Source organism: Cannabis sativa, chromosome 2 (genome assembly GCF_029168945.1).
Source record: "Cannabis sativa cultivar Pink pepper isolate KNU-18-1 chromosome 2, ASM2916894v1, whole genome shotgun sequence".
NCBI classification, from domain to species: domain Eukaryota; kingdom Viridiplantae; phylum Streptophyta; class Magnoliopsida; order Rosales; family Cannabaceae; genus Cannabis; species Cannabis sativa.
The window spans coordinates 79,371,086-79,443,174 of record NC_083602.1 but is presented as its reverse complement, the minus strand read 5'-3'; the positions used below and the strand labels follow the sequence as shown (position 1 = coordinate 79,443,174).

General features: G+C 33.4%; 1 protein-coding gene across 3 annotated transcripts; it reads right to left on the bottom strand.

Moving 5' to 3' along the window:
- Positions 1-27,240: 27,240 nt before the first annotated feature.
- On the bottom strand, positions 27,241-36,731 carry LOC115720212 (uncharacterized). Of its 3 annotated transcripts, XM_061110914.1 has the most exons (13): positions 36,418-36,731; positions 34,776-34,880; positions 30,659-30,954; positions 30,364-30,582; positions 30,184-30,276; positions 29,605-29,715; positions 29,407-29,519; positions 28,803-29,316; positions 28,339-28,724; positions 28,064-28,240; positions 27,866-27,970; positions 27,597-27,765; positions 27,241-27,496 (listed from the first exon to the last, which is right to left on the bottom strand). In XM_061110914.1, exons 3-13 carry the CDS (start codon positions 30,950-30,952, stop codon positions 27,407-27,409), a joined length of 2,271 nt encoding a protein of 756 aa, XP_060966897.1. In that variant the 5' UTR covers positions 30,953-30,954; positions 34,776-34,880; positions 36,418-36,731; the 3' UTR covers positions 27,241-27,406. The 3 variants fall into 3 exon arrangements, with proteins under 3 accessions (XP_060966897.1, XP_060966896.1, XP_060966898.1); XM_061110913.1 differs by lacking the exons at positions 34,776-34,880; positions 36,418-36,731 and adding an exon at positions 31,109-31,237; XM_061110915.1 differs by lacking the exons at positions 27,241-27,496; positions 27,597-27,765; positions 27,866-27,970; ... (7 more) ...; positions 34,776-34,880; positions 36,418-36,731 and adding exons at positions 31,109-31,919; positions 32,027-33,162 and having other exon boundaries at positions 30,916-30,954.
- Between the last annotated feature and the right edge of the window lie 35,358 nt (positions 36,732-72,089).

The following is a 72,089-nucleotide window of genomic DNA, read 5'->3' as shown; positions in this document are numbered from 1 at the left end:
TATATTTTTCCTAGTATTAAATAGAAATTAATAATTAAACCTTCTCTACACTTAATTATTTATTTCTTGAATTTAATACATTTAATTAACTTGAAAAATTTAAATATCTAAGTTGATTTTAATCATGATACTTGAATATTTATTGATTTTTCATGACACTTAATTAAATAGAAAATTATTTTTAGGTTGAAATTTGATTTTTCAACTTAAATTTAAATAATTTTCAATATATATTTTTCCTTTATATTAATCAATTTCGAAAAAATGGCATTTTATTTATGCAATATTTTCAAATTTTTTATTTTGAAAAATAGATTGAGTTGTAAATTAATTATTTAATTTAATTAATTCTTGGACCAACTACAATCAATGATTTTTTTATTTAATTGATTAATTTAAAATAAATGAATTTAAAATATATATATTATTAGAAATTGAATTAACTAGTCAAAAGAAAATCTAGATAGGTGATATTTTTGCTTGAAGTATTTCTTTTCTATTTTTATTATTTTTCGAAATTTGTATATATATTTTTTTTAATATATACTTAATTTTCGAATTCAATAAATATATTCTCAAAGGAAATTTTAAGTTGCTAATTAATCTAATTTAATTCAACTTAAATTAATTTCCTTAATATTTATATTTAAGATTATTACTAAGATGGAAATAATTAATTTTATTTCAATCACCATCTAAGTATAATTTTATAAATATTATATTAAATTCTTATTTTTGAATTTCAATTCTAAATTTTGAATTTAATGAGAATTTATTTATTAGAATAATAAAGAAAATACATTTTAAACAATGAGCTTTATTATTATTAAGATATTCGATCTCCATTGTGGGTTTTACACCGCGTTTGTTTTAATGAGTAATCCTCCCTAATGGAGGAACGTTCATTAGCAATTTCGCACCGTTCAATCTCGCATGATAAGTGGTTTGTAAGTGTTTTATATGGTATAGATCACCCTAATGGTGGCGACCATATTTGACTTGCAAATTGCGAAACAATGGTAGCAGCTCATAAGATAGAATAGCCCTGACTCTCGCCTAAACTGGACAACGCTGGATTCCAATCTTGATCGAATAAAAGGTTGCTAGAATGTTTAACATTTTAGATGAGCTGACAACTCTATTCAATCGATGGTAGCTTTGACTCTCGCCTAAACGGGACACTGATATCAGTTTGTTGAAAAACCTTGGAGATTATTTAGGATTGAATTTTTTAAGTATTTTCTCATATCATTCCTACTTGCTATGTGCTTATAATTTCTGAATTGATTTTTTGTTAAACCATTATTAATTTCTACTTGTTGATTTCTATTATTTTGTAGTATCCTGCATTATCAAAATGAATCCCATGTTATCACTGTTGACTGAAAACAAGCTGAATGGATCTAACTTTAATAAGTGGAATGAGAACATTAATATTGCTCTCATAGGAGAAAGTGCCTTGTTTGTTTTAACTGAGCCGTCACCTGAAGTGCCTGGGGACAATGCTTCCAAAGCTGTGAAAGAAAAGTATGAGCGTTGGCAGAAAGCAAATGACAAAGCTCTATACTTTATGCTTTCTAGCATGGTTGACACCCTCAAAACTCGATTTTCTAAAACCGAGAAGGCTGCTGAAGTTATGATGAAGTTAAATGAGCTATTCGGTAAGGCATCACTTCAGTCACGCTTTGACGAGACTAAGAAGTACATTAATTGTTGGAAATTATTTTACCACGATCTTAGATCTACTCACAAATATGTTTATTAACACCATAAATATGAACTTTCTAAAACGATGAAATAAACACATATAAAGTTTAGGAAACCTTACATTGGGTGCAGCGGAATAATATGACTCCTTCCGTTCAGATATCTAGCCCTTGATTACTTTCTGTAGCAGAGCATTATCAATATCTGAAACTGGATCTCTTTCTCTGAATCTTTGATGCTGAAACTCCTTCTTGCTGAAAGTCTTTCTTCACGATCTTCCTCACTATGATTGAGGAATCACTTGCTGTGTGTGGGCACTACTCATACACTAAGAATTTCGAAATTTAAGGAAGAGAGAGAGAGAGTGGGTTCGGCCAAAGATAGGGAGAGAGAAGGCTTACGTTTTTCTGATTCAGAAAGTGTCAGAAGAAGTGTGATTTTCCTGAAGCCTTCACTATCTATTTATAGCATTCCACTACGGTTAGGTTTGAATTATTTGGCATTAAAAAAATGAAAATATCAGAGGGAAAAACCCTACAAAAGTGGTCGGCCCTATACATGTGGATTTGGGCCTCACTTTTTGCAATTTTGCAGTTTTATCTTTTCTGCATCTGATTTTCTCAAAAATGCCAATTTTCAAATTCAACCATTTAAATGCCAATTCTAACTATTTAATAACTATAAATAATTATTAAATAATATTGTCATTTATCATATTTATTAATTGAACCATACAAAGTATCATAATTAACAAATATGCCCCTAAAACTCTTTCTTTACAATTTCGCCCTTACTTAGTGAAAAATTCACAAATAGACATAGTCTATCTTGAGAATTATAATTGATTAATCAAAACCAATTATATGAGTCTTACAAGCAATATTATCTCAACTAGTGCGGGGACCATGGGTCTATATAACCGAGCTTCCAATAAGTAGATCAAGAATTTAGCACGAAAATTCACTAACTTATTAATTCTTCGTTGAATCCACGCATAGAACTTAGAAATGCACTCTCAGTATATAGAATGCTTTATATGTTCCAGCATATAGACACATCATTAGTTATCCATTGTTATAATCCTAATTTGATCAATGATCCTCTATATGAATGATCTACACTATAAAGGGATTAGATTACCGTTACACCCTACAATGTATTTATTCCTTAAAACACTTGACCCCGTATAAAAGATATTTCAGCTTATGTGAAATGAGTACTCCACCATTTATGTTCGTTTGGTCAAGCTCGAAGGAGATCATCCTTTACTTACTATTCGCCATGTAAAAGCTATAGATTCCATGTTTATGATAGCGCTCCCACTCAATTGCACTACCGTGTTCCCAAAATGTACGTATCACCCGGACCTAAAAGTAGGCTTAACTAACAAATCAAAGAACACGAATAGCCTCTCGAGATTGAGCCTAATCATATCAGGATTAAGATCATTTGATCTAGGATCAACTAGGCGATATTGACTTGAATAGATATTACGGTAAGTTTAATAAATCTAAGTCAAAGTTCAATATCGGTCCCTTCCGATGCATACTCCATGCATCCAACTTGAGCTTTACTTTAACCAATGCTCTGGAAAGAACATAGCACTTCTCCAAATGCAAGTAAACTCTGTTATAGATTATCGTATCAGTAAAACCCTATGTCTGATAAATCTAGGAATCTTTATTCACATAGTCATGTTTACTTTCCAATGTGTTGACGGCACAATAAACAGGATCAAGTATGTGAAAAGGGTTTCAGATGAATTTATACATTATGTACATATAATCATGAAATAAATCATGTGAACCATGCAACATTAAATGTTATTTTTGATCTATATTAATAAGTAAATCTGATTATATTAAAATGAGTTTTATTTAGGCCATAAAACCCAACATTAATAAACGGATGGAACCTCATCAAAACGTGCGTGACCATGTTCTCCTAATGTCAAGTTATTTCCAAGAAGCCCAGGATCATGGTGCTGAAATGGACAGTGCTACTCAAGTAAGTCTTATCTTGAATAGCCTAACTCCAGCATTTCTACCATACACGTCAAATTATGTCATGTATAAGAAGGAAATTGACTTTCATGAATTAGTCAATGACCTTCAAACTTATTAAAATGTGATTGAAGGTGTTGGAAATTATTTTACTAGGATCTTAGATCTACTCACAAGTATGTTTATTAACATCCTAAATAAGAACTTTCTAAAACGATAAATTAAACACATATAAAGTTTAAGAAACCTTACATTGGGTGCAGCGGAATATAATGACTCCTTCCGTTCAGATATCTAGCCCTTGATTCCAAAGGTGGTCGGCCATGCACTTAGTGAATTGGGCCTTGCTTTTTGCAATTTTGCAATTTTAACACCTTTTGTATCTGATTTTCTCAAAAATGCCAATTTCCTAATTCAACCATTTAAATGTCAATTCTAACTATTTAATAACTATAAATAATTATTAAATAATATTGTCATTTATCATATTTATTAATTGAACCATACAAAGTATCATAATTAACAAATATGCCCCTATTAACTCTTTCTTTACAATTTCGCCCTTACTTAGTGAAAATTTCACAAATAGACATAGTCTAATTTGTGAATTATAATTGATTAATCAAAACCAATTTCATGAGTCTTACAAGCAATATTATCTCAACTAGTGGGGGGACCATGGGTATATATAACCGAGCTTCCAATAAGTAGATCAAGAATTTAGCACTAAAATTCACTAACTTATTAATTCTTTGTTGAATCCACGCATAGAACTTAGAATTGCACTCTCAGTATATAGAATGCTCTATATGTTCCACCATATAGACACATCATTAGTTATCCATTGTTATAATCCTAATGTGATCAATTATCCTCTATATGAATGATCTACACAGTAAAGGGATTAAATTACCGTAACACCCTACTATGTATTTTATCCTTAAAACACTTGACCCCGTATAAATGATATTTCAGCTTATGTGAAATGAGATCTCCACCATTTATTTTCGTTTGATCAAGCTCGAAGGAGATCATCCTTTGCTTACTATTCGCCAGATAGAAGCTATAGATTCCATGTTTATGCTAGCGCTCCCACTCAATTGCACTACCGTGTTCCCAAAAAGTACGTATCACCCTGACTTAAAAGTAGGCTTAACTAACAATTCAAGGAACACGAATAGCCTTTCAAGATTGAGCCTAATCATAACAAGATTAAGATCATTTGATCTAGGATCAACTAGGCGATATTGACTTGAATAGATTTTACGGTAAGTTTAATTAAATCTAAGTCAAAGTTCAATATCGGTCCCTTTCGATGCGTACTCCATGCATCCAACCTGAGCTTTACTTTAACCAATGTTCTGGAAGAACATAGTATTTCTCCAAATGCAAGTAAACTCTTGTTGTAGATTATCATATCAGTAAAACCCTGTGTCTGATAAATCTAGGAAACTTTATTCACATAGTCATGTTTACTTTCCAATGTGTTGACGGCACAATAAACAGGATCAAGTATGTGAAAAGGGTTTCAGATGAATTTATAAATTATGTACATATAATCATGAAATAAATCATGTGAACCATGCAACATTAAATGTTATTTCTGATCTATATTAATAAGTAAATCTGATTATATTTAAATGAGTTTTATTTAGGGCATAAAACCCAACAGAAGGACCCAAGAAGAAAGGGAGTAAACCTCACATCCTAGTAATGGTAATGGGACGATGAAACCTGAAGCAAATGTTGCCTTTGCTTCGAAGCCCAAATCGAAGAAGAAGTGGAAGAACACCAAGAAGCGAACAAAAGCCATGAAAAATAAAAAGGCTGCTCCGGTTAGAAATTATTTACCAGGATCTTAGATCTACTCACAAGTATGTTAATTAACACCCTAAATATGAACTTTCTAAAATGATGAAATAAACACGTATAAAGTTTAGGAAACCTTACATTGGGTGCAGCGGAATATAATGACTCCTTCCGTTCAAATATCTAGCTCTTGATTCCTTTCTGTAGGAGAGCATTATCAATATCTGAACCTGGATCTCTTTCTCTGAATCTTTGATGCTGAAACTCCTTCTTGCTGAAAGTCTTTCTTCACGATCTTCCTCACTATGATTGAGGTATCACTTGTTGTGTGTGGGCACTACTCATACACTAAGGATTTCGAAATTCAAGAGGAAGAGAGAGAGAGTGGGTTCGGCTAAAGATAGGGAGAGAGAAGGCTCAGGTTTTTCTGATTCAGAAAGTGTCAGAAAAAAGCTTTGAAATTTAGTGTAAATTTCCTGAAGCCTTCACTATCTATTTATAGCATTCCACTAGGGTTAGGTTAGAATTATTTAGCATTAAAATAATGAAAATATCAGAGGAAAAACCCTACAAAAGTGGTCGGCCCTATACATGTGGATTTGGGCCTCACTTTTTGCAATTTTGCAGTTTTATCTTTTCTGCATCTGATTTTCTCAAAAACGTCAATTTTCTAATTCAACCATTTAAATGCCAATTCTAACTATTTAATAACTATAAATAATTATTAAATAATATTGTCATTTATCATATTTATTAATTGAACCATACAAAGTATCATAATTAACAAATATGCCCCTATAAACTCTTTCTTTACAATTTCGCCCTTACTTAGTGAAAAATTCACAAATAGACATAGTCTAATTTGAGAATTATAATTGATTAATCAAAACCAATTATATGAGTCTTACAAGCAATATTATCTCAACTAGTGCGGGGACCATGGGTCTATATAACCGAGCTTCCAATAAGTAGATCAAGAATTTAGCACTAAAATTCACTAACTTATTAATTCTTCGTTGAATCCACGCATAGAACTTAGAAATGCACTCTCAGTTATATAGAATGCTCTATATGTTCCACCATATAGACACATCATTAGTTATCCATTGTTATAATCCTAATGTGATCACTGATCCTCTATATGAATGATCTACACTGTGAAGGGATTAAATTACCGTTATACCCTACAATGTATTTATTCCTTAAAACCCTTGACCCCGTATAAATGATATTTCAGCTTATGTGAAATGAGTACTCCACCATTTATGTTCGTTTGGTCAAGCTCGAAGGAGATCATCCTTTCCTTACTATTCGCGAGATAGAAGCTATAGATTCCATGTTTATGATAGCGCTCCCACTCAATTGCACTACCGTGTTCCCAAAATGTACGTACCACCCTGACCTAAAAGTAGGCTTAACTAACAAATCAAAGAACACGAATAGCCTCTCGAGATTGAGCCTAATCATATCAGGATTAAGATCATTTGATCTAGGATCAACTAGGCGATATTGACTTGAATAGATATTACGGTAAGTTTAATAAATCTAAGTCAAAGTTCAATATCGGTCCCTTCCGATGCATACTCCATGCATCCAACTTGAGCTTTACTTTAACCAATGCTCTGGAAAGAACATAGCACTTCTCCAAATGCAAGTAAACTCTGTTATAGATTATCGTATCAGTAAAACCCTGTGTCTCATAAATCTAGGAAACTTTATTCACATAGTCATGTTTACTTTCCAATGTGTTGACGGCACAATAAACAGGATCAAGTATGTGAAAAGGGTTTCAGATGAATTTATACATTATGTACATATAATCATGAAATAAATCATGTGAACCATGCAACATTAAATGTTATTTCTGATCTATATTAATAAGCAAATCTGATTATATTGAAATGAGTTTTATTTAGGGCATAAAACCCAACAGCTCCTTCTGGTGATGCTACACTTAAAGGAAAGTGTTTCTACTGCAATGAGAAAGGTCATTGGAAACCCCAATATCCTAAACTTCTTGCTAAGAAACAAGGTATTTCCATTAATAAACTTTAAGAGTTTTAGTGAATTGTTATCCAATTGGATTTATGATTCTGGACTAACTTTGTTTATTTGTTTTCTTCTTCTCATAGGCCAAGCTACTTGAACTCAGATGAGTTGGATCAGAAAGCTGGATAAAAGGGTGAAATCGTCCAGATGAAGATGAAGCTCTTCAATTTATTTTTGAATTAATTGTTTTAGTTTAAAGACAATTTGGATTTCAAATTTTAGTTAGGGATATTTATCCCTGTTTTTCTCATATTGTTGCAATACATTTTTTATTTTATTATTAATAAAGTTTTATTTTCGAAATTCAATATTGCAAATTATGAGATTGAGCTTCATTTATTTTATCTTCATCAACAATAACCACATTATATTTGCATGTTTGTATGTGTAAGTGTTTTTATTATTGATGCAAATTCTATTATATTTACAACTCTTCATAGAGTTATAATAAATAAACACTAGAAACTATTTCTATGTTTATCAATAATTGTTAATTGTCATACAATTATTAAGAATTTGTTTAATAAAAGGATCTTTTGATCTGATAGGGGTAGAGAAAAGTTAAGAAAACTATGCAGTTCAACGATCTTTTATATCTAATGAACTCTGGATAGTATTCAACTCCACATAAACTCTATCACACTAAGAGAATCATGATTTTTACAACCTTTAGAGGTGGATTATAATCTCTATATACTTAGGGGTGGAGGTTATCCACAAGTACCCTATATGTATATTCTTAGGGGTGGAGTCTATTCCACAATTCCCTATGTAACACATATCTTATTTATACATGGAAGTAATATGATGATTCAGCTATTGTCAATATAAATTCTTGATCTTGATTGTATGTTCCATTTCGATTTTACTGTTGTAAGTAAAAGTTTGATACCTTTGAAAGTTCTTTGTTAAAGTTTCACACTACCTTAATTGAGTGGGAGAATTTCAAAGTTCTATACCCATCTTCATTAGGTTGATACTTGTGATAGGTACTTAAGAACACTACTGAAAAGCAAATCTATCCATTCACATGGATAGGAATAGCTTATCAGAATTATGAGAATAAGATAAAGAACTCTAGTTCAGTCCATTTGAATGACTTGAACCTAGAATTCCTAATCCTCATAAAATTTTATGGTATCTTAATTTTGATTACTTTATCTCTGGCATGTATTTTTCACTTCAGATACTAGTCTGCTATATTGATGACATAATCTTAACTTAAAGTTTCAGACTAATACAAAAATCACAACTAGGTAACTCTCCAAACAATCAGAGGTTAAAAGTATTATTTAACCAGACATCTGCTATTGAGTGGGAGCTATCTGAGATGTAATCAAATAGGGAACATTAGAAGATATTCAAGAAAGATTTATGAAAGTGATCTATATGTTAGATATTAAGGAACTGTGTATCAGTTGTCCTAGTATCTCACCAACTCATTTCGATTTCTATGAGATGGTGCTTACTTTGGGGGTGGAGGAATTATTGTATAATAATTCAAGCTCTACCAGAGAAGAATTATAACTTTGGGTATTCGAAAATCCAAGAAAGTTATATTACTGAAGAAAAGTCTACACTGTATTATCTCAATTACATATTTTAAAATATGAGAGATATGTCTTCTGTTTATTCAGATGTACTCTTAAAACAGTAAAGATATCAGTATCCCTTGATGAGTAAAGCATATAGTAAAGGATGTTTCATAAGAGTTTTTATGAACTAGTTTCCAAAAGTTTGGGTGGATTCAAATATACTACACTTGATCTGAAGATCAAGACATCAGATTGACCTATTTGCACAGTTTGTCTTATATTAGTGCAAGTGGGAGTTTGTTGGGTTTTATGCCCTAAATAAAACTCTTTACAATCTGATTAGTTATCAATATAAGAAATTTGAAGTGATTGATGTTTGCGTGAATTCTACATGCTAATGGTTTAATATGTTTAATATGTTTATTAATAATAAAAAAAATATTGCAACAATATGAGAAAAACCAGGGATAAATATCCCTAACTAAAATTCGAAATCCAAATTGTCTTTAAACTAAAATAATTAATTCAAAAATAGATAAAAGAGCTTCGTCTTCATCTTGGACGATCTTCACCCTATATCCAGCTTTCCGATCCAACTCATCTGTGTTCAAGTAGCTTGGCCTATAAGAAGAAGAAACAAATAAACAAAGTTAGTCCAGAATCATAAATCCAATTGGATAATAATTCACTAAAACTCTTAAAGTTTATAGAAAGAAATACCTTGTTTCTTTGCAAGAAGTTTAGGACACTGGGGTTTCCAATGACCTTTCTCATTGCAGTAGAAACACTTTTCTTTAAGTGTAGCATCACCAGAAGCAGCAGCCTTTTTGTTTTTCATGGCTTTTGCACGCTTCTTGGTGTTTTTCCACTTCTTCTTCGATTTGGGTTTAGAAGCAGAGGCAACATTTGCTTCAGGTTTGTGTTGGGTTTTATGCCCTAAATAAAACTCTTTACAATCTGATTAGTTATCAATATAAGAAATTTGAAGTGATTGATGTTTGCGTGAATTCTACATGCTAATGGTTTAATATGTTTAATATGTTTATTACATTCATACACACAAAATCAGTTAAATCCAGATCATATGTTTATTCACAATTACAGTATCGTCAACACAGTGGAATGTGATTGTGATCATATGAATCAAAAGTCTTGGTCCCTGTTTCATCAGTGTTATTGGATTTACACTAATGTGATAATCAGCGATGATGTATACTTACACTTGGAGTAAGTGTTATGTTCTTTCCAGGACATTAGTAAAGTATACTAGTTTCGAATGTATGGAGTATACATTGGACTGGACCGATATTGCAACTAAGTTAAGATATTACAAACTTACCGTTATACATATCTTTCCAAGTCAATATCAGTAGTTGATCTTAAGATTAAAAGAATCTAAATCCTGATATGCTTGGGCTCAACTCAGGAGTGCTATTCATGTTCTTAGATTTACTAGTTAAGCCTACTTTTAGGTCAGGGTGATACGTATATTTTGGGAACATGATAGTATGATTGAGTGGGAGTGCTGAACATATAATGGAATCTATAGCTTCTACTGGTGTATAGAAGTCAAATGATGATTCCCTTCGAGCTTAGCAAATAGAAGTAAATGGATGAGCTCTTGTTTAACTGACTAATTATTAGATCACTAAACACCATTTACAGGTAGCTAAGTGTTTTAAGGGGCAAAATACATTGAGGGGTGAGAACGGTAAAGAAATCCCATCTCGATGTAGATCATCTATATAGAGGATCTTTAAATCACAATAAGATTATAACAATGGTTAAATGAGATAGCATATTGATATCGTGGAACATATAATATGCTCTATATAAGTCTGAGAGTGCAATTCTATGTTCTAAGAGTGGATTCAACGAAGAATTAATAAGTAGAAATTTACTTGGTAAATTTGGTTCACTTATTGGAAGCTCAACATATAGATCCATGGTCCCCATTCTAGTTGAGAACATTCTACTTGGAAGACTCATTAATTGATTCGTGATTGGTCAATTATAATTCTAAAGTTAGACTATGTCTAATTTTATGAATTTTCACTAAGCAGGGGTGAAATTGTAAAGAAAAGAGTTTCTAGGTTTATTTATTTATTAATGGACTTTATATGTCTAATTAATAATTAAATTAAATGACAATATTATTTAATAATCTATTTTAGTTATTAAATAATTAGTTTTGGCATTTAAAAGGTTAGAATTGGAAAATTGGCGTTTTTGAGAAAATAGAGATAAAATTTGATAAAACTGCAAAATCAAGTGGGGCCCAATACATCACCATGGCCAGCCACTAATTAATGAGGTTTTTCAAATTAATATTTTCATTATTTTAATGCCAAATAATTCCTAACCTAAACCTAGTAGTTGCCTATAAATAGAAAGTGATGGCTCAGCCACAATACATGCTTTCATAAGTTTCCTATAACCTTTTCTGACAGAAATTTCTCTCTTCAGAAAAACTGAGCCTTCCCCACTTTCTATACCTGGCCGAAATCCCTATTCTCTTTTCTCCTTCATCAATTTCGAACCCTAGTGAGAAAGAGTAAGTGCCCACACGCAGCAAGCAGTAACTCAATCATAGATTGGAAGATTGTGAAGGATCAAACTTGAAGAAGAAGGACATTCGGGCTCACATCTTGATTATACTCTGCTACAGAAAGCATACAAGGGTTAGAGATCTGAGTGGAAGGAGACATTAATTCTGCTGCATTAATGTAAGGTTTTCTTAACTTTATATGTGTTTAATTTATCGTTTTAGAAAGTTCATATTTAGGGTGTTTAAACAACATACTTGTGAGTAGATCTAAGATCCTGGTAAAATAAATTTCCTACAGTTTGACCGTCCCATTACCATTCACAGAATTTTGAGGCTTACTGCCTTTCTTCTTGGGTCCTCCAATCAAATTTTCAAAAGTCTGAAGGTCATTGACTAACTCATGAAAGTCTATGTCCTTCTTATTGATGACATAATTTGATGTATAGGGCAGAAATGCTGGAGTCAGACTATTCAAGATAAGGCTTACTTGAGTAGTATGATCCATTTCAGCACCATGATCCTGGGCTTCTTGGAATAACTTGCCATGAGGAGAACATGATCACGCACGTTTTGATGGGGTTCCATCCGTGCATTGATGTACTTCTTAGTCGCGTCAAAGCGAGACTGAAGAGATGCCCTACCGAATAGCTCAGTTAACTTCGTCATTACTTCAGCAGCCTTTTCGGTTTTAGAAAACCGAGTTTTAAGGGTGCCAACCATGCTGGAAAGCATAAAGTATAGAGCTTTGTCATTTGCTTTCTGCCAACGCTCATACTTTTCTTTCACTGCTTTGGATGCATTATCCCCCGGCACTTCAGGAGACGGCTCAGTTAACACAAACAACGCACTTTCTCCTATGAGAGCAATATTAATGTTCTCATTCCATTTAGGAAAGTTAGATCCATTTAGCTTATTTTCAGTCAACAGTGATAACATGGAATTCATCATGGTTATACAGGATACTACAAAATAATAAATAGAAATCAATTAAAAAAAAATAATGGTTTAACACAAAATCAAATTCAGAAATTATAAGCACATAGCATGTAGGAATGATAAGAGAAAATACTAAAAAATACAATCCTAAATAATTTCCAAGGTTTTTCAACAAACTGATATCAGTGTCCCGTTTAGGCGAGAGTCAAAGCTACCATCTATTGAATAGAATTGTCAGCTCATCTAAAATGTTAAACATTCTAGCAACCTTTTATTCGATCAAGATTGGAATCCAGCGTTGTCCCGTTTAGGCGAGAGTCAAGGCTATGCTATCTTATGAGCTTCTACCGTTGTTTCATATTTTGTAAGTCAAATATGGTCGCCACCATTAGGGTGACCCATACCATATAAAACACTTACAAAGCTACTTATCTTTCGAGATTAAACGGTGCGAAATTGCTAATGAACGTTCCCCCATTAGGGAGGATTACTCACTAAAACAAACGCGATGTAAAACCAACAATGGAGATCGAATATCTTAATAATAATAAAGCTCATTCTTTAAAATGTATTTTCTTTATTATTTTAATAAAATATATTCATTAAATTTCGTATTTAGAATTAAAATTCTAAATTAGAATTTAATTTAATATTTATAAAATTATACTTAGATGGTGATTAAAATAAATTGAATTATTTCCATCTTAGTAGTAATTTTGATATATAAATATTAAGAAAATTATTTAAGTTGTATTAATTTAAATTAATTTGCAACTCAAATAAATTTTCATGAGAATATATTTATTGTATTTTGAAAAAGAAAGTATAAAACTTTATTTTCGAAAATACTTAATAATAAATACTTAATAAAAACTTCAAGCAAAAATATCACCTATCTAGATTTTCCTTTGACTAATTAATTCAATTTCTAATAATATATTTAAATTCTTTTATTTTAAATTAATCAATAAATGAAAAAATCATTGATTTAAGTTGGTCTATGAATTAATTAAAATAAATAATTAATTTACAACTTAATCTATTTTTCAAGATAAATTTGAAATCATCTTGCATAATTAAAATGCAATTTCTAAATGATTAATAAAATAAAGAAAAAAAAATATTTTTGAAAATTATTTAAATTTAAGTTGAAAAATTAAATTTCAACCTAAAAATAATTTTCTATTTAATTAAGTGTCATGAAAAATAAATATTTAAGTATCATGATGAAAATCGACTTACATATTTAATTTTTAAATTTAATTAAATGTATTAAATTCAAGAAATAAATAATTAAGTGTAGAGAAAGCTTAATTATTCATCTCTAGTTTAATACTAGGAAAAAAAATATACTTAAAATAAATTGTACCAAAATTAATTATTTAAATAATTAATTTCACAATGTATAATATTTTCCTATTGAATATTAGAAATAATAAGTAGTGTAGAAATAACTATCTAGAAAATATCTTATTTGACTAAGTATCTTTTCAACAAAAATTTGAAAAATATCTAATTTAAGTTGCATAGAAAAAATCTAGAACTTAAATATTTTCAAATTTAAATTTAATTAAATATCAAAAATTAAGTTGTAACCACTTAATTTGAAAAACATTCCATTTTAAGTTTAAAACTAACTTAAAAAATATTTTAAGAATCTTTAATCACTAATGCCTAGAATTCCTCAACTTAATTTTAAATTTAAATAAAATATTCAAATTTAAGTTAGATATGAAAAATCAGTTAATATAACTAATTTATAACTTAACTAGGAATATTTAATTAAATAAGTTTCAGAAAGAATCTAGTTAGTTAAAATTCTTTATTTAATTAAATACAAGAAAAATACAAATAGTTTGTCTAGAAATAAGATCTAAAACTAAGAGTGTTTTTCTTAAAATTAACTTTAAAATATTAAAATGAAAATAAATTTCATATATTTTAAAAGTTAATTATGTTGCTAATTCAATTTTATTAGGTTAAACTAATTTAATTAACCTAACATAGTTATTCAATTCAGGCAAATGTGCCTTCACAATTGGGGTAGTTCATGTGAGGGGGTGCTGGGTTCAGTATGTCGTACCCACTTCTATGGCTCGCCACTCTCACACAAGGCCCAAAAGAGAGAAATTTAACCTTAAAATAAATATCTGTTATTAATTGAATAGGTCCAAAAACTAAATGGACCTAAATAAAATCTATCATGGTGTGACATTTTATTTAGCAACAACCTATATGCATCTATATCATAAAATAAACATATAGGCTCACACAGGCACACATTTGGATGGATCCTATCATGTTGCTAGGTCATACACAGATGAAAGAAGATTGTAAAATTTACCTGTTACAAATTATTAACTTGACCAAGGGAGGTATGAGTTAAAATCAGATCAACAAGTTAACCATGGCTATTTGCAATCAAGCAATAATAGGTTTTTAAAAAAACTTACAAACAAGCTAAAAAAACACATACTCCTGCAACAAGGTAAACTGGATAGTTGGATGTAGGATTTATATAATTTAAAATAAATAAATTTCGCAAAATAATTAAATAAATAAAAAATATTTAATTTTCAAAAAAAAATTAAATAAAAATATATATATAATTTCGAAATTAATAATAAAATAATATTTAAAATTAAACTTACAATTTTGAAAAATTAGGTTTCAACTAACCTAAATATCATTTCAAAATTTGCTAATTACTTTTAAAAAATTAAATGTTATTTTATAAATAAAAATTAAATAAAAATTAAAAAAAGATAAATAAATATCTTTTTTCAGATTTTATGATTTAATTTAAATAAATAAAATAACAAAATTTAAAAGTTAGCAAAATATCTTACATCTATTTAAAATATCATGATTATAGTTATCTTATTTTAAATTTAAATAAGGTCAAATTATTTTAAAAAAAAAATTTTAATTTAAAAATTTAATATCTGACCTTAAATTTAAAAATAAGATAAGATGTAATCAAATTTAAAAATAAGATAGATAATTAAGCAAAAAGATAGATATTTACTATTTTCAAATTCAAATTACACTAATATCATGAATTAAATTTAAAAAAATATTAATTAATTTAATTATGATATTTAGAATTGAAATAGGAATAGTAAATGTCTAAATACAAAACTACACAAAAAATCAGAAGTTAAATTCATGAAAAAGCATGAAAAATCGAAGAAAAACGAAAAAATGCGAGTTGTACGGACAGTATGCAGTGCATACTGTCCGCGCGCGCTCCAGGGGGTGCACTGCCGAGAAACCTCGACGCAGGGGGAAGATTGCAGCATTTTCGCGCGCGGATGGGCTGTTCAGACAGGCACTCGGTCGAGCAGCTTGTCTGAATGCGTGCTGTCCGCGCACGTGGCCCTGTTGCACGATCCTGATTTTTTCCGAAACTTCAAAAAATCATAACTAATTCAAATTAAATCGAAATTCAGTTCTGTAAAAAAGTTAATTGCTTAATTTTTTCCATATTATCCAATAAAACTAATTCCAGAAACAGAATTTTAATTAATTTTCACGAAAATTCACAAACATCAATCAATCATCATACAACACTCAATACAACATGAAACCATCCAAATAACAAGCAATCGTTTTAAAGTCCAAATTTCTTGCAAGAAAATCAATTACCATGGCTCTGATACCAGTTGTTGGAATTTATTTTACCAGGATCTTAGATCTACTCACAAGTATGTTGTTTAACACCCTAAATATGAACTTTCTAAAACGATAAATAAACACATATAAAGTTAAGAAAACCTTACATTAGCGGAATTAATGTCTCCTTCCACTCAGATATCTAACCCTTGTATCCTTTCTGTCGCAGAGTATTATCAAGATCTGAGCCCGAATGTCCTTCTCTTTGTGTGTGATCCTTCACAGTCTTCCAATCTATGATTGAGTTACCACTTGCTGTGTGTGGGCACTTACTCTATCACTAAGGTTCGAAATTTATGAAGAAGAAAAGAGAGAGAGAGAGAGAGAGAGAGAGAGAGAGAGAGAGAGAGATTTCGGCTATAAAGAGAAAAGGAAGGCTTAGTTTTCCTAAAGAGAAAATTTTCTGAGAGAAAAGCTTATTCAAAGTTATGTTTTTGACTGAGCCATCACTTTCTATTTATAGGAGACTACTAGGTTTAGGTTAGAAATTATTTGGCATTAAAATAATGAAAATATCAATTTGAAAAACCACTTTAAGTGGCCGGCCATGGTGTGTGTAATGGGCCCCACTTGGTTTTGCAGTTTTCACAAATTTTATTTCTATTTTCTCAAAAACGCCAATTTTCCAATTCTAACCATTTTAATACCAAAACTAATTATTTAATAACCAAAATAGACTATTAAATAATATTGTCATTTAATTTAATTATTAATTAGACATATAAAGTCTATTAATAAATAAATAAACCTAGAATCTCTTTTCTTTACAATTTCGCCCCTGCTTAGTGAAAATTCACAAATCAGACATAGTCTAACTTTAGAATTATAATTGATTAATCACAAATCAATTATTGAGTCTTACAAGCAGTATAGTCTCAACTAGAATGGGGACCATGGATCTATATGTTGAGCTTCCAATAAGTGAACCGAATTTACTAAGTAAATCCCTACTTATTAATTCTTCGTTGAATCCACTCTTAGAACTTAGAATTGCACTCTCAGACTTATATAGAGCATATTATATGTTCCACGATATAGATATGCTATCTCATTTAATCATTTTTATAATCTTATTGTGATCAAAGATCCTCTATATAGATGATTTACATTGAGATGGGATAATTTTACCGTTCTCACCCCTCAACGTATTTTGCCCCTTAAAACACTTAGCTACCTGTAAATAATGTTTAGTGATCTAAGAATTAGTCACTTAAACAAGAGCTCATACATTTACTTCTATTTAGCTAAGCTCGAAGGGAATCATCACTTAACTTCTATACACCAGTAGAAGCTATAGATTCCATATTATGTTCAGCACTCCCACTCAATCATACTATCATGTTCCCAAAATATACGTATCACCCTGATCCAAAAGTAGGCTTAACTAATAAATCAAAGAACATGAATAGTACTCCTGAGTTGAGCCTAAGCATATCATGATTTAGATTCTTCTAATCTTAAGATCAACTACTGATATTGACTTGGAAAGATATGACGGTAAGTTTATAATATCTTAACTAAGTTGCAATATCAGTCTAGTCCAATGTATACTCCATACATTCGAAACTAGTATACTTTACTAATGTCCTGGAAAGAACATGACACTTACTCCAAGTGTAAGTACACATCATCGCTGATTATCACATTAGTGTAAATCCAAAACACTGATGAAACAGGGACTTAGTCTTTTGATTCATATGATCACAATCATATTCCACTGTGTTGACGATACTGTAATTGTGAATAAACATATGATCTGGACTTAACTGAGGAGGGAAATTAAGGGTTTGGATTAAAAGTGGAAAATAACACTTTTGTCTTCATTATTTATGTAATGACCGAAAATAAATGTCTCCACCTTTGTCTTCGGAAATTATATTAGTAAATAGCGAAGACAAAAGTGTATCCCGCCTAAATATAAACACTTTTAATTTCGGTTATTTATAAAAACCGAAAATAAAACTAAAATTTCACAAAAAAATTGATGAAGCAAGTATTAAAATAGTTTTATCTTCGGAATTTTAATTTATTAAAGAAAAAAAACGAAAATAAAAGATATATTTGTAGTAGTGTAATGAGGTACTGAATGATGTGTGTGGGCACTTCTCTCTCACTAGGAATTTCGAAATTTTCTCTCTTATTTTCTCTCTTGATTTCGTGTGATACACAATGGAAAGCAAAATTTCTCAAGCACAAGCTCCTCAAGAGAAGAGAGAGAGGGCGGCTATAAATAGGAAAAGGGAAGACCACAACTTTCCAAATAAACAGTTTCCTCTTTTACTGTGTAATTGAATAACTGCCTTATTTAGTGTGATTCACCACTTTCCTATTTAGGCTAGGCTTTGATTAGCAATTATATGACAAATTAAATTGAAAATAATAATTGGGAAATATGCAATCATGTGGCCGACTCTGGTGTGTATGGGCCTCACATGGATTTTGCAGTTTCCTCAATTTTATTTCTATTTCTCTAAAAATGCCATTTTCCCAATTCTAATCATTTAAATGCCAAAACTAATTATTTAATAACTAAAATAGATTATTAAATAATATTTCCATTTAAAAATAATTATTAATTTAGACATGCAAAGTCTCATAATTAATAATTAAACCTAGAAACCCTCTTATTTACAATTTCATCCCTAAACTGTGAGAATTCACAAATTAGCCATAGTCTAACTTTTAGAATTATAATTGATTAATCATAAATCAATTATAGAGTCTTACAAACAGTATAGTCTCAACTAGAATGGGGACCATGGATCTATATTCTGAGCTTCCAATAAGTTGAACCGATTTACCAAGTAAATCCCTAACTTATTAATTCCTCGTTGAATCCACTCTTAGAACTTGGAATTGCACTCTCAGACTCATATAGAGCATATCATATGTTTCACGATATCAATATGCTATCTCATTTAACCATTGTTATAATCTTAATGTGATTTAGAGATCCTCTATATAGATGATTTACATCGAGACGGGACCAATTTACCGTTTACACCCCTCAATGTATTTTGCCCATTTGAACACTTAGTTACCTGTAAATGATGTTTTAGTGATCTAATATATAGTCACTGAAACAAGAGCTCATCCATTTACTTCTATTTATCTAAGCTCAAAAGGAATCATCACTTTATTTCTATACACCAGTAGAAGCTATAGATTTCCATATTTATGTTTAGCACTCCCATTCAGTTATGCTATCATGTTCCCAAAATATATGTATTATCCTGACCCAAAGGTAGGCTTTAACTAATAAATCAAAGAACAACAATAGCACTCCTGAGATTGAGCCTAAGCATATCAGGATTTAGATTCTCGTAATCTAAGATCAACTTCTGACATTGACTTGGAAAGATACAACGGTAAGTTTACAATATCTTTAACCAAGTTCAATATCGGTCCAGTCCAATGCATACTCCATGCATTCGAAACCAGTATACTTTGCCAATGTTCTGGAAAGAACATAACACTTACTCCAAGTGTAAGTATACTTCATCGGCGATTATCACATCGGTGTAAATCCAAAACAACGATGAACGGGGACCAAATCTTTTGAATCATATAATCACAATCACATTCCACTGTATTGACGATACTGTAATTGTGAATAACTATATGTTCTGGATTTAACTGATTTTGTGCATATATCAAGTATATGTATTAAACCATAAACATGTAACATACATGTAAACATACTTCACTTCTAAATTGATAACTAATCAGATTGTAATGAGTTTTATTTAGGGCATAAAACCCAACAAACTCCCACTTGCACTAACATAAGTTTACAATATCTTTAACCAAGTTCAATATCGGTCCAGTCCAATGCATACTCCATGCATTCGAAACTAGTATACTTTGCCAATGTTCTGGAAAGAACATAACACTTACTCCAAGTGTAAGTATACTTCATCGCTGATTATCACATCAGTGTAAATCTAAAACACTGATGAACAGGGACCAAATCTTTTGAATCATATAATCACAATCACATTCCACTGTATTGACGATACTGTAATTGTGAATAACTATATGTTCGGGATTTAACTGATTTTGTGCATATATCAAGTATATGTATTAAACCATAAACATGTAACATACATGTAAACATACTTCACTTCTAAATTGATAACTAATCAGATTGTAATGAGTTTTATTTAGGGCATAAAACCCAACAAACTCCCACTTGCACTAACATAAAATAAGTTGTGCATTACAATCAATCTTTTGTCTTGATCCTCTGATCAAGTGTAGTATATTTGAATCCACCCATATATCTGGAACTAGGTTCATAAGACACATGAAACCTCCCTAACTTATGCTTTACTCATCAAGGGATACTGAAATCCTTACTGCCCATTATGTACATCTGAATGACCAGAAGACATATCTCTCAAATTTTAAAATTTGGAATTGAGATAAAGCAGTGTAGAATTTTCTTCAGTAAAATAACTTTCTGGTAATTTTGAATTTACAAAGTTATATCTTCTCTGATGAAGCTTGAATTATTATAGATGGGTTTTAACACTCTTCTATAATGATTCCTCCACCCCCAGAGTGACCACCATCTCACGGTGTGCATATTAGGATCACTAATGCATAGTTCCTTAATAACATATACGTCACTTTTGTAAATCTTTCGTGATTGTCCCCTAATGTTCCCCATTTGATTACATCTCAGATGGCTCCCACTCAATAGCAGATATCTAGTTAGAAACTTTTAACCTTTTACTATTGTTTCTGGGAACATCTCATTGTTACTTATTATCTTAAGCTGAAACTGTAAGTTTCTTTAAGATTAGGTCAACAACATAGCAGTCTAGTATTTGAAGTGTAAAATACTTGCCAGAGATTTAAGCAATCAAATCAAGATACCATAAAATGTTATGAGAAATAGACATCTTGAATCAAGTCTTTTGAATAGACTGTGCAAGAATTCTTCTATCTTACTCTCATAATTCTGATAAGTTGTTTCTATCCATGTGAATGGTTAGACTTGTTTTTATCGGAGGTGTTCTTAAGTTCCTATCACAATTATCAACCAAACGAAGATGGGTAAAGAATTTTAATATTCTCCGACTCAACCAAGGTAATGTGAAACATTATCAAAGAACTTTAATGGTATCAATAACTATTACAACAGTAAATCTAAACTGGAACATATAATCAAGATCAAGGATTTATTCTGATAATAGCTAATTTATTATATTATTTCCATGTTTAAAATTATGTGTCACAAAGGGTACTGTTGAATAAAGTCCACCCCTAAGTTTATAGAGATTATGGTCCACCCCTAAAGGTTGTAAATTTCTAAGTGTAATAGAGAGTCTGTGGAGTTTAATATAATCCAGAGTTCATTAGATATAAAAGATCGTTTGAACTGCATATTATTCTTAACTTTTCTCCACCCCTATCAGATCAAAAGATCTTTTTATTAAACAAATTCTCAAATAATTGTTTTTGGAACTAACAATTATTCATAAACATAGAAATAACTTCTAGTGTTTATGGAGTAATAACTCTGTAAAGAGTTTAAATACCTTTTGAATTTGCATCAATAATAAAAACACATACACATTCAAACATAATAAATATAATAATCGGTAATAGATAAAATAAAGAACTGAAGCTCAACTCATAAATTGCAATATAATTGAAAAAGATATTTTATTATAAACCAAAAAAAATTGTTTGCAATATTTATGAGAACCAAACAGGGAATTAAGATCCCATAACTTGAAATCCAAATTGTTTGAAAAACTAAACAATTAATTCAAATGAAAGAGCTTCTTCTTTATTGTAGACAATCTCCATCCACCATCCAGCTTTCTAATCCAACTCGCTAAGACAGCATCCGAGTTTAAGAAGCTTTAGCTATAAGAAGAATAATAAACAGGGTTAGTAGTCCAGAATTATTAATCCAAAAGGATAATAATTCACTAAAAACACATCAGTTTATAAAGAAAATACCTTGTTTCTTTGCGAGATACTTAGGACATTGGGATTTCCAATGGCCTTTCTCATTGCAGTAGAAACACTTTCCTTTTGGTGTATTGCCAGAAGCTCCAGCATTTTTGTTCCTAGCTGCATTCGCAGCTTGAGCTCGCTTCTTGGCATTTTTCCACTTCTTCTTATGATTGGATTTGGAAGTAGAAGCAACAAGTGCCTCAGGATTACTTGTCTTATTACCATTTCCAGAATGCGAGGTTTATTCCCTCTTTTCTTGGGACCTCCAATCAAATTTTCATATGTCTGAAGGTCATTGACTAAAGTATGAAAGTCTTGCTCCTTCTTATTCATGACATAATTTGATGTGTAGGGAAGAAAATCTGGAGTCAGACTATTCAAGATGAGACTCACTTGAGTAGTCTGATCCATTTCAGCACCATGATTCTGGGCTTCCTGGAAATAACTAGCCATCTGGAGAAGGTGATCACGCACATTCTGATGGGGTTCCATCCGTGCGTTGATGAATTTCTTAGTCGCGTCAAAACGACACTGAATAGATGCCATACCGAATAGCTCAGTTAACTGCGTCATGATTTCTGCAGCCGTGACAGTGTTTGCAAACCTTGTTTTCAAGGTGTCAACCATGCTGGAAAGCATGAAGTAACGAGCTTTATTGTTAGCATTATGCCAACGCTCGAACTTCTCTTTCACAGTTTTGGTTGCATTGTCACTTGGCTGCTCAGGGGACGGCTCAGTCAACACAAACGAGGCACTTTCACCTATGAGAGCAATATGAATGTTCTCTCTCCACTTTGGGAAGTTAGACCCATTTAGCTTATTTTCAGTTAAGAGTGACAACATGGGATTTGACATTGCAATTCAGTATACTACAAGATAACACATAGATATCAATTATGGTTTATTACAAAATCTTATTTAGAAATTATTAGCACACAGCAATTAGGAATGACCAGAGAAAATACAAAAAAAATTCAATCCTAAATAATTTCCAAGGTTTTCAACAAACTGATATCAGTGTCCCGTTTAGGCGAGAGTCAAAGCTATCATTCATCGAATAGAGTTGTCAGCTCATCTAAAATGGCAAACATTCTAGCAACCTTTTATTCGATCGAAAAGAGAATCCGACGTTGTCCCGTTTAGGCGAGAGTCAAGGTCATTCTTATTTCATGAGCTTCTACCATTGTTTCATATGTTTGTAAGTCTTATACGGTATCCACAATTAGGGTGATTAATATCAATATAAAATACTTACAAACATACTTATCTTTCGAGATTAAACGGCGCTAACTTGCTAATGAACGTTCCTCCATTAGGGAGGATTACTCACTAAAACAATAGCTATGTAAAACCAACAATGGAGATCGAATATCTCAAAATAATAAAGCTCATTATTTAAATTGTATTTTCTTCTATTATTTATTTATTTTAAATCTATATATATTTATTAAATTTTAAATTTAGAATAGAATCTAAATAAAAAATTTAATTTAATATCTGTAAAAATTAATCTTAGATGGTTAAGAAAATAAAATGAATTATTTCCATCTTAGTGTTAATTTTCAAACAAATATTAAGAAAATTACTTAATTTAAGTTGTATTAATTTAAATTAATTTGCAACTCAAATTAAAATTTTCTAAAAATATATATATATTGTATTTCCAAAAATATACAATTTTCGAAATATATTTAAAATAAATCAAACTTTACTTAGAAAAAATACCTCAAGCAAAAATATTATCTATCTAGATTTTCTTGACTAATTAATCCAATTTCTAACAATATATTTCAGTTCCTTTATTTTAAATTAATCATTAAATGAAAAGATCATTGATTTAAGTTGATTCAAAATTAATTAAAATAATTAATTTACAACTTCAATCTATCTTTCAAGATAAATTCAAAATCATCTTGCATAATTAAATGCAATTTAAAAAAAAAATGATTAATAAAATAAACAGAATATATTTTGAAAATTATTCAAATTTAAGTTGTTATGGAAATACCCAACTTAAAATAATTTTCTTATTTAATTAAATATCATGAAAATAACAATATCTAAGTATCATTATGAAAATCAACTCAGATATTCAATTTTCAATTTAATTAAATGTATTAAATTCAGGAAATAAAAAATTAAGTATAGAGAAGGCTTAATCATTAATTTCCAATTTAATACAAGGGAAAATATCCTTAATTGAATTGTACCAAAATTAATTATTAAACAATTTTTTTCACAATCAATGATATTTTCCTATATTAGAAATAATAATTAGTATGGAAATAACTATCTAGAAAATATTTCAATTCTACTAAGTATCTTTTCAAGATCTGGAAAATGTCTGATTTAAGTTATTATAGAAAGAATCTATAATTTACAAACTTAAAATTTTCCAAACATCATTTAATTAAATATCAAAATTAGGTGGTAACTACCTAATTTAAAGATATTCCCTTTTTTAAGTTTAAAACCAACTTAAAATAATATCTTTTAAGAATCTTCAATAACTAATTCCTAGAATTCCTCAGCTTAATATTATTATCAAAATATATTCAAATTTAAGTTAAAAGGAAAAAATTAGTAATTACTAATTCATAACTTAAATAAGAATATTTAATGAAATAATAAAAGTAAGTTTTGAGAAAGAATCTAGTTAGTTAAAATTCTTTATTTAATTAAATACAAGAAAAATACAAATAGTTTATCTAGAAATAAAATTCATTAAACTATGTTTTTCTTAAATTAATTTCGAAGAAATTAATTATGTTGCTATTCAATTTTATTAGGTCAAACTAATATAATTAACCTAGCACAGTTATCCAAATCAGGCAAATGAGCCTTCACAATTGGGGTTGTTCATGTGAGGGGGCTGGGTCCAGTATGTCGCACCCACTTCTAAGGCTCCCAACTCTCACACAAGGCCCAAAAGAGAGGAATTTAACCTTAAAATGAACAACTGTTATTAATTGAATAGGCCCATTAACTAAATGAGCCTAAATAAAATCTATCAGGTTATGACATTTTATTTAGCAACAACAACCTATATGTATCTATAATAGAAATTAAACATATAGGCTCACACAGGCACACAGATTTGGATGGATCCTATCATGTTACTAGGTCATACACAGATGAAAGAAGTTTGTAAAAATTACCTGTTACAAATTATCTACTTGATCTATCATCAATTGAACCATGGGTTAAAATCAGATCATTTGATCTGTCAACAAGTTAACCCTGGCAATTTAGATCAAGTAATAATAGGTTTTAGAAAAACTTACAAACAATCTAAAACACATACTCGTGCAACAAGGTTAGATCTGGATAGTTGGATGTAGGATTTATTTAATTTTAAATCTATATTTCGAAAAATAAAATTAAAATTAAACCTACCATTTTGAAAAATTAGGTTTTGGGTAACCTAAATGCATTTCAAAATTAAATTGCTAACTTTCCTTTTAAATTTCTTGTTATTTAATAAATCAAATAATAAAATAGAAAATGGTAAATACATACCCTTTTCTTGTTTTACAATTTAATTTAATTAAAAAAATAACAAAATTTAAAAAATTAACAAAAATACCTTATTTTCTCTTTTAAAATTATCATGATTATTTTGATCTTATTTTAATTAAGGTCAAGTTACCAAAAAAAAATTAATATCTGACCTTAAAAAAATAAAATAATCAAATTTTAAAGAAAATAAGAAAAGAGGTAAGCAAAACTTGATTTTTCCCATTTTCAAAATCAAATTGCACTAATATCTAAAATTAACTTTAAAAATTAAAATTAATTTATTTCTGATAATTAGATTTGAAATTTGAAAAACAAAAATCAACATACAAAACTACACAAAAAATCGGAATTTAATTCCATGAAATAGCATGAAAAATCGAAGAAAACGAAGAAAATAGCAGGTGGTACGGACAGCATGCTTTGCATGCTGTCCGCGCGCGTGGAAGGGGAGACATAGCCCAGAAAACTCGGCGCAAGCACCCCTGCCCATGATTTCCGCGCGCGTAGGGAAGGTGCTCACCACCTAGATTTTTCCCGATTTTCAAAAATTCATAACTAATTCAAATTAAATCGAAATCGAGTTCTGTAAAAAAGTAAATTGCTTAGAATTTTCCAAACTATCGAATAAAAATAATTCCAGATACAGACAATCAATTATTTTTCCCAGAATTCACAAACATCAATCAAACATCAATATGACACATCATGAAACTATCCAAATCACAAGCAAATCGTTTTAAGTCCAAATTTCTTGCAAGCAAATCAATTACCATGGCTCTGGTGCCAGTTGTTGGTATTATATTTATCCAGGATCTTAGATCTACTCACAAGTATGTTGATTTAACAACCTAATATTGAACTTCTAAAACGATGAACTAAACACATAAAAGTTAAGAATAACTTACAGTGATTGCAGCGGAATTAATGTCTCCTTCCACTCAGATCTCTAACCATTGATTCCTGTCTGTAGCAGAGTATAATCAAGATCTGATCCCGAAAGTTCTTCAGTTGGATGTGATCCTTCACAGTCTTCCAAACTATAACACTACTAGAGAAAGGGCCTTTATCTTCTGTTTTTAGGCTAGTTTATCTTCGGATTTTATTAAAAATCGCAACCGAAGTCATTTGAGGCGATGACATATGTTTTAAAATACCGAAGTTAAAGGTGAGGCTACGTCTTCGGTTATTATATAAAAACCGAAGATAAAAGTAACCTTCGTCTTCGGTTATTATATAAAAACCGAAGAGAAAGGTAATCTATGTCTTCGGTTTTTATATAATAACCGAAGACGTAGGTTACTTTTATCTTCAATTTTTATTTAATAACCGAAGACATATGTTTCGAATATCAGAAGAGAAAATAGACCTATATCTTCGGTTATTGTTAAATATATTTTCGGTTATTATTTAAATATTTAAATATATATTAATTTTTATTAAATAATTAATTATATATTAATTTTTTTTTGAAATAATTATAAATTAATTATTAAAATAAATATTATTTCAATTATATAACAAAATTAAGTACAAAAGATATTGTAATTATATTATAACAAAGTTAAAGTATACATTACAAAATATGTGAAGTCCTTACTAATAAAAAAAATAAACAAAATAAGTATTGCCTAAAATTAAAAGTCTAAAGTTAACTAGTACAAGTATCGTGTCAATTTCGATAACCATTGATGTTGCAGTGGTAGCAACATCGTCTCCACATCGTATGTGTCCATCTTTCCAAACTGTAAAATTAAAGTGTAAATAGTTATATGTATCACTTATTTATAAGTATAGTATCCTATTTACGGGTATACATAAATGAACTAATTATAGCTTAATTACCTTTTCTCTTATAATAACGAATGAATTTAGAGCTTTCACAATGTCATTAATGTACCTAAGTACATAAAAACCACATTCAATTCCCAATGTTTGTTTTGGACACGCTGCAACGGTTACTCCTGGAAATGTTCCAAGTAACTCGTTGGAACCTCCGAGCAGTTCATATGCCCTAATTAAATTCAATGATTTATATTGATTTAATTAGCAATAGTTGGTATAAATTTATAGAAAATTAAAATTATAATTTTAAAATGAAAATTGAAAAGTACCTTTGGAGTGTGAGGTCAATAGTCATCTTAGGGCGTTTATGTCTAAGCCAAGGGTCCAAGTGAATGATCTTCCCAGCACAAACGATCTCAAGCATCCAATGACGTCTAATAAGAAATTAATAAGAAAATATTAAGTGTTAATTTAAAAAGAAGAATTAAATTATACTTAACTAGTCCTTAAATAGTACTTGTACATACTCGTAGTTCCACGGTATGAAGAACATCTGAGATTTGTTATTCATTGTATTCAACCATTCAGCCGATTTGATAACAACTTCTTGGTGGACAATTCCATCTTTGTCTGTGGCATTGAGTAGCTCTGGGTCAAAGAACTTGAAATACTCCCGCATATTCGTTAAATCCTCCCAAATGCATCTACATAAATTTATCATGGTTACGTGTTACATTTTAATAAATGGGAAAAATATTATGTAAGACATACTTAATTCCAAAAATAATTACGTAAAACATACCTAATTCCAAAGATCATGCCTTGACATCCAATAAAATTTAAGGTTCCAACCTGCTCTACATCCTCTGATGACAAGATAATATGTGTGCGAGGTGGCATGAAGTCTGGATCAGTTGGAACTTCAACAACGCTCCACTTCCCTTTCCTCCTTATAAATTCTTCAACTAAAAAGTGGAGACATACAGGTATTTGAGCCCAGACCTCCAGCTTGAATGTTGCATTCTTGTCCACTTGATCTATCCTGACATTTGATTGTGACCCAGCCGAAGACATAGCAGGAAGAGTTGATATCTGTTTCCCTTTATTCGGTGATCTGTGAGGGGTTGCTATCTGCTTCCCCTTTGACGATGATTTATGGGTGGATGCGACATCTGGGAATATGGGAACCTGTAAAATATGAATTATAGCATCAATATACAATAAATATGCATTAATCATATATGACAATAAATAAATAATTTTTACCTTATCCAAATTTAAAATTAAATGTTTTGGCCAAGGAAGAAATGTGTCCTTTGTCTCATAGACATATCGGATATTTTCGATAGGATGAGCAATTTCAGCCTCCTCTTGAAGTTGTTCTGTAATTAAAACTCGTGCAATCCCTTCTTTATACTGCACGGTATGGATTGTTACTGGACTAACAGATTCCAGAACCACACCTTTGGCCACTATATTATGGATGTTGTCTGAACACAAAAGTACTTCGTTGTTATTAGTGGATGAGAAGTTGTACATGACAGGAGGTGTCTGATTATCATCTTCGTACCCTCCAAACTCCTGATGATCATCTAAGTGATCATCATTTTCTTCTGAGGAGTTGTCATTACCATCATCTTGTTCTTGTGCAGCATACAGTTTTTTCTTCAATTCTTCAATTTCTTTTTTGAGTTGAAGAATTTCTTGTTTTTGGGAGGATGATTCACTACATTTAGCCCTTTTCTTTCGACCAAATATCTTACTAGCCTTTGCAGTGAACCTACAAATAACAGTTGGAACACTCATTTAATAAAAAATTAAGTAAAATAAATAAAAAATAATCTAACATTAAATCAAGAAAGTGGCATACCCAGCAGCTCTGACCCGGCCAGGGTGCTCAGGTGTCCCTAATGCTTGAGTCAATATGTCATTCCGACCACTGGCCAAAACTTCCCCTGAGTTTACTTTTTCCTCGAGTTCAGCCTATGCATTATGATTGATAATAGTTAATACTTTATAATAACAAGTCATATATTCATGTTATTGAATTGTGTTAGATATCACTTACTATTCTTGCGGCAATCTCCCTATCCAAGTCCGTAACTAGGACATTATTTTTCTTGCGGGATTTTAACCAAACATGATGGCGGGCTGGATCTTGAATTTTGATTTCTTTTTTCTGCAACAAACATGTAATTAATAAGGGAATATAATTGTTAAAAAAATAATAAATTGATTGAAAATGATCCTAATTCCAACTAGGAATCATGCCCACTTAAGTCTCATGGCCTTATTAACTAAAACAGCAATAGGAAAGCCAACCAACCCACCCTTTTGAACTCCTCCTCCTTTCTTTTTCTATGATTTTCAAGAAAAGGACACCAACTTTTCCCATAGTATAGTAAATTCATATTATTATAAATTTTTAAAAACCTAAGCATGCTACCATGGAAAAGTCAAAGCTCTATTTAACAAAACAAAATGTTATCAACTAATTACATTGTGTTCAATTAGTCAAAAGGCAAACAGGTGGTTCTGTATATATATTGAATGGACATTTTGGTTCAGGTTTTAGCTGTTGATTGTAAAGTTTAGTTAGGAAAATGGTGAAGCGTATTAGAATATCTAAAAACATGTAATTCATTACCACATCCTCTCGGAGAGTCACCATGCCTCTACGAGCTGAGTGGTGCCTTGATGTATTCTGGCAAGCTCGGTCAGATTGTGCCTTTCTCAAAGCCTACAATAAAAATGTGTAAGTTACATACTAGTAAGGCTCATATATCAAAGCTAATTATATAAATGTTGTGAATATACATATATGTACCATATGTTCAGGTGTTAGACGACTCGCAACAAATTTTACCCAATCTTCTTGATCAATTTCAGGATGGTTTTTGGGGGGAATTGCGAGCTCCTTCACCTTATTCTCTTTGGCCAAAGGCATTATGACATCGCATGTCATTTTTGTCTTAAAATCCTTCATAATTCGTCCTGCAATTTTAAGACAATCTTTTTTCCAATCTGCACGAACATTGAAACCACGCTATATGTAGAAAGCAAACAGTTAGTAAATAGTTTAGAAAACATCATAATAAGTATATTTTGTATAATTAACTTACTTGCACGTCTTTCCAAATTTTGTCCTTCAACGATTGATCCACATATCTCCAGTCTTTATAATTGATACCGATTGTTTGTCGACATCTAACTCCAAGCCACGATATCATCTCTCCAAAGTATTCCCCTTTGTCATTAACTTCAAGGTCTATTTTTTCACCTTTATCCATTCTTTGGCATATCCGCTTCATCCGTGTAGGACCTCGATGGTTAGGAGGTTGCAAACAATAACCTAAGTTCTCATCTCCTGAGTTCTCATCTCCCGAGCAATCATGTGTCGGCACATTATCTGCCATATCTGCATAATAAACATATTTACTAAATATTAAGATACAATTACACATACAATGGTAGTTACATATGTCAATAAATCACATAAAATATTAAGAAACAATTCAACATACAATGGCAGTTACATATTTCAATCACATAAAATATTAAGAAATAATTACCTACTAAACACATTTTCTTTTCTTTTTTCGTTTCTTTTGGATCGAATCACAGTCAACCCAAATTCCTTCCTCAATATCATTTCGTATGAATTCACTATCGTCCAAGACATCATCATGTTCAACATCATCGACTTGTTCATGGACTCGTTGTCCAACAATGAAGCATTCGTGCATTAAATCATCATTTTCATCATCATCTTCATTCTCTGCGAACTTTCTTTCTGGTGTCGACAACACAACAGACCATTTACCATTAGCAGGATCTGGTATATAAAATACCTGTACTGCTTGGGTGGCCATGATGAAAGGATCATCCTTGCTTCCTTTCTTATTCAAATCAACCAAAGTAAATCCAAGCTCGTCGGTCCTAATTCCAACATTAACATCTACCCATTCACATTTAAAGAGGGCAATTCGGAACAATGTATAATCCAGCTCCCATATTTCATTCACCACTCCATAATATGTCATGGTACCTGAAACTGGATTATTATCCTTTGAAGTAGCAAAATGTAAGGACTCCGCAACTATGCATACACCACTATTTTGAACCATTCGAGCATCATCTCTAGATTTTGTATGAAACCGTTTACCATTGACAATGTAAGCTTGATGCTTCCATACGTCAAAAGTTGGTCCAAGAGCTATGCGATTCAACACATCTGATACTCCATGATTTGGTTGTCGTAACTTCGCTAGAATGGTATTCTTTAACCACCTAATAAATGTTTTACGATGCTCATCTATAACCCACTTCTGTTTGTTTTTGTGACCTCTCGGAATCATTGACTGTAATAACTCCATATGCTCACTACCCTTCACCAAAATAAATTGAAAATCAAAAATAATATATGTAAAAAAAAATTAGTTAATTGAATGGATTATGAATTCAATTGATCAACCAAATGCATAACTTACGTTATATATGGTTGAACCTCTGCATTATTGTGCATTAAAACTAATTGAGCTTGATCTAACTCTGCCTTAGATACAGTAACCATTTCTCCTTTCCCCCGCAATCCTTTATCAAACTCATCTGAATTATTTCTTGGTTTGGTGATTCCGATTGTGTCAACTCCAGCTATGTACTCTGAACAAAATTCAACAGCTTCTTCTGATATATAACACTCAACCATACTAGCTTCCGGTCGATGATGGTTACGCACATAGCTTTTGAGCACTTTCATATTCCTTTCAAATGGATACATCCATCTTGCCCAAACTGGCCCACACAACTTTGCTTCTCTCACTAAATGAACCATCAAATGTACCATGATGTCAAAGAATGATGGTGGAAAATACCTTTCAAGGTTGCACAAAGTCTTGACTATATCCTCATGTAATGCATCCAACTTGCTCATTTCTAATTCCTTCCCACATAGTTGATTGAAGAAAATACAAACACGAGTCAAACACTCTCTAACCTTTTTGGGTAAGACCGATCTGATGGCGATTGGAAGCAAATGTTGCATTAACGCATGACAATCGTGTGATTTCATACCGATTAGCTTCAATTCATCCGTATTTACCAAGTTTTTAATGTTAGAAGAGTATCCATCAGGGACTTTCATATTCGATAATGATTTGCAAACAATTTCTTTCTCTTTCTTTGACAAAGTGTAACATGCAGGAGGCAAATATAAGCGTTTACCTTTCTGTTCAGGTGCCAAAGATTGTCTAATTCCCATTTCAACAAGATCCAAACAACTTGATAAACCATCTTTAGTTTTGCCGGGAATATCAAGTAAGGTACCGATGATACTGTCACACACATTTTTTTCTATATGCATAACATCTAAACAATGTCGAACCATTAGATCTTTCCAATATGGAAGACGAAAAAAAATTGACTTTCGTTGAAAACAACTATTTGTTTTCTTTCTTTTTTGTGTCTTTCCATACTTGAAATCTACATGTTCTACTTGTTCAAGAATTTGTTCCCCTGACATTGGCAAAGGAGCACTATCTCGTTCTTCAGTACCATCATATGCTTTCTTTTTCCTTCTATCAGGATGATCTCGAGGCAAGTACCGTCTATGGCCCATATAACACATTTTGTGTCCATTCGTCAAGCGACGTGCTCGTGTGTTAGTGCAGCAAATTGGACAACCTTAGTAACCTTTTGTGCTCAGACCCGATAAATTGCTATAAGCAGGGAAGTCACTAACAGTCCACAATAACACGGCCTTCAATTTGAACATTTCTTTCTTAAAACCATCATATGTCTCAACACCATTCTCATACAACTCTTTTAGATCATCAATTAATGGTGCCAAGTATACGTCTATATTATGGCCCGGTTGGTTTGGTCCTGAGATCATGAGCGAAAGCATATTAAATTTTCTTTTCATCACCAACCAAGGAGGAAGATTGTACATAACAAGGAAGACAGGCCACGAACTATGCCTACTACTCAGTGATCTATGTGGGTTTACTCCATCTGCAGATAGACCAAGACGAAGATGTCTTGGTTCTAACTTGAATTCTGGATTCAAGTAATCTACTTTTTTCCATGCTTGCGAATCTGCAGGATGCCTAAGTTTACCGTCTCTCACTCTCTTAGTATCATGCCATATCAAGTTTTCAGAGTGCTCCGAGCTACGATATAATCGTTTGAGACGAGGAATCAAAGGCAAGTACCACATCACTTTTTGAGGAATAAGTTTCCTTTTCTCCTCACTCTTATTCGTTTTGTGGCGAGGTAAACCACAAGTTGGGCAACTATCCATGTCTGCATATTCCTTTCGATACAAAATACAATCGTTCGGACATGCATGGATCTTTTCATACTTCAATCCTATCGCATTTAAAGTTTTTTTCACTTCATATGTCGACACCGGAAAACAATTATCAACAGGCAAAATTTCTTTAAAAGCAGCTAAGAACTGACTAAAACCCTTATCGCTCACCCCATTTTCAGCTTTAATGTTGTAAAATTTTACCAATGTTGGTAATCTTAATTTTTTACAACCATCAAACAAGGGTTTTTCTGCATCACTAACCAAATTGTCTAATTTTTCAGGATCATCAAGAAACTCCTCTTGTGCTTCATCAAGCAATTCCATAGGAAAGTCATCAACATCATTAAACTCGAAATCATCTACCCCCCGCTTCCCTAACGGATATGGGTCACTAGTTGATCGCTCTCCGTGCCAATACCATGTAGTGTAGCTTCTATTGAAACCCCGACAAATTACGTGATCCTTTATCATCGTAATATTCCCTTTTGTTCCGTTACAACAATCTACACACGGACAGGGAATTCGTTCGTGATTACTAGAATTTTTTAGGGCAAACTCTAGAAATTTGTTGAACCCATCTAGAAATTGCGGTGTTTCTCTCCTCTCAAGCATCCACGATTTATCCATACCGCAAATTTAAAATAAATTCCTAACAAGTAAATTTGTAATAACTTAAATCAAAATATTAATCTAAATTCTACCGAAATTTCGGCAGCATAACAACTATAAATCGGACGTTCCCGAAAAAAATTAACCACAAAATCAAAACATATAACAATCCACAACAAAAAAATTAAATTCCACCCATCCGACCGCAGTACATGTATTCGCAGAACCTACTTCACTACGGATGAATATTTAAGATATTCAAACTCCTCTAACATGTTTATTAATAATTAATTAAAAGATAGAAAAATTATATATACCTCTAGCTCAAAACTTGGAAAAAATCGTGTTCTCTTTCTAATTTAGATTCTTGATGCTTAACCACTCTCCTTCCAATTTAGATTCTTGATGCTTAACCACAAAACCTACAAATAAATACAATTAAAAAGAATGTTAATAATAACATTGGCCATGAATAGATAACATGATTGTATATTAACTACAAGGCAATTAACTTCCATGAAAACTAGAGCCAATTCCAGTCATTATCCTTTTTAGTTGGCATACACAACTAATCATAAACTCAAAAATTAAGATCATTTCACTTTACTATACTCATCTTTTCTTATCAATTGAAGGTCAAATTTATGAAGAAAACAAGAAAGAAAAATAGTCTGCACCATAAGACCACTCATATATATTAAGGCTAGCTCAAAAAACCATAACTATTTCTCTATCATGATTATGTTGTCTATAATCTCAATCAATAACAAATTAAATATATAATTAATGAATCAAATAAAATATATAGCTAAAGAAATATAGTACTTTCTATTGATGATTAGCCATGTGACCATAACAATTTGATAAAGGTAAAGAGGGGACCATTGACCATAAGATATTTATTGGATTGGGTTCGTATAATTCAATGAGTGCTGAAGGACACATATGAATATCAATGAGTTTATTATTATATCCATATTGCAAGTAAGTGGCCGACCACAACACTTAAGAACACAACAAAAAGACTAGTTATTTTATTCTTTATTATTTTAAGGTGTCTAAACGTGTATGCTTGCCATGTGGGGATAACGACAAAAGCTGCTATATTTCATCCAATTCTAACAGCTTTTTTTTAATAAAAAAAATACAGTTATTAGTTATACAAGCCATAACTTCTGGAGAGAGTCTTCTAAACCTAAAACAGAACAAAACAGAGATCATCATTCCATTTTTTTTTTTTTGGCTTCCATTGCCAATTATTTGTAACCAATTATTTTATCCTGTTTACACGTGTGTGTGTATACAGATTTGTTCTTTCATCCACCTTGGACACTCTAGGCTCTAGCCACAAAAATGAATTTGGGCAAGGTGGGATATATCTATATAGGCCACTATTACTACTCACTTCACTAAAGCCAATTGTAGTATGGTAATAGTTGGGACAAATAACAATGTTTTTTTTTTTAAATCAATAATAACAATGTTAAGAGTAGTATATATATAGCTTCCTAGCTAATATAAGCAGCGTAGATATATATGACAAATGAACCTTCAAGAGAGTCTTGTCGTGTGGGTACTAACTCCACAGAACTTGCTCTACCAAAGACCCACTCATCACATGCGTTGGTCTCTCTAAATTTTATTAATTCACAATATACACACATTCACAATTACACATTCCATTGAAAAACAAAACAATATGCGTTGGTACTCAGAGCAAGAATCATGCTGTAGAATCATGCATACACAACATACACACACATATATTTATAATCAGGAGCTTCACCCAAGATTATTTCTAATCATCAATGAAAAATATTGTTAATTTATGAATTGAGAGAGCCAGCCAGCCAGTCCTCTTTTTCTTTCTACTATTTTCTCTTTTTACTCTTAACCTTAACACCAGTCAGAATTCGTTGCTTCAAAATGAGAAATCGACAATGAAAGCTTAAAGCTTACCTCTAATAGAAAGATTTGAGGAGGAGGAAGAGGCGTCCTTGTCGTCGTTGTCTTTCCTCCTTGTCTCCGTCGTCGTCGTCCTCGTCGAGAGCTGTAACCGATCGAAGAGTGCTGGGTGGGTTTGAGGGTTTCAGGTGTGGGTTTGAGGAGGGTTAAGGGTTTGGACAAAAGTTGGGGAAAATGAAGAGTCGTGGGTTTGAGGAGGGAAATTAAGGGTTTGGATTAAAAGTGGAAAATAACACTTTTGTCTTCATTATTTATGTAATGACCGAAAATAAATGTCTCCACCTTTGTCTTCGGAAATTATATTAGTAAATAGCGAAGACAAAAGTGTATCCCGCATAAATATAAACACTTTTAATTTCGGTTATTTATAAAAACCGAAAATAAAACTAAAATTTCACAAAAAAATTGATGAAGCAAGTATTAAAATAGTTTTATCTTCGGAATTTTAATTTATTAAAGAAAAAAAACGAAAATAAAAGATATATTTGTAGTAGTGTAATGAGGTACTGAATGATGTGTGTGGGCACTTCTCTCTCACTAGGAATTTCGAAATTTTCTCTCTTATTTTCTCTCTTGATTTCGTGTGATACACAATGGAAAGCAAAATTTCTCAAGCACAAGCTCCTCAAGAGAAGAGAGAGAGGGCGGCTATAAATAGGAAAAGGGAAGACCACAACTTTCCAAATAAACATTTTCCTCTTTTACTGTGTAATTGAATAACTGCCTTATTTAGTGTGATTCACCACTTTCCTATTTAGGCTAGGCTTTTATTAGCAATTATATGACAAATTAAATTGAAAATAATAATTGGGAAATATGCAATCATGTGGCCGGCCATGGTGTGTATGGGCCTCACATGGATTTTGCAGTTTCCTCAATTTTATTTCTATTTCTCCAAAAATGCCATTTTTCCAATTCTAATCATTTAAATGCCAAAACTAATTATTTAATAACTAAAATAGATTATTAAATAATATTTCCATTTAAAAATAATTATTAATTTAGACATGCAAAGTCTCATAATTAATAATTAAACCTAGAAACCCTCTTATTTACAATTTCATCCCTAAACTGTGAGAATTCACAAATTAGCCATAGTCTAACTTTTAGAATTATAATTGATTAATCATAAATCAATTATAGAGTCTTACAAACAGTATAGTCTCAACTAGAATGGGGACCATGGATCTATATTCTGAGCTTCCAATAAGTTGAACCGATTTACCAAGTAAATCCCTAACTTATTAATTCCTCGTTGAATCCACTCTTAGAACTTGGAATTGCACTCTCAGACTCATATAGAGCATATCATATGTTTCACGATATCAATATGCTATCTCATTTAACCATTGTTATAATCTTAATGTGATTTAGAGATCCTCTATATAGATGATTTACATCGAGACGGGACCAATTTACCGTTTACACCCCTCAATGTATTTTGCCCATTTGAACACTTAGTTACCTGTAAATGATGTTTTAGTGATCTAATATATAGTCACTGAAACAAGAGCTCATCCATTTACTTCTATTTATCTAAGCTCAAAAGGAATCATCACTTTACTTCTATACACCAGTAGAAGCTATAGATTTCCATATTTATGTTTAGCACTCCCATTCAGTTATGCTATCATGTTCCCAAAATATATGTATTATCCTGACCCAAAGGTAGGCTTTAACTAATAAATCAAAGAACAACAATAGCACTCCTGAGATTGAGCCTAAGCATATCAGGATTTAGATTCTCGTAATCTAAGATCAACTTCTGACATTGACTTGGAAAGATACAACGGTAAGTTTACAATATCTTTAACCAAGTTCAATATCGGTCCAGTCCAATGCATACTCCATGCATTCGAAACCAGTATACTTTGCCAATGTTCTGGAAAGAACATAACACTTACTCCAAGTGTAAGTATACTTCATCGCTGATTATCACATCAGTGTAAATCCAAAACACTGATGAACAGGGACCAAATCTTTTGAATCATATAATCACAATCACATTCCACTGTATTGACGATACTGTAATTGTGAATAACTATATGTTCTGGATTTAACTGATTTTGTGCATATATCAAGTATATGTATTAAACCATAAACATGTAACATACATGTAAACATACTTCACTTCTAAATTGATAACTAATCAAATTGTAATGAGTTTTATTTAGGGCATAAAACCCAACATGAAATCCTTCGGATAGAGCCCATACTTCACAAACTTGTCCTTGGAGGTCAAATAGATGATTTTCGGGTCATCCCCCGGCAGCTGAGCAAGCTTTTGAGCTCTATCCCTAAGAGTAAGAGTGAGGGAAGGGCGGTGATATGTAAGAATCTGCTGGAACCGAGTAAGGGTGGTGCCCATGCCATCCACCATGAAATACTCATCAACAAAGCGCCCGATTTTGCTGATGGCCGAATCCCCGGTGCTCATCAACCACTTGAAGTCTGGTTGAGGGAAATAGAAGTACCCCGACCTGACTTGCTTAGGGGTGGAGTTCAAATCAAAAAACTAGCTAACCTTGTGGGGAGAAGGCATATCCCACTTCTGGGAGGCATAAAGAACGAAGAGGGCGGACAGATACTTGATGCCCTTAGGAGTGAATTGGGTCGGACAGAGGCGAAAGAAGTCTGCCACATTCTTGAAGTACGGGTGCAAAGGTAACAATGCCCCTTGCTGGGCATGAGCACCCGACCAGGTGCACATCCCCTTTTAAGGGTTTGTGGCTCGATTATTGTGGGCAGGAATGTAACAGTCCAATTCGCCCAAGTAGCCATCCTGGTCGAGAGCTCGCAGGCACGCCTCAGTAACCTTAGACGAAGGGCTCACCCACCTGGCACCCAAGGTACCTTGCCTTCTATGAGGAACCGCAGCGGTAAGTTCCTCACTGACATAGTCCACGCCCTCAACCAGGACGTCTCCATCAGCATCGACTGGCTCCCCGGCCTCATTGTATCCCCCCATAGTTTGGGGGTGAAACCTCTTCCTCCGCCTCAGAGGGACTTCTAGGACGGACATCGTCCTGCTCCTCAATTTCCTGAACCTCAGCGTCCCCTTCATGATCCCCCTCCTCTTGGACAGTTGGATCTTGTTCGGCGTTGGGAAAGTGGCGTGCCGAACCACTTGGGGGTCAGATGCATCAGCCACGCGCGTTGTCTTTTTGGTGCGAGCCATTATTCTATGGCTGGACGAAAGATTCAAGGAAGAATGTCTTTCACTTGAAGAAGGTGGGCTAGAACAGAGATGAGGGTGATCCTCGTGCACTATTACAAAAAGGGCTTTTTGCGTCGGTCAACGCGTCTGGTCAAAGTTGTTGACTGACGCAAAAGTCAACCCTTACTTTATTGCTTTTGTTTATAACTGACGCAAATAAAAATTAATTTGCGTCTGTTGTAACTCTGACACTAAAATAAAAACTGACGCTAAAGATAAAATTTAAAATAAAAAATATCTATATGCACTCATTTTGCTTCGGTTAGCATTTGACGCAAACAACCTATGCATCATGTTAACTCAAACTTTTCGATCTCCTTGTTTTGATGATTAGCAAATATTTGATTATTATTTGTTACTAATGATTTATTGATTTTGTAGCAAATTTAAAAGAGAAAATAAATATTTTGGTATTTTTACCAAACTTTTAAAAGCAACACTAAATGGACTCAACAAGCATATCAAGAGCAAAAGATTCATCAAGGGATCAACAACTCAAGACCCTATTCAAAAGAGGTCTTCAAAATCCCAAAGTCAAAAAGTCAACCCGAAAGTCAAAGTCAAAGTCAAAGTCAAGGTCAACTCTCGGGAAAAATCAACTTGGGATCAAAAACATGCAAATCAAGCTAGGAGGCTCATCTACATCAAGACTACTCAAAATTAAATGGTATAAATCTACTTTAGTCTTGTTAAAGTGATTTGCATAGCACACTAATTTTTATAAATTTGAATTTTGGCCCATTCACTAACTTGTGCAACAAGTTTTCTCACACGATAGTTCAAAAAATTTTTTGATTGAATTTCTAAATCACATTTTGTTTAACTAAGAGAACAAAGTTGGAATTTCTGAAATCGGATAATCGAGTAAGAAGTTATGCGCGTTTAAGTCCCGAAAAATGGCACTTTTGCCACTGGTCAGCCATCCGGAATTCCGGTTGGAAACCGGAATTCCGGTTGTAATCAATCCGGAATTCCGGTTCCCATCCGGACTTCCGGTTCATGGCTGACCTCACCTCGGGAAACGTGCTAACGGCTATAAACGGCTAGTTTTTTATCAAACACTATATAAACTCGATTTTTCTTTCAAAAAATAAGTTGGTTGAGCATTTATTACATATATCTAACCTATCTAAGTGAGATTAAGGAGCTTCTAAGTTTGAAATCCAAACCAACACTTTTCACACACTTTGAGCCAAAATTTGATTTTATTCATCTTAAGTGTGCTTGCTTTTCACTCTAGGTTTCCATTGTATCATCATATTTCTAGAGTGATTTTAGCTTGTATATCAAACACATTTCCATATTGTGATTGAGGTGAGGTTGGCACCGGTTTTGTAAACAACCCGGAAATAGTGAGATTGGCACTTTAACAATCCGAGAAAGAGGTTAATAGTCCTCGGGGGTGCGAAACTATTGTAAGAGGTTTGGAAATACCTTGGTGAAAATTTCCCGGTTGTAAGGGTTAGTCTAGCCCGTTAACTTGGCTCGATATTGGAACTCAAAGCTAGGTCCATAGCTTTGAAGACCAAGGACGTAGGTGGCATAGTTCTACCGAACCTTCTAAAAATCGAGAGTTTGCATTTTCTAATCCTTAAACTCTTTACTTTACAAGTTTAATTATTTGTCTTAATATATTGCTTGCCATACTACTTGCTTTTACTTGATTAATTGACTAATTGCATAATTTTGTGTTAAAAGTTTTAATTTTCCGAAATTAGTTTAAATTTCCAATTCACCCCCCCTCTTGGAAACATATCTTGGGCTAACAATTGGTATCAGAGCAAGGGCTCAAATTATTTGATTAGATTTAACAATCTAGAGCATGGCGTTTCCAAGTAATTCACAAAATAACATGTTAGAAGGTTTTAGCACAAATAGAGCACCATACTTCAATGGAGTAGATTTTCCTTATTGGAAAATTAGAATGGAAACTTACCTTCAATCTATTGACTATGATTTGTGGCATATTGTGTCTAGTGGTCCTTATGTTGCTAAACATGTCATAAATGGTGTTGAAGTAATTAAGACTTATGAAGCATATGATGAAAATGATAAGAAAATGCTTTCTAAAAATGCTAAAGCTAAATATGCTCTTATATGTGGTTTGGATAGAGATATTTTTAAAAATATTGAACAAGCCTCTACCGCTTATGATATGTGGAAAATGCTTGAAGTTACTCATCAAGGAACTAGTGCTATGAAGGAAACTAAAATTCAAATTTATTCCACTCAATATGAGAACTTTAAGATGAAATCGGATGAAACCATTGCTAATATGTATACTCGCTTCACTACAATTACTAATGCTTTGAACTCTCTTGGCAAGGTACTTACTCAAAAGGATATGGTGACCAAGATTTTGAGAAGTCTCACCAAGGCTTATCAAGGAAAGGTGGTTGCCATTCAAGAAGCCAAGGATCTCTCAACACTTCCCTTGGAAGAACTAATTGGCTCACTCATGAACCATGAAATTTTCATGAGTGCTCAAGAAGAAGAGGAAGTTGAGAAGAAAAAGAAGACTATTGCATTCAAGTCTTCCTCCTCACATGCCATTAGTGAAGAAGATGAGGAAAGCTTATGAAGTGACATGGAGGACTTGGCTCTCTTCTCTAAGAAATACAAAAAGTTCATGAAATTCAAAAAGAACTTTGGGAAGAAGCCACAAAGAGGGAGTGACTCAAAAGAAAGAAAAAGCAAAGATGATCCACCAATTTGCTTTGAATGCAAGAAGCCCGGACATATGAAGATGGATTGTCCAATGAGAAAGAAGAACAAATACAAAGGAAGGGCAATGTTGGCGGATTGGCTCAATAGTGACGAAGAGGACTCCGAAGAAGAAGGAAAGAATGAAGTAGCAAACATATGCATGATGGCACTTGATGATGGGGTAAGCATTTCTAACCAAAATGATTGTGATAGCGAAAATGATAATGATAACTTAGATATGTCATATGATGAGTTGTCTAATTCATTTAAGGAACTATTTGATGATTTTGGTAAATTGCTTGTTAAAAACCAAACCCTTAGAGAGAAGACCAACATGCTTTTAAAAGAAATTGAGATTTTGAAAATAAATGAAAAAGAACTTATAGCTAAATCTCAATGTGCTACATGTGCTTCACATAAGAAAGAAATTATTGATTTGAAAGCCCATGTGAGAAGCCTAAAAAATGACATATACACCTTCACTAGAGGTAAGGAAGGCTATGATCTCATGGTGGAAAACCAATCATGTGGTTTTTCAAAAAATGGTATTGGTTATGATCCTAGTAAGAAACAAAAATTTTTGAGAAACTTTTTTGTGAAATCATCTAGTCTACCTCACTTTACATGCACATATTGTAACCGAGATGGTCATACTATTTCCTATTGTCATGTAAAGAAATTTGCATATCTAGGCAAGACTAAATGGGTACCAAAGGGTTCTAGAACTAACATGAATGGACCCAAAGTTATATGGGTACCAAAAGCCAACAAATGAACTTGTTTTTGTAGGAATCAACAAGAAAGAGCCAAAGCTTATGGTTCTTGGATAGTGGATGTTCAAAGCATATGACCGGTGATCCATCAAGATTTTCAAGCTTTAAAAGCAAGGAAAGTGGCTTTGTCACTTTTGGAGACAATTCAAAAGGAAAAATCTTGGGCATTGGTGATATCGGTAACATATACTCTCCATGTATTAAAAATGTGCTTCTTGTTGATAATCTTAAACATAACTTGCTTAGTATTAGTCAATTATGTGATATAGGTTTTCGTGTTGTGTTTGAATCCTCAAAATGCTCCATTGAAAATGTTTCAACCAATGAAGTTATTTTCCTTGGAGTAAGGAAGGATAATGTGTATGTTATTGATGTTGATTCTTTTGATAGTAAAAATAAATGTTTAACCGTTATGAATGATAATTCTTGGTTGTGGCATAGAAGATTAGGACATGCTAGTATGGATTCTATTTCAAAATTGGTTAGAAAAGATCTTGTTATTGGCTTGCCATCTATTCCATTTGTTAAAGATAAACTTTGTGATGCATGCCAATTTGGAAAACAAATTAAAACATCTTTTCATTCCAAGAAAGAAATTTCAACTACTAGACCTTTGCAATTGCTTCATATTGATTTATTTGGTCCTTCTAGAATTGCTAGTCTTGGTGGTAAATACTATGCTTTTGTAATTGTTGATGATTTTTCAAGATTTACTTGGGTTATTTTCTTGACTCTTAAAAGTGATGTTTTGGAAAACTTTGTCAAATTTTGTAAAAATGTGCAAAATGAAAAAGGATATTCTATTACCTCCGTTAGGAGTGACCATGGTGGTGAGTTTGACAATGATGCCTTAGAATTGTTTTGTGATGATCATGGTTTTAACCATAACTTTTCGGCACCAAGAACTCCACAACAAAATGGAGTTGTCGAAAGGAAGAATAGAACAATTCAAGAAATGGCTAGGTCAATGCTAAATGAAATTTCATTACCAAAATATTTTTGGGCCGAGGCCGTCAATACCTCTTGCTATATTTTGAATCGTGTTTTCATTAGGCCCAACATGAATAAAACCCCTTATGAGCTTTGGAAAGGAAGAAAACCCAACATTGGCTATTTTAAAGTTTTTGGATGCAAATGTTACATTTTAAACACCAAGGACAACCTTGGAAAATTTGATGCGAAATCCGATGTTGGAATTTTTATAGGGTATTCAACACATAGTAAAGCTTATAGAATTTATAACAAAAGAACTAATGTTGTTGAAGAATCTATTCATGTTGCTTTTGATGAGACTAACCCGCCTACAAGCAAAAGTTTAGATGATGATGTTGTAGGTTTGGGAGATGAGGTTCAAAATCTCGAAATTGGAGAGACTTCCAATGCTCCTTCACAAACTCCCAAAGAGGAACCACCCGTGGAAAAGGTAAATGAAAGCCAAGGTATGAACTCTAACCTTCCACATGAGTGGAAATTCAAAAGTGCTCATCCTATAGACCAAATTCTAGGTGATCCTTCTCAAGGTGTCACTACTAGAAACTCCCTTAGAAACTTGTGTAATTTCATTGCTTTTATTTCTCAAATTGAACCAAAGAATTTTAAAGAGGCCGAAGTTGATGAATTTTGGCTTCTAGCTATGCAAGAAGAAATAAATCAATTTATAAGAAATAATGTTTGGGAGTTAGTTCCAAGACCGTCACATCAATCGGTGATTGGAACAAAATGGGTCTATAGAAATAAGGTAGATGAGCATGGGGTCATTGTGCGTAACAAGGCTAGATTAGTGGCCCAAGGTTACAATCAAGAAGAAGGAATTGATTATGAGGAAACCTTTGCCCCGGTAGCAAGACTTGAGTCCATTAGAATGTTGTTAGCTTTTGCATGCCACAAGAATTTTATCTTGTATCAAATGGATGTAAAAAGCGCATTCTTAAATGGGTACATTATGGAAGAGGTTTATGTCTCTCAACCACCCGGTTTTCAAAATCATAAATACCCTAACCATGTTTACAAATTGAAAAAGGCTTTATATGGTTTAAAGCAAGCTCCTAGAGCTTGGTATGAAAGATTAAGCACTTTTCTTATTTCAAATGGTTTTTCAATGGGAAAAGCGGATAATACACTTTTTATAAAAAGAAAATCCAAAGACATTATTATAGTACAAATTTATGTTGATGATATTATCTTTGGTGCTACTAATGATGCTCTTTGTGAAGAATTTTCTAAGTGTATGCATAGTGAGTTTGAGATGAGCATGATGGGAGAACTCAACTTTTTTCTTGGACTTCAAATCAAGCAACAAAAGGATGGCATATTCATAGGTCAAACTAAGTACATCAAGGATCTCCTTCAAAAGTTTGACTTGGCAAATGCAAAGTCCATGAATACACCCATGAGCACATCCATAAAGATGGACAAAGATGAAAGCGGTAAGAATGTGGACATCACCAAGTATCGAGGTATGATTGGCTCTTTATTATATTTAACCACTAGTAGACCGGATATTTTGTTTAGTGTTGGTCTTTGTGCTAGGTACCAATCTTGTCCTAAAGAATCCCACTTAAGTGCCGTTAAAAGAATATTTAGATACTTGATAGGCACAATGAATCTAGGACTTTGGTACCCCAAGAACTCAAACTTTGAAATAGTTAGCTACTCGGATGCCGACTTTGCCGGTTGTAAGACGGATAGAAAAAGTACTAGTGGAACTTGTCACTTTTTAGGAAATTCCTTAGTGTCATGGTTTAGCAAGAAACAAAACTCGGTAGCTCTATCCACAACCGAAGCTGAATATATAGCCGCGGGTAGTTGTTGTGCACAAATACTTTGGATGAAACAAACTCTTAAGGATTTTGATATTGATTTTGAATGTACACCCATAAAGTGTGATAACACTAGTGCCATTAACCTCTCTAAGAATCCAATATTGCATTCTAGAGCCAAGCATATTGACATAAGGCACCACTTCCTTAGAGATCATATCCAAAGAGGTGATATTATGCTAGACTTTGTAAGCACCGAATTCCAATTAGCGGATATATTCACCAAGCCTCTTAGTGATGAGAGATTTAGTTTCATTAGAAGAGAGCTAGGCATGACCAACTTAAATGAAATATAAGGTTTGCTAGCTATGAAAAATTTCATATCTCTTTACTTACTTATTTATGCATAATTGTTCCAAATATGATATTAATGAGATTTATATGCATAGATGAGAAAATTTATTGATACTTGACCTATATGAACTATCCTTGTTGAAAAACTTAAAATTATAGGTCAAAATGTGGATTTTTGGTGAACTTTGGACTTGTTTTTAAACAAGTGAACATGTGAATTTTTGCATATTTGATTTTCTTGTGTGTCTATATGCTTGAATATGTGAAATTGAATGTATTTAGTATGCCTATAGGTTTGCCTTGATTGAAATTTGCATGAAACAAATTTTTGGTACCTCACTTGTTGAATTTTTAGATTTTTAGGCCTAAAAGAGTGTTTTTCGCCTAACTCTCTCATTTTTCCACATTTTTCGATTCCGTAAGTTTGTACACCTCACATTTTATTTTATAAAACTGCTGGAAAAAGAATTTTTCAATTTCGTTGCATAAAACTCATTTTTGGTACGGTTCTAGTTTTCTTGGCAATTTTCGAAAAACTTACCGTAAATCGTCATTTTTCATTATTTTTCAGATTTTCTTATTTAAGCAATTTTGTTTTATCATATTAAAGGTATTAGAATTGGTTTGGGGTCATTTGGGTCAAAATTGAATTTTTTAGCACGTTTTTAGGATTTTTTTTTGCTGGTCCTGTACCAACCGGAATTCCGGTTGTACCATCCGAATTCGGATGGCACAGGATCAGCAACAGGGGTGTTTTTGTCATTTTATTGCGATTTTTTCCCTTTTTAAACCCTACCACCGAATTTTTTCTCCCCCATTCAGTTTTTTCAACCCTAATACAGCAGCCACCATCTCTTTCTCTCTAAAATTCTCTCTTTCAAAGCCTCACTCTCATCTTCCAATAACTAAAAAAAAAAAAAAAGAGAGAAGTGTGTTCTTCAATGGCTTCCTCATCAAGAGCTCCCAAGAGAATGGCTAGTGCAATTCAACAAAGGGAAATAAGGGCAAAAGCAAGGCAAGAGCCCACTCTCTTCTTCAATGATGAAGATCACAACAAGTTTGTCAATGATTTCTCCTCTAGGAAAATTCTCAAAGGTAAAATTTGTGATCTCCCTAGCCTTGATTGTGTTGATTTTAGTCATCATTTTGATGCCCTAGGATGGACATCTTTTATTCAAATTAATACTCCATTGTATCCTAGGCTAGTTCAAGGTTTTTATGCTTGTATTAAACCTACATTAGAACCTTTAGGTGTTAGAGGAACCCTTAGAGGAGTAGCTTTTGAACTCAATGTAGCATCTCTTAATGACATGTTAGGAGCACCAAATGGTGGCATATTACTTGAACCCAAACTTTCTCTCAAAAATGATGCCATTTTTAACTTTGATGAGTGTTCTAGGAATATTTGTGGTGATGGCCCTTTTATTATGAGACCAAAAAGACACCAACTCACTTTAGAGGCTAAAATCCTCCACAAATTTATTGTTGCAAATCTTGCTCCTAGAAGTGGCCACCAAGATGAGATCAATTCCATTGATCAATTACTCATGCATCTCATTATAGCCAAAACCACACCCATCAACCTAGGCTATCTTATTTTAAAATTCATACTTGATGTGGACAAGCCTAATATGATTATGGCACTTCCCTTTGGTTTTCTTCTTAGCTACCTTTTTCCTCTCTTAGGAATTCCTACCCTACATGAAAAGAAAAATGATCCTACCTCTAGTGACATTCTAGGATCCAAAACTTTCAAGGCTATGGGTTACAAATTCCTTAACAATGAGTGGGTGTTCACACCCAAAAGAGGGCAAAGAATGCAAATTGATTTGGAGAGTGATGATGAAGAAATTAATTTGCCCGCAAGTGAAAGTGAAGAAGAAGAAGAAGAAGAAGAAGAAGAGATGCCTCCTCAAGCTCCTCCCATGCCTACTTTTCCCCAATTCAACCTTGAGGAAGCGTTTACTCGTCTTCACACTTCGGTTGACAACCAATTTCAAACCTTGCGAAATGATCTCAACTCACAACTCACCAACCTCAACAATGACATTAACACCATGAGGAGTGACATGGTTCATGGGTTTGCTAATGTGCAAGAGGAGATGGCACAATGGAGGGCATACATGGATCGCTTTGGCCCCCCACCAAACTAGTTCTTGCATTATTTATTTTTTTTTTTTTGCTTATTTAGTTTCTTTTTATTTTTTTTGGTTGTGTGCAAAGGCTTCATGCCTTTTGACTTTGTGTTAGTTGGTACTTTTTCTTTGTTTTTTTGTTTTTTTTTTGTTTGAATGTTATTTTGGATGTTGTGTTTTTTTTTTTTTAATGCATTGGCTTGTTGCTTTGTTTTTTTTATGTGTATTATTTTTTTCTCTTTTCTTTTATATTTTGTGAATTCCTTGCCACCCTTTTTTGATGAATCAAAAGGGGGAGAACAACTATTGATTAATTTTTTTGGCATCACCTCAAATTTTTTTTTGGTATCTAATCCTTTTATCATAAGTAAAAATTGAGGGGGAGTTTACAATTTCATGCAAGGTAAAATTAAAAGGTAAATTTTTTTCTTGCACACATTAAGGGGGAGCTAATCCAACTTACTTTGCTTAAATTTTTTTTTCTTTCCCTTTAAAAATAATCAAATATATGATATCATCAAAAAGGGGGAGATTGTTAACTCAAACTTTTCGATCTCCTTGTTTTGATGATTAGCAAATATTTGATTATTATTTGTTACTAATGATTTATTGATTTTGTAGCAAATTTAAAAGAGAAAATAAATATTTTGGTATTTTTACCAAACTTTTAAAAGCAACACTAAATGGACTCAACAAGCATATCAAGAGCAAAAGATTCATCAAGGGATCAACAACTCAAGACCCTATTCAAAAGAGGTCTTCAAAATCCCAAAGTCAAAAAGTCAACCCGAAAGTCAAAGTCAAAGTCAAAGTCAAGGTCAACTCTCGGGAAAAATCAACTTGGGATCAAAAACATGCAAATCAAGCTAGGAGGCTCATCTACATCAAGACTACTCAAAATTAAATGGTATAAATCTACTTTAGTCTTGTTAAAGTGATTTGCATAGCACACTAATTTTTATAAATTTGAATTTTGGCCCATTCACTAACTTGTGCAACAAGTTTTCTCACACGATAGTTCAAAAAATTTTTTGATTGAATTTCTAAATCACATTTTGTTTAACTAAGAGAACAAAGTTGGAATTTCTGAAATCGGATAATCGAGTAAGAAGTTATGCGCGTTTAAGTCCCGAAAAATGGCACTTTTGCCACTGGTCAGCCATCCGGAATTCCGGTTGTAATCAATCCGGAATTTCGGTTCCCATCCGGACTTCCGGTTCATGGCTGACCTCACCTCGGGAAACGTGCTAACAGCTATAAACGGCTAGTTTTTTATCAAACACTATATAAACTCGATTTTTCTTTCAAAAAATAAGTTGGTTGAGCATTTATTACATATATCTAACCTATCTAAGTGAGATTAAGGAGCTTCTAAGTTTGAAATCCAAACCAACACTTTTCACACACTTTGAGCCAAAATTTGATTTTATTCATCTTAAGTGTGCTTGCTTTTCACTCTAGGTTTCCATTGTATCATCATATTTCTAGAGTGATTTTAGCTTGTATATCAAACACATTTCCATATTGTGATTGAGGTGAGGTTGGCACCGGTTTTGTAAACAACCCGGAAATAGTGAGATTGGCACTTTAACAATCCGAGAAAGAGGTTAATAGTCCTCGGGGGTGCGAAACTATTGTAAGAGGTTTGGAAATACCTTGGTGAAAATTTCCCGGTTGTAAGGGTTAGTCAACCCCGTTAACTTGGCTCGATATTGGAACTCAAAGCTAGGTCCATAGCTTTGAAGACCAAGGACGTAGGTGGCATAGTTCTACCGAACCTTCTAAAAATCGAGAGTTTGCATTTTCTAATCCTTAAACTCTTTACTTTACAAGTTTAATTATTTGTCTTAATATATTGCTTGCCATACTACTTGCTTTTACTTGATTAATTGACTAATTGCATAATTTTGTGTTAAAAGTTTTAATTTTCCGAAATTAGTTTAAATTTCCAATTCACCCCCCCTCTTGGAAACATATCTTGGGCTAACACATCAACCAACGCTAGAGTGGTTAGGGTCTTTTGCTAACTGAAGCAATATATCTCTCTTTATTTAATATATAACCCATGAAACCCCATCATGTCTGTCCCATTGAAAATAAAAATTAGGTTTTCACCATTTTCTTCATCCCCATTTTGAACCTCCGCTGCCCACCGTCCTTTTCTCTCTCTTTCTCTCAGTTTCATTGTTTGCCCATCGTCCCTTCCTCTCTTTCTCTCTGTTGCATTGCCCCCGTCCAATCCTCCCTCTCCCTTTCTCTCAGTTGCTCTCTCCTCTCTCTCTCTCAGTGATGTTTCTCCGTTCGAACGGAGCTTGCTTGCCACCCGTTCTGCCCGCTCGGTGTTCGAGCTCCACAAGAAGTGAGGATCATCTAGCTAGGCTTGCAGTAAGTAATGGGTACTTGAGGTCTAGGATGACAGAGGACCACGGTAAAGTTTTTTGTGATTATATGTATATGATATTGATAAAGTAATTATATATTAGAGTTTAATAGTTTGATAAAGAATATATATATATGTATATGTTATTTGATGTATAAATTTATTGGTTATTTAATTTTAAATTTGTATTTTGGCTTTTAATTGTAATTGGTACTCATTTTTTGGCAAAACAAAAGACAACACACAAGATGAGTGTTTGGTCGGAATATCGAATGTTCAAACAAGAAAATATGCCGACTAGGAGTACTCAACAAATTAAAGGATAAGAATGTTCAGCGAAAAGTCAAAACTCAAGAAGTTTGATATTTTCCTCGAGTTAGGGCAAAAAATTTCATGAAGCTTAGAATAAGCAAGATGAAAGATAGGCATTATGCAGTTCAATAAGCAAACATTATGGACTGTGAAAACGTATGAACCGACGACAAAGAAAAATCGCAGAGTTTCTAAACTTAGGGTTTCCTACATATCTTCTACAGCAAAGTTGAAGATGCATTCAAAAAGTAAACAAAAAGGAAGTCGAGAACTTACTCAAGAATGAGATGTCTGGATTCAGGTAACGTCAAACCACACGAGCAGTTTCGATAGACCTAGTGCAGAGCATTGGAATGCTATAGAGAGGGTCATGAGATACCTCAAAAGAACATTGACTCTGGGATTACATTATCAAAAGTTTCCAACTGTACTTGAGGGGTACAGTGATGCTGACTGGAACACTTTATCAAATGACTCCAAGGCAACCAGTGGCCGTATTTTTAGCATAGCTGGTGGAGCTGTTTTATGGAAGTCTAAGAAATAGACTATTTTGGCTCAATCTACAATGGAGTCTGAAATGATTGCACTAGCTATTGATAGTGAAGAAGCAGGTTGGCTGAGAAGCCTGCGAGCTGAGATTCCTTTATAGGAAAAATCTATTCCACTTGTGTTGATCCATTGCGATAGTACCGCGGCTATTGAAAAAGTTCAAAAGTGTTATTACAACGGTAAGAGACGACAAATATGTCGTAAGCAGAGCACTATTAGAGAGTTTCTCTCAATAGGAGCTGTTAAAGTGTATCATGTACGCACTGATGATAACATGGGTGATCCTTTGACGAAAGGTTAAGCTAGAGGGAAAGTCCTTAAAACATCGAAAGGAATGGGATTGTTTCCCTTAGATTGATGAATCACTCATAGTGGCAACCCGACCTATAGACTAAAGATCCCAAGAAACAGGTTCAATGGGTAATAACAAGTTATGAAGTGAAAAAAGTGAGATCATGCTATAATTATACGAAAAGAGAAGCATGAAATCCTGAAGGGATTTAAGGTTGAGTTAATAGAAGCTCATAATGAGATCTATAATCCAAGTAGAGTGGAGTACCGAGCTACGGGAGTACTCTTGATAGACTCACCTATGTGAATGTGGGAGTGGGGCCGCTTCCGATAAAATTTCGGACAAAATTTCTAGAGCGTTCACTATATTGGGATAGACGTGCATGGTCATTAACGCACGGGCTTTTGATTACACCCTTGAAAAGGTTGCATGGTACAATGTTAGAGATATAGTTCAAGACTACAGGTCACTATAATAAAATCTAAATCGTATTCACTACGCAGAGGTTCAAATCAAAAGATACATTTGTTTATGCTCAGTCGTACTGTTGAATGATACTAGAAGATGGAAATATTTTTTAAAAAAATTCAAGGGGGGGATTGTTGAAACATTGATGAATCTTTTAACAAAATATAGTAGTTTTCTACTGTGTATGAAGTGGAAAGAGTCCCACATAAGATATAAACCCTTATTATGTGCGAATGGGTGAGGACTCACACACTTGACCCACCACTCGCACGCGCGCACTGTCTGTCCGTCCGATCTGAGCCGGGCCGGGTTGGGTTGGTTGGTGTGGTGTGACACTATTATTTTTACAAACTAATTATTTTATGAAATAATTATTTTTTATTTTTTTTCAATTTAATTAAGAAACGTGTTTAATTGGAACTAATTACTTAGTCGTATCAGTTAATGGGACACGTTCAACCAACTCACCCCACGATTCAAAAAAAAAAAGCGATCTTCTTCCCATTATGATTTTTCAATCCATTTGTCTAAATAATGTGATTGAACTGATGGGAAGAATACATCTTTTTCATATTAGAAAAAATACAGCTTTCATGAAAATTAAAATTCCATCTGCGATGTAACATCCTAACTATCTTAGGCGTATTACGTGATTTTTAAACGTACTGTGCAGCTCGTTGCTAATCAACGAGGTTTATGGAAAACGTGATTAATTAAAATTTTGCTTTTTAATTAAACTTATAAACCATATTACAAAAGACTCGGGATCCCGATTTATAAAATCATTTACAAAAGTTTTTAACTGTTTAACTATTACATAAAATTAAAAGTCGTCTAACGACCAGTTACAAAAATTCAGCCTTGCTGTCCCGAGGATCGTACGCTCCAGGCCTAACCGCCCCGACATGTACAATCTCATAAGCTCGCTCACGGTCCATCAGCTACAGCCTTGCCTTTACCTACACATGAACATAAACTGTGAGTCGACAGACTCAGTAAGAAAAGCATAATAATATCATACATAATACTAACTGCCGTGTCCAACACGATACTGAGTCCCGCTACTGCCATGTCCAACATGGTACTGAGCCACTACTGCCATGTCCAACATGGTACTGAGTTTTGAACGTTCATAGGGACGGTACTATTGACAAATATCCTCCTGATCGGTCGAACCGGTCATACTCCGGCTGCTGGTCATACTCCAGCCTGTACCGACGGGATAGGTCAATAGCACTGAACCACCAACCAAATGTCAGCCTGATCGGTCGAACCGGTCATACTCCGGCTGCTGGTCATACTCCGGACTCGTACCGACGTGACAGGGTTGGATGGTTCGAAGCCTAAATACATAACTAATGTAATCTAGCAGGCTTCCTACATGCACGCTAAACATGTAATCTACATATGCATACTGTTATACTAATCTTACCTGGATTCCGATTTCAGGTGTGCCGGTCAACCTGACTGGAACTGAAGCTGAGCGGCGGATTACTGGCTCCTAAACCATAAAAATCACAACGCTATAAGTGACACGCTAAATCACTTTCCGGGGACTAAAACTAGGAACTAAAAGTTTCCCTATCGATAAAAAGCATGGCAATACCCCTAAAAACATAAAAACGAGGAAAACTAGGGTTCGGAAAAATTCCCCAACCGGTAGACCGGTTGCCCAACCGGAATTCCGGTTCTGGGAATTACTGGACACCCATCCGGAATTCCGGTTGCACAACCGGAATTCCGGTTCCTCGCAGGAATTTTTCAAAAATTCCAAACTTGATCAATTCATACCCAAATCAATCCAAACCTTCCAGACCTGCTCTAAATACCCCAAAGAACCAATCCTAGGCACCAAACTAACCCAGAATTCACAGATACACAAAATGCCATTAAAGCTCAAGCTTTGAGTTCTAAACTCAAACTTGAGCAATTCTCACATACATGCATTCAAACCTAATTAATTCTACTCAAATATGCATGAATAAGCCTCTGAAAATGAACATAAACAACCACAGCAAGTAATTTACAGATTCAACATATATTTTCAAAATTCATGCTCTTGAACTAAAAACTCCCAAAACTTGATTTCAAGTAATCATCATGCATACACTAGCTCTAAATTACTTAAAAATAGCAAGATTAAACTTTAGAAAACAACAACAAATCACAAGAAGAAGAACTTCAAATTAACATGCATTTACTCAACTTTTTCATCATTTTTTTCATAATTTTAAGGAAGAAATCAAGAGAGCTAACCTAGCTTGGAAAAATGCTTATATTAGGATGAGAATTCACTTGAAAGATTGAACAAAACCCAGCTCCAAGCATCCACATGCACAGCCGAAATTAGAGAGAAAAAAGGAGTGTTCTTTGAAAATTTTCTTACTTTCTTACTTAGTGATTAATTTTTCTAAAAAGAGAAAATAGAATACACTAAATACACTATTCATTTCAGCCAAGTATATAATTAAATAATTATTTATTTTTCAAATAAAAAGGCCACTAAAAGACAAAACACTAATGGGGCAAAAAGACCATTTTGCCCCTCCACCATAAAATCACATAAACCATACTAAAGGGGTATTTTTGGGACATTCTAAATCCCCGGCCATTCCCGACATTCCCAATGTCTAAAACCCGTCCCCAAACTACTAACATACTAAGTTGTGATTTCTACTGAGCCAAACGCCGAGTTCCAAAATACCGGGCACCGGAAATGCAAAATATGAAAAACTACTGATAACATAATCATGCATTTCTGAATTCCATAAATAACAGTAATAAATTATTTAAATAGCTATAAATAATTTCATAATTAACATAAACAACTGCTAATTTCCAAATTAACTAAGCGGGCTTTACATGTGATATCAAAAATATTTGGGTGTATTCGATGGTGCTCTATAGTGCAGTGGAGCTCCAGTATAGTACGACTGGGTTGTTTTATCCTGGGGACGAGCGGTAAATTCTAACTGCTTCCACACTCCTGGGTAGTGCCGCAAACGTCTTAAAGAGAGTGACCTAGTCTACGACTCAACCTAGAATTTTTCATTCGGTAATATCGTTCCTCTTTTATTTTTGCTAGTAGTTTATTCAACAAAAGAGGATTTAACAAGGAAAGGAAACTGTTGGTTATAAGTTGAAGGTTCACATTCTTTGGGGACTTGTATCTAATACGTAACAAGCCAACAATTAAAAACCTAACCATTACATCTTTACAAATAAGACCGACAAAACACTAATAGGCCGTAAAGTTCTACTTTCTGAGATTTCTAAACATATAATAACCTAAATCATTCTCTCTCTGACATAAGCGGGCTTTACAACTATCCCCCCCTTAAAAGGATTTCGTCCCCGAAATCTAACCTGAATAACTCTGGATATTGAGCTCTCATATCTGACTCTAGCTCCCAGGTGGCTTCTTCCACCTTACTGTTTCTCCAGAGAACCTTGACCAATGCTATGGTCTTATTCCGAAGGACTTTATCCTTTCTATCCAGGATCTGCACTGGTTGTTCCTCATATGACATGTCTGGCTGAAGCTGAAGACTCTCATAACTGAGTATATGAGAGGGGTTTGAAACGTATTTTCTCAACATTGAGACATGGAATACGTTGTGCACTGCTGATAAGGCTGGAGGCAATGCTAACCGATATGCCACTTGACCTATCTTCTCGAGAATCTCGAAAGGTCCTGTAAATCTAGGGCATAACTTGCCTCTTTTCCCGAAACGTTTAATCCCCTTCATCGGAGATACCCGTAAAAATACATGTTCCCCTACTTGGAACTCAACATCTCTACGTTTCGGATCTGCGTAACTCTTCTGTCTGCTTTGTGAGGCAAGCATTCTAGCTTTTATCTTCTCTATCGCCTCATTGGTCCGCTGTACTGACTCAGGACCTAAGTATTTCCTCTCCCTTGTCTCATCCCAGTGGATAGGGGATCTGCATTTCCTACCGTACAACAGTTCATAGGGAGCCATCCCTATCGTACTCTGATAACTGTTGTTGTAAGAGAATTCTATCAACGGTAGATACTTACTCCATGAGCCTTCAAAGTCCATAACACAGGCTCTCAACATATCCTCCAATATCTGAATTGTCCTTTCGGACTGACCATCTGTCTGAGGATGGAATGCTGTACTGAATTTCAGCTTTGTACCCATTGCCCGTTGCAAACTTTGCCAAAATTTGGAGGTGAATTTCGGATCCCTGTCCGAAACTATAGACTTCGGTACCCCGTGAAGTCTCACTATCTCTCTGACGTACAGTTCTGCCAACTGATCCACTGAAAATGTTGTTCTGACCGGCAGAAAATGAGCAGATTTCGTAAATCGATCCACCACTACCCAGATGGAATCATACATACCCGTGGTCCTAGGTAACCCGACCACAAAATCCATCGTAATATCCTCCCATTTCCATTCTGGTAGGGTTAGAGGCTGCAACAACCCTGCTGGTCTCTGATGTTCAGCCTTAATCTGCTGACAAGTGAGGCATCTCGATACGAATTCTACCAAATTCTTCTTCATACCGCTCCACCAGAAGTACGGTTTCAAATCTTGGTACATTTTGGTGGTGCCGGGATGCAGAGAATACGGGGTAGAATGAGCCTCCTCAAAGATCTCATTTCTCAGTTCCACACTGTTCGGAACACAAACCCTGGCTTTATACAAAAGCATCCCACTATCTGACACTGAAAAGTCCTTGGCTTGACCAGCCAACACTTCATCTCGGATTTTCACTAACTCCGGATCTGTCATCTGAGCGACTTTTATTCTTGCTAATAGATCAGATTGTAGCGTCAAGTTGTGAAGCTGACCTACCACAAACTCAATGCTGGATCTAACCATATCCTCAGCTAGCTGGGGTGAGATCTGAACCATGTTAGCTACTTGCCCGGGACCCTTTCTGCTCAGGGCATCAGCCACTACATTGGCTTTTCCGGGATGATAGAGGATCTCGCAGTCATAGTCCTTCACTAGTTCCAACCAACGCCTTTGTCTCATGTTCAAATCTTTCTGAGTAAAGAAATACTTGAGACTTTTATGGTCGGTATAGATCTCACACTTCTCCCCATAAAGGTAATGCCGCCAAATCTTCAGTGCAAAAACCACTGCGGCCAATTCTAGATCATGAGTCGGGTATCGCTGTTCATAATCCTTTAACTGACGGGAGGCATAAGCGATAACCCGGTCGGCTTGCATCAATACACACCCCAAACCCTGTTTGGATGCGTCACAGTAGACTACGAACTTTTCCTTGTCCGAAGGCAAAGCTAGTACCGGTGCAGTAATCAATCTCTGTTTCAGCTCCTGAAAGCTAGCTTCACATTTATCCGACTCGTATAAATCGCCGATTCTTCTTTGTAAGCTCGGTTAGGGGCATTGAAATTTTGCAGAACCCTTCCACGAACCTACGGTAGTACCCAGCTAAACCCACGAAGCTTCTGATCTCTGTCACTGTCTTCGGTCTCGGCCAATCCCTGACGGATTCAATCTTCCCGGGATCCACCTTGATCCCATCTTTACTCACAATGTGCCCTAGGAAGGACACCTGAGACAGCCAGAACTCACATTTCTTGAACTTGGCATAAAGTCTATGTTCTCGAAGCCGTTGCAGTACCATCTGAAGATGTAACTCATGCTCCTCTTCTGACTGAGAGTACACGAGGATGTCGTCGATAAATACAATCACACAGATATCGAGGAAATCCTTGAATACTCTATTCATCAGGTCCATGAATGCTGCAGGAGCATTGGTTAGTCCGAATGACATAACCAGAAACTCGTAATGTCCATACCTAGTGCGGAAAGCCTTCTTCGGAATGTCCTCCTCTCGGATTCTCAACTGATGATAACCCAAACGGAGATCAATCTTAGAAAAGACCGTCTTCCCCCGAAGTTGATCGAACAAGTCATCGATCCTAGGTAATGGGTATTTATTCTTCACCGTCAGCTTGTTCAACTCCCTGTAGTCGATGCACATCCTCATAGATCCATCCTTCTTCTTGACGAACAGAACCGGGGCTCCCCAGGGTGACACACTGGGCCGAATGAACCCTATGTCAAGCAGCCCTTGGAGCTGAATCTTTAATTCCTTAAGTTCAGCTGGAGCCATCCTATACGGGGCTTTGGAAACCGGTTCCACCCCTGGTGCCAAGTCAATCACAAAATCAATCTCCCGCTGAGGTGGTAACCCTGGAAGTTCTTCGGGAAAAACGTCCAGAAACTCCCGAACCACTCTGATGTCCTCTGGCCGAATGGTGTCTGGCCGAGTGGTGTCCACCACCACGGCCAGAAACCCTAAGCACCCGCCGTGCAACAATTCTCTCGCTGACATAGCCGAGATCACCGGGATCCGAGATCCCTGAACTGAACCCACAAATACAAACGGTTCTTCACTTTCCGGTTGGAAGACCACCATCTTCCTTTTACAGTCAATGCTCGCCGAATATTTAGATAGGAAATCCATTCCTAAGATAATATCAAATTCGACTAAGCTCATCTCTATCAGATCAGCGCTTAACTCTCTACCATCTATCCTGATCGGCATAGACCTAATCCACCTATTGGAGATAACCAATTCTCCGCCAGGTAACAGGGTTCCAAACCCTGATTCATATCTATCATAGGGTCTACCCAATTTACTAAAGGCTCTGGCCGCCACATAAGAATGTGTAGCCCCAGAATCAAACAGCACTGAATATAGCGAGTTGTTAATAGAAAGCTGACCAGTGACTACTGATGGGCTGGCATCTGCATCAGCCTGCGTGATAGCGAACACCCTGGCTGGAGTGGGTATCGCTGGAGCTCGCGGTGCCTCTGGTCGGAGCTGGGGACATTCCCTCTTGAAGTGTCCGGGCATGCCACAATGGAAGCATCCCTGACCTTTGTACTCGTCCCGATGGTGCCTCTTGCAGCTAGGGCACTCGGGATAGGAGAATCGGGTCTCAGTACCACCAGGACGACTCCCTCTGATCTGGTTCCCCCGGAACCTCTTGTTCTGACTCGAGCCGCCGGAAGTAGTGGGTGCTCTCTTCCTCTGATCAATGGCCGAACCACTACTCCCCCTGCTATAGCCTGATGCAGGAGGGGTAGGAGCCCCGCCACTAACCGGAGTACTCGCTGATTCTGACATGCACCCCACTGCGCCCTCAGCTCGCAGTGCCTTCTCCACCATCTGAGCATAGGTGGTGCTGTCGTCGGTGGTGATCATCAGGTCATGCCTGATCTTGGGATTCAACCCGTCCAGGTACTTCTCCTTCTTACTGAAGTCGGTCGGCACAATTCCCGAGGCTAACCTCGCCAACCGATCAAACTGAGTAGTATACTCAGTGACGCTCATGTTCTCCCGCTGGGTCAGGTGAACGAACTCTTTCCTCTAGGCGCTTCTGACCGCCTCATTGTAGTATTTCGCATTAAAGAGTTCCTGGAACCTTTCCCAGGTCATGGTGGTGACGTCATGGATCTGAGACACCATGTCCCACCATACCAACGCGTCCTCCTGGAACTGAAACGTGGCGCACACCACTCTGTCGTTACCGGTGACACCCATGAAGTTCAAAATCTTGGTGATCACCGTCAGCCACTGCTCGGCTTTCATTACATCCGGACCTCCCAGGAATACCGGAGGTGCTTGCTTCCGGAACCGCTCATACAATGGTTCCAATCTATGGGCCGCCACCACTATCTCGGCCGGGGCAGCAGGGGCAGGTGCCACTGGAACTATGGGCACTGGGACTGCAGGAGCACCCTGCTGTCTCAACCTCTGAATCTCGAGGTCTTGTTCTTCGATCCGGGCTTGCATTTCCGCAAACCGCAACTCCCAGTTCGGGGCTCCCTGATCGGCTGGGGGAGCCTGGGCAGCCTGTGGCGGGTTCTCATCACCCCGGCCACGAGCCCTGCCTCGGGGACCTCTACCTCGGCCCCTAGCAGGTGGGGGAAACTGAGCTCCCTGTCCTTGGTTCGACCCTACGGAGTTGCCCTGACTCCTGGTAGTCCGCCTGGCGTCCATCTAGTTAGAACCACCTGCGAAACCAAGAGGTGGCATATCAGGTCGTATTCAAGGAGAGCTTACTAATGCCGCTTAATTTGGAAATTAAAAACGAAACATGCGCCTATTCTACTATCAGGCTACTAACATGCTTCCTAACAGGCTTTTCTTTTTCATAACTGAATAAAATAAACTACTAAAGCAATAAAGGCTTACTGAACCGTGAACCGAGCTAACTGCTGATGATGATTGTACATGTCGTGACGATCTTCGGAAGACAACCTGGCGGCTCTGATACCAAATTGTAACACCCTAACTATCTTAGGCGTATTACGTGATTTTTAAACGTACTGTGCAGCTCGTTGCTAATCAACGAGGTTTATGGAAAACGTGATTAATTAAAATTTTGCTTTTTAATTAAACTTATAAACCATATTACAAAAGACTCGGGATCCCGATTTATAAAATCATTTACAAAAGTTTTTAACTGTTTAACTATTACATAAAATTAAAAGTCGTCTAACGACAGTTACTAAAATTTAGCCTTGCTGTCCCGAGGCTCGTACGATCCAGGCCTAACCGCCCCGACATGTACAATCTCAGAAGCTCGCTCACGGTCCATATGCTACATCCTTGCCTTTACCTACACATGAACATAAACTGTGAGTCGACAGACTCAGTAAGAAAAGCATAATAATATCATACATAATACTAACTCGCCGTGTCCAACACGATATCGAGTCCCGCTTACCGCCATGTCCAACATGGTACCGAGCCACCATCGCCATGTCCAACATGGTACCGAGTTTTGAACGTTCATAGGGACGCGTACTATTGACAAATATCCTCCCCGACGGCCGAACCGGTCATACTCCGGCCGGGTCATACTCCACCGTACCGACGGGATAGGTCAATAAGATCGAACCACCAACCAAATGTCACTGACGGCCGAACCGGTCATACTCCGGCTGTTGGTCATACTCCAGCCTGTACCGACGTGACAGGGTTGGATGGTTCGAAGCCTAAATACATAACTAATGTAATCTAGCAGGCTTCCTACATGCACGCTAAACATGTAATCTACATATGCATACTGTTATACTAATCTTACCTGGATTCCGATTTCAGGTGTGTCGGCCAACCCGATCGAACCGAAGCCGAGCGGCGGATTACTGGCTCCTAAACCATAAAAATCACAACGCTATAAGTGACACGCTAAATCACTTTCCGGGGACTAAAACTAGGAACTAAAAGTTTCCCTATCGATAAAAAGCATGGCAATACCCCTAAAAACATAAAAACGAGGAAAACTAGGGTTCGGAAAAATTCCCCAACTGGTAGACCGGTTGCCCAACCGAATTCCGGTTCGGGAATTACCGGACACCCATCCGAATTCCGGTTGCACAACCGGAATTCCGGTTCCTCGCAGGAATTTTTCAAAAATTCCAAACTTGATCAATTCATACCCAAATCAATCCAAACCTTCCAGACCTGCTCTAAATACCCCAAAGAACCAATCCTAGGCACCAAACTAACCCAGAATTCACAGATACACAAAATGCCATTAAAGCTCAAGCTTTGAGTTCTAAACTCAAACTTGAGCAATTCTCACATACATGCATTCAAACCTAGTTAATTCTACTCAAATATGCATGAATAAGCCTCTGAAAATGAACATAAACAACCACAGCAAGTAATTTACAGATTCAACATATATTTTCAAAATTCATGCTCTTGAACTAAAAACTCCCAAAACTTGATTTCAAGTAATCATCATGCATACACTAGCTCTAAATTACTTAAAAATAGCAAGATTAAACTTTAGAAAACAACAACAAATCACAGCAGCAAGAACTTCAAATTAACATGCATTTACTCAACTTTTTCATCATTTTTTTCATAATTTTAAGGAAGAAATCAAGAGAGCTAACCTAGCTTGGAAAAATGCTTATATTAGGATGAGAATTCACTTGAAAGATTGAACAAAACCCAGCTCCAAGCACCCACATGCACAGCCGAAATTAGAGAGAAAAAAGGAGTGTTCTTTGAAAATTTTCTTACTTTCTTACTTAGTGATTTTTTTTTCTAAAAAGAGAAAATAGAATACACTAAATACACTATTCATTTCAGCCAAGTATATAATTAAGTAATTATTTATTTTTCAAATAAAAAGGCCACTAAAAGACAAAACACTAATGGGGCAAAAAGACCATTTTGCCCCTCCACCATAAAATCACATAAACCATACTAAAGGGGTATTTTTGGGACATTCTAAATCCCCGGCCATTCCCGACATTCCCAATGTCTAAAACCCGTCCCCAAACTACTAACATACTAAGTTGTGATTTCTACTGAGCCAAACGCCGAGTTCCAAAATACCGGGCACCGGAAATGCAAAATATGAAAAACTACTGATAACATAATCATGCATTTCTGAATTCCATAAATAACAGTAATAAATTATTTAAATAGCTATAAATAATTTCATAATTAACATAAACAACTGCTAATTTCCAAATTAACTAAGCGGGCTTTACATGTGATATCAAAAATATTTGGGTGTATTCGATGGTGCTCTATAGTGCAGTGGAGCTCCAGTATAGTACGACTGGGTTGTTTTATCCTGGGGACGAGCGGTAAATTCTAACTGCTTCCACACTCCTGGGTAGTGCCGCAAACGTCTTAAAGAGAGTGACCTAGTCTACGACTCAACCTAGAATTTTTCATTCGGTAATATCGTTCCTCTTTTATTTTTGCTAGTAGTTTATTCAACAAAAGAGGATTTAACAAGGAAAGGAAACTGTTGGTTATAAGTTGAAGGTTCACATTCTTTGGGGACTTGTATCTAATACGTAACAAGCCAACAATTAAAAACCTAACCATTACATCTTTATAAATAAGACCGACAAAACACTAATAGGCCGTAAAGTTCTACATTCTGAGATTTCTAAACATATAATAACCTAAATCATTCTCTCTCTGACATAAATGGCAGTCTCACATAAATTTTAGGCATTGTGTATACTCTAGATTTCTAAATACTTAAATATTGTAGAAACCTTATTCAGATCTAAATAAATAAAAAAAAAATAGAGATTGGGGTGATTGGGAAAAAACAGAGATCTAAATATGAAATCGAGGAATATCAACCCTTACCCATGCCTATGAGAGATCGAGAAAATGGAGATTTTTACGAAAGAAAAACTTAGATAAAGAAGCTAGCATACCATAGATTCAAGATGCTTATCAATGGAAGATACTTCTTTTGCATTTGCCTCTGAATTTGAGAAGCTCAGACTCCTGCAAAATTCAAATCAATAAATCAAACAAGATCACAAAATTCAAACAAGGATATAATTAAATTGCTCCGATGGAGATATTCATGATTTCCTATAGTGTAGTTTAAAGTCTCACAGTAAAAAAGAATTTTAATTTTAAAAAGAAAATAAAGAAAACTAATGGAGCAAGAATTAAACGTACTCATCCTCATAGAAGGATGAAAAAAAAAATATAAAACTCATGTGGATATAATTTAAAACATACACTATAATTAGACGCAACAAAGAATTGGTTATCTTAAAATTTATAAGCACAAATAAGTATTGACCAATGTGCCTAACTAAGCCTAAATTCTTGACCCGGCCATATTTGCTCATCAGGTGCTCAACTAAACCATCATAACCCTGAAATTCCAACGACGAAAAAGGTTAATTAATTCGCCATAAAGTAAATAAACATAGACATATGCAACAAGAAAATGAAAAATTTTGAATAAAGGAAAAATGAACCTAGCAAAGATTATGTTCGGTGGTCTGGTGATTGAGGCAAGCAACAAAGAGAATGCAGTAAGCGTCTTAGATTAGTTGGGATCTCTGAAGGGGTCATTTGTAGAAGAATAGTTAGGGGAAATGAGAGAGCTAGTGATATGGCCTCACCAATCGGAGCAATCGTGCTCCATCGTAACAATCTAATTATCTGAGAAGCTGTCTTGGATTTGTAGCTAATGTCCCTCGTCTGAGGCTCTCGTCGCTGGATCTCCAAGGGTTTTGCCCACCGATCTCTGTCCTAAAGCTCACCTTAGAGTGTGAAGCATTACCGGCCGAATGAAAGTTCAAGCCCAAGAAATAAAACGATTGAGATTGGGATTAGGAGTGGGAATGAAATGGAAGAGTCAGTTGGTTTGTTTAAACTTTTTTTAACATTTTTTTTTCATAAGAATAATAGGTTAACGACGTTGGAAAAGAGCTGTTAAAAAAATAAAAAAGATCGTTCTTGGCGTTAAAAAAATCGTTAAATCAAGAATTGCCGTTAGATAACCACCTTTAATATATAAAAATATAAAGATATATATATATATTTATGTGACAACTTGCTACAAGTTCAATTTGACAATAATTGTTATGGACTATTACAGTTGGACATATTTCACTACTGATCAAATTTCATTTATAAATAGAGAAAATATGTAGAATTTAATAAAATTAATTGTTCCAATTTCTCAACATGCACTAAAAATAATCGACCTACCACACTTCTAAAGTACGCAAGCCCATATTGTTTGTGAGAGACTGACATACCTTTCTTAATTTCATCCCATTAGTGGGATATGGTTCAGAGCATGAAGTTATGGGGTTGAATGAATACAGATTATATATATGCATGTATTTGTATTTCTCTTCCCGCAAAAGGGGACAACAGCAAAATAAATTTCTTTTAAGCTAGGGTTTAATTGGCACTTTGCACTAACTTTTTTTTCCTTTAAACAAAACACAAACTAAAAACTGTCATCATCAAATGGATGAGGAAGAAAATGAAGCATTATCTGGCATAAAACATTGTTACACTAAAGAACAACAGCTGCAGTGTCATTCTGACAATTTTGGGATTGTGATGACAAATTGCCATTTGAATAGGCCAAAAGTAATTTTGACATTATCCTATTTAAGACATACCTCACTTGTCCCTAGCAAATAAGTTGTTTTTGTTTTTTGCTAGATTTTGTTTCCTTATGTTATAGAATGGTCAAGTTAAGATTTTTTACTGCTTTGCTTAAAAGTATGTAATCACATTGTTATAAAATTTGATTGATACATCGCCAAGAAAATAGGTTTCATGTTAATTTACCATTACATCATATCAGAAGTTGTTGTTATTGGTTTGTCAAGTACAATATGAAACTTTTGAAACAATTTTAAAAAGCTTCCAATAGATGGTATAATAACTACAAAGTAAAATTATAGCTCTTAATAAAATCCCTCCACAATATGAGTTAAAATATCCTAGAGGAGGTTTCAATGGTTACATCAAATATGTAAGTATTATGGTTACATTTATATTTAACCACTAGATCATTGTTGAATGGTTGTGATTAATTTAAAAATTAAAAGAAAAATAAACAATAAATAACTTGTAACTTGTAACTTGATTCTTTATTTTCTTATAAAAACTTAATTAAAATTAATTATTTTAAAAATTAAATTACTAATAATTATTAATTAATTTTATACAATTTGTTAATAAGTAAAGTTCTTTTAGTAGTTATTTTTTTAACTTAAATAATTGAAATATTTACAACAAAACTCTTTATAATTTGAAGTTATTACACACAAAACCTTAATTAATAAAAATAGTATGAATGACCTCTAATTAGAGGTATTTTTACCCTCAATCTTAGTTTCTAAAAGTTTTATTATTTAAGGTAAAATAAATATATATATGAGTGATTATTCAATGGTTACATTTTTATTGTAACCATGATGGTTACATTTTTGTTGACTTGTAATAGTGGATTACCAATATGTAAGAATTTCTTTTTTAGAATTAAATTAACTTTAATTAACTAAGTTTTTAAAATATTTAATCTTTATTTTAAATATTTAATAAGACCATTTTTAGATATTAATATTAATAACTTTATTTTTATATTGAAGTGTTCATTATAATTTTTTTTAATACTTAATTAAGCCATTTAATTATAATGTTTACAACAAAACTCTATTATTTTATAAAAATTAAACTTCCACCCCTTCTTACTAAGTTTATCAAGAGCACATGTTCAAGATCCATAACCAATAAAAATTAATAACTTTCAAATTTTAAATAATACATATTCAAGATTAATAACTAATAATAATTATTAACTTTCAAATTTTTTTAATAAAACGTATTCAAGATTAATAACTTATCGATAACATTAATAACTTTTAAACCTTTCAATAATCTATATTCAAGATCAATAACCAATACCAATTAATGATTTTCAAACTTTTGCAATTTTTTTTATGATTTCACTCCGATTAAGTGATACATATTCAGTATGTTTAAAACTGCAAAGAAGGAAGAGTAAAGCAATTTCGCCTCTTTGAGAAAATAGAATTACATGACAGTGGGTGGAATGAAGTACAGATGTGTCGAGTGCGACAAAAACATATCTTTAATTTTATAATTATTATTATATTTAAATTTTTTTATTTCATGTTATTTTTTTGAAAGAAAAACTAAATCACTTGGACCAATCATGGACTGACACACTTATTTAGCGTTTAAAGTATTGATAATAAGATTGAGTATATAATTACATATAATTATAGGTCATTCTTACTATTTTTTATTAATTAAGGCTACGGGTGTAATAATTTTAAATTATAAGGAGCTATTATAAATATTTCAATAATTTAAGTGAAAAAAATTAATTTCTAACATATTCTTATTTAGTAATAAATTGTAAAAAAAAAAATTAATTAATAATTATTAGTAATTTAATTTTTAATAAAATTAATTTTAATTAAAATTTTATAAAGAAATAAAGTATCAGGTTACTATCAGGTTATAAGTTTTTAATTTATTTATTTTTATATATATATTAATCAGAATCATTCAATAGTGATCCAATTACAAAAAATAAATGTAACTATAATAATTACATATTTGATGTAACCATTAAAACTTTCTCCATATATATAATTTTAATAAGGTATTTTAAATGGTTTTTCTTTTTGTAACAAAAGCATTTTAAATGATTGAGTAGGAGTGTTCGGACCTTATTTTGTGCTCTTTCTTAACAAATTAAAAGCACTCCAAATCCAATAGAAGTAAGACCATCTCCAATAGATGGTGTATATTTAAGGTTAAATTTGGTCTAAAAGATACCACAAAACTATATTTGGTCCAATTTTTGTATTTGTGCTCCAATGCACAAGGTACAAATTAACTATAAAAGTCAATAATATAATTAATACTCATTGAAAATATATAAGGAATATTTCTTAATGGGTATTACCTATTAATGGGTAATAAACAAATTTAACTGAAAATATTAATTTTAAAAATATTAAATCATTAGATCTTGGTCCGATAACGAATAATAAAAGAGAAATTTGAATTTCTATACTTAATTAGCTATTTAATTAAAAAATTATATTAAAAAATACTTCTTTTTGACACTATATAAAAAATATGTTTATATGTAAAATATTTAAATCGAATTTATCTTTTTTTATCACATTTTTGTCAAAAACTTTTTTTTTATTATTTTTTTTAGCTGATGGACCAATCTCAGCCCATATAATGTAAAAATGAGAAATTTTTCTAATTAAATAGAAAAATTAATCTTAAAAACTCAAAACTTTCTAATATTACCCATTCATGGGTAATATCCATTAAGAGTGCACCCAAATATATAAATAATTAACTTTATTTACATTATTTTAATAACTTATAAATATAAAAATAATTTTTAATAATGAATAGTATTAATGAGTGGTAAATAGTTAATTAAAAAATATGGTATTTATTGTGAACTAAAATTTGGCACATAGTATCTTTTGTGCCAAATTTGATACAATTTTTAACTTGAGTCAAATTTAGCATACCTTTTACATCATTATTAGAGCTAATTTTTAACAAAATATTCTAAAAATGACAATTTACGAGAGTTATAGTTCTCCTTTAGAGATGCTCTAAGTTACCTCAATTTCCAAATTATTTACTGATTAAAAAAGATGTCCAAAAAATTCTCATCGTGGATAGGCGGTTGCTTTTTAGTAAAACAAAACTTCATTTTCCAAAAATAATAATAGACAAATAAATGCAAAACAAAAATGTGAGTTATCTTTTTAAAATAAATAATAAATCTGGATTACCAATTCCGATAAATTGAAAGCACATGTTCACCTTACCTTACGTCTCATAGAGTTTAAATAAATAATTGTTCTTTTTTTTTTTTTGTTGGGTTGAACACAATAAATACCTTTTTTCTTACTTTACATCCAAAAATAAACCAAAGTTTAACACATACATACTTCACGTAAAACATGTATTTTGCTATTTGAAAATGATATAATATGAAATGATTGATGGAAAAGAAATTAATTTTTAATTGATGGTTAAAAAAAATGATATGAAATGATTTTTTCTAATTGACGGTTTATAAACAAAGCTTATGTCAATATTTATTAATACATATTGTGTCAATAAAAAAATCTTATGATTGTACTTTAATTAAATGTGTCATAAAAAAAAATAAAACTAAATATATGTATCTAAAGTACAAAGAAACACACATACAATTAAAAATAATTGTCAAGAAGAAACTAAAAATATACACCATAAAAAAATACACTTAAATAAAAAAAAAAAGAAAAAAAAAACAACTAAAAAATTGCTATTAGATAAAAAAAATTCTGAAAATCACTTAAAATAACTAAAAAATAACATAAAAATAATTTAATAAATGCACACATATATACAATAAAAAGTAGGTTAATTGCGGCATAACTCTAAATACTTTCACTTTGCTTGCACTACAGTTAACCCCGAAACTTAAATTTTAGCGGTTAAAACCCCCAAAATTAGGAAACCGTTAGTAATTTATAGTTTCTATCTATTTTAAGTGTTAATGCCATGTTTGGACATGTGTATATTTACGCAGACATGATGTACACATAGCACAATTTTATTGGTCCACGTAAAAAATTATTTAAATTTAAAAATAAATAAAAAAAAATAATAATTTGAAATTAAAAATATTGTTAATAAAAAAATATATATATGGTTTTTGATAATTATTTTGCCAAAAGTATATTTTGAATGAGGAAAATTATTTTATTATTCTAATTGATATTAAAAAAATATATGTGATCCTAAAATGCGAATTGGCATTTTATTTTTACATCAGAAATTTAATTTAATAAAATATAAAAGAAAAGAAATTGTACAAAACAAAAATCTGAAAACTCTAATTTGAAAACCTAACTAATCTCTTTCTCCTCTCTTCTACTTGCAGCAGCCATACCACAAACCAACCCTTGCTGGCGTCGGTGGTCCAAATGGACCACACCTCCTTGCAGCCCTAAAAAAAAACCAAAAACCCCCATATCTCTCTCTCTACTTCTCGTGGGTTTCACCCTCGCTCGAACTCTCTTTATTTCTCTCTCAATTTTCTCGGTGGGAGCCACCCTCATCCGGTGAAGGGTTAAACGGAGGCCGTGGCTGACCTCAACAAGCCACAAAACCTGAGGAACTTATGTTCTCTGATCCCTCTCTCGCTCTTGGACCCTTTCTCTCTCGTCATGTCAAGCTCGGCCCAACGCCGAAGGGTGTCTCTGGCCATCCATAGAAAAAGTGGAAGCCACAAATGGCTTCACCGTCACTTCGAGGCCTTAACCCCATGATCCCGAGTTGTGTGCCCTTGGGGTTTTCTGGGCCTGAGGACGGTGATGCGTGGTCCTCTTAGGGCGTGGTTGATCAGAGCACGGCAGTCCTGTCGTGCCAGTGGTCACTGCACAAATGTAGGGAGAAGAGAGAGAGGGTGTCGAGTGAGGAAGGAAGAGAAAGGGAATTAGGGTTTTATCATTTATAATTAATACCCTTCAAACAAAATTTATTTTTTAATTTTAAATTATTTGTTTAAATTTTTTAGATATTTTTCTACGTGGACTAATAAAATTGTGCCATGTGTATATCGTGTCCACGTAGATGTACACATGGACAATCCAACATGGCATTTAACACCTAAAATAGATGGAAACTGTAAATTGTTAACGGTTTCTTAGTTTTGAGAGTTTTACAGTAAAAATTTAAATTTTGGGGGTTAAGTGCTAGCAAAGTGACAGTATTGGGGGTTGTGCCACAATTAACCCATAAAAAAGTGTGAGGAATAAAAGTACATAAAAATAACTACAAAACAACTATAAAAAACTTAAACAAGAACATAAAAATAACTGTAAAACAACACAAAGATAGCTATAAATTAATAGAAAAATAAAAAGACATCAACTTTGTTAAAATATGCAAATCAATCATAAATCAACTCAGAATAAACTACAAAACATCCAAAAAAAATACTATTTTTATTAACGCTAATTTGGATTTTTTTCCCCCTCATATTTAACACATCAAATCATGCTCCCTGAATATTTTTTATCGTTAAAAATTTCCCTTGAACTATTGAGATTATTAGATTTAAGGAACTTTATCCAATTTTACTAAAGAAAGTCTGTAGATAAAAATTTCAGGAGCACAATTTAATACATGTTAAAGTTCAGGAGGTATGATTTGGTATATATCAAAATTTATGGCACAATTTAGTAAATGGATAATCACCACATTAACAAAATTAAATGAAATTAGAAAAAAAAATCCTTAAATCCAATAATTTTAATAGTTCAGGTGGAATTTTTGATGACCTGAAAAGTTCAGGAGGCATAATTTGGTACATGTCAAAGTTCAGGGGGCAAAAATCTTAATTAGCTTTTTATTAATCATGTAAAAGAAAGAAAGATATATGAGGCATGCTCTTAATTTTTTTTAAGATAGAGAAAGAGTGTTAAAAAAATTATGAAAAAAACTGTGAAAGTAAAAAAATCATATTTTAGTAAAGGTTAGAAGAACTTAATTAAGATTTTTATATATATAAAATGTGATTATTTAAATAAAATAGTATGAAATTTTTTGAGTGTTCAATAGTAAGAAAATGTAAAAAATGAAAAAAGAAATATAATAAGTATTTGTATTTGTTAAAATATAATAATAAAATAAAAATTTTTGAGGGACTAAAAAAGTGTTAGAAAAAAAAATAATATGAAAATTTACACTTATTATATATATTTATATAAAGATAAAAAAAATTAGTATGAAAAAAATTGAAAGAGAGAGAAAGAGAGAATTGGGAAAGAAAAAAGATAAAAATGACAGATAGAGAGAAGAGAATAAAAAAAAAAAGGTCAGCTAAGCTTACATAAGAAAAATAAAGAAAAAAAGAGAGAAAGAGAAAGAAGTTAGCAAAGAAAAAAAAATCCATGAAAAAAAAAATACAAAAAGATATAAGAAAGAAAAAAAAAACTTTATAAAAGTTTCAATAAATAAAAAAAAGTAAAAAAAAAATAAATAGGTAAATTGTAAATGTAAAAAGAGATAATTACATAAAATATTATTTTTTGTAAAAAATTCATATCTTTACGTTTAAATATTTTTTTTATATATATATATTTACAGTGTTTATAAAAATAACAAGAAAACTACACAAAAGTAACAGAAAAATAACAGTCAAATAACATCAAAACAACAATAAAAAATAACATATAAATAACAACAAATTAATAAGAGTACAACATAAAAATACATTAAAGGACTGTATTTTCTATAAATAAGATCATAAAACTCGTAAAATTATTTAAAATTCCGTAGAACCGTGTTTTTATAATTTTTTTGTTGTTTTGTGTATTTGT

What these genes read in the sequence shown, in the direction of transcription:
- LOC115720212 (XM_061110913.1), bottom strand. An exon ending in TAATTTTAAATTTGGATAAG is followed by an intron (nt 28,725 to 28,802) that starts GTAAAAATTATT and finishes CATATTTTACAG; the next exon opens with GTTCCCATATTCCCAGATGT. An exon ending in TCGTTATTATAAGAGAAAAG is followed by an intron (nt 27,497 to 27,596) that starts GTAATTAAGCTA and finishes TTAATTTTACAG; the next exon opens with TTTGGAAAGATGGACACATA.